At 39.6% G+C, this 72089-nt stretch overlaps 1 protein-coding gene across 1 annotated transcript; it reads right to left on the reverse strand.

Annotated features, from left to right (window-relative positions):
* Positions 1–17743: 17743 nt before the first annotated feature.
* LOC109932975 (plakophilin-1) lies at positions 17744–54772 on the reverse strand. The gene is made up of 12 exons (XM_048612196.1): positions 54327–54772; positions 46393–46522; positions 43240–43447; positions 40262–40427; positions 37618–37735; positions 34941–35111; positions 34189–34365; positions 28742–28895; positions 27969–28155; positions 26085–26169; positions 24480–24604; positions 17744–21103 (listed from the first exon to the last, which is right to left on the reverse strand). The coding sequence occupies exons 1-11, from the start codon at positions 54752–54754 to the stop codon at positions 24503–24505; spliced, it is 1926 nt and encodes a 641-aa protein (XP_048468153.1). The 5' UTR covers positions 54755–54772; the 3' UTR covers positions 17744–21103; positions 24480–24502.
* Positions 54773–72089: the final 17317 nt, after the last annotated feature.

Genomic DNA, 72089 nt, shown 5'->3' on the forward strand with positions numbered 1-72089 from the left:
ACCTTGTGGCTAATCTCTGAACTTTCTCCAGAGTTCGTGTCTCCCTTGTTTCTTGGCAACGAAAATTTGGCGCATACATGTTTTATAGGCATACATGTTGTACAGTTTAATCATAGCTTATTGGAACTTATATTCTATTGTTTAGCCTTTGTTATACAGAGTATTAGAATTTTTAAATGTGTTCTGTACTGGCTTGTTGTGGTTGATTGTTGAATTCCGCAGTCTCATTCAATTTCAACCTCAGCTAGTTCAATAGCAGCCATCAAGTATATATCATTATCATCAATATTTTGAGATCGACCCTGCAGAAAGTTTACCTATCTTTGCAGCAGGACAAATTAATTATGCCAGTAGTGTAATCATATTGCCCTCACTGCATTAACTCACTGTAAAATTGTTCAGTCTTCATTACCATTTTCAGTTGAATCTTGGATTTTCCCAGCATCCGTTTTTCAAGGAATTAAGTTTTGTTGTTTTGAACACTGGCACTTGAGTATTTCTATTCCAATAACGCAATATTGGATGAGTGACAGATGTGGCCTTACACTGGTACTTTCCCAATTAGGGGAAGTTCCAAATCTATCTATGATGTCAGGTAATTATTGTTTTCCATGGACCTCAGAAAGATAAGTCCTGTTAGCCGGCTGTTTGAATTTCCCTTTTCTAAGGAATATGTAACATTCATTCAAATTTTATGGGAAGGCATGGTTTCATTCTCAGAAATTGGAAAAAAAAAATCAATCCTGCATCTGTAAAACCAATTCTTTACAATTTCTCAAAGAGGAAACTTCTTTTACAATATTCTTTCCTGCAGTATAAGTATCATTTGCCCTTGAACTGAGTGGCTTGCCATGCCATTTCAGAGGGCAGTTAAAAGTCAACCAAATTATTGTATATCAGAATCACATGTAAGTCAGACTATTAAGCTTAGTTTTTCCTAGAGGATGTTAGTGAACAATAAGGGCTTTTACAATAACTGACAACAGTTCATTGGTCACCATTACTGAGACTATTTTTCAATTCCCAATTTTTATGAATTTGAATTTTATCAGCAGCCATGGTGACATTTGAACAAATGCCCACACATCACTAGTCTGGCCTCTAGATTACTAGGCCAGTGACATCACCATAAGGCAAAAGAAGAAATCCTTTTGTGAAATGGTTAAGTGACAAAGTCTTAGAACTTACCTTTGTGACTGTCTTAGAGTGGGCATTTTGTGAAATTGTCCAATGAAATACCTTAAGGGGAAGATGGCCTATGCCAATTAAAATATAGAGCCAAGCCGCACTATTATACACAGCAATATGCAAACTCAGTTAACGCTTGGAGATTCTGGAAGAAGGCCTGCGTAAGATTACCTCACTCAAAAAGAGCACCAAAGAAAGGAAAAGATCAATAAAGGATGTATGGGACTGTTAAGACATATTCAAGACCCAAAGACTATATCGAGAATAGTTAATAAACACACAGTGAATCTAGGGACTGATTTAATGGAGGTGATTCAGGCAGAGGTCCATAAAACAGTGCATCATTATGCTGGCAACCTGATGTCATGCTGCTACTCTCTGACATTACAAAGCTAAATGGGTCTTGAAATTGGAATCCCATCTGCCTTCAATAAATGAGCAATTAAGAGACAATTCAAGTCATTAACTGAGAAACTGAATTAAATTTTAGATTTCCCACTCCATTGCACACAGTTAATTGTTGGTAGAACAGGCCCCAAAATGCATCTCATCCAAGAGGTTAAATACAGCATCAAAATCTGTTGTATAAGTTGAGAGTGTGAATCTATGGATCTTTGGATATCTTTGTAAGGTTCTCCAGTTTAAAAGGAACATTTATAATGAATTGATAAGTCGGGGGTCCTGGATCCTGACAAGGGGAAGCCTCCAACAAGGAACCCGGACATTGCTTCCTTCATGGCAACTGTGAATTCTAGAGAAGGCTCTTCTAACAAAAGAGTAGATCAGGAGAAGGAGCCTGAGGAGGACCATGTGCATCATACTAATCATGCATGTTAGGGACTTGATAATACTCAATAACATCACCAAGTCCTTCCAAAAAGAGTCTACCTTGTCTGAAGATTGTGAAAAGGCAGAAAAAGTACTACATCTAGCTGTCAGTGTCAGAATGTCATGTCTTCATAGACTGTAGCTCCTCAGAGAGACAATAATTTCCTTACACAAGATGCTATAAGAAGAGATAACACCGTATGGAGCTGGATGAACACAGCAGGCCAGGCAGCATCAGAGGGACAGGAAAGCTGACGTTTCCAGTCGGACCCTTCTTCAGAAAATTCAGCTTTCTTGTCCCTCTAATGCTGCCTGGCCTGCTGTGTTCCTCCAGCTCCACACTGTGTTATCTCAGACTCCAGCATTGGCAGTTCTTACTATCTCTGAGATGCTATAAGAAGAGATTTGTTCAAATTCGATTGCTTGGTACCTGATGCCTGTTGATCTAAAGGTGAATATAAACTTGAACTGTTAATGCTTTGAGTTTCTTCCAGGCAGCAGCCAGAGATGTCTGCATCATTTTGCAAGCTGCAACATGCCATTTCATCGAGGTGGTGATAAGTGCATTTTTCAGTGGATAACTTCATCACCCATGTAATTCAGTCAAGACACCCATTCACCTCTCAGCTGTCACTGCTTCAAACCCCCTGTGGTTCACAGCCTGACCTCATTGCCATAAGGTGTCATACCTTGGCTCTCATTGACTAAGCCTTAATAATGTGGCTGGCACTTAATCATTTTGTTACATTGAAATGCACAGACACAACATGCACTTCTGAATTCATTCCTGACCCCTCCAGGAAATGCCACATCTAGCCCCACGGGACCTATTTCTCAAACTTGCTCACCATTCTGCAGTTGAGTCAGGGAGCTGGTCATCATAAGGTTGAGGTAACTTTTCTTTTCATGCAGCATTTGTCTCACTTCTGACTCAATGATTGCAAGTTTAACTCAATCTGCCAGACAAAAAAAAATAGCCAGCAAATGTATAGCTTGCCTTAGGGATGGGAAAAGAACAACTTATCATTTTCATTTAATGACATCGTCTTGTTAATCTATCACACATGTAATTTGTAAGCAAGAGGAGGGAATGGGTACTTTATTTTTATGTAGACAGAATCCCTTAAATGGGAACAGAAATAGCTGGAAATACTCAGCAGGTCTGGCAGCATCTGTGGAAACAAAGCAGAGCTAATGTTTTGGATCCAGTGATCCTTTTTTAAAACTGATTGTAGCAAGGAAAAGGTTGGTAAAAATGCTGAAGATGGGGGTGTGGGGGAGGGTGGAGGAATGAACAATTGGTGTATACAGAATCAAGAGAGAGAGAACAATGGTTAGACAGACAAAAGAATGCGTAAAGGTCAACCTGGGAGAATCAATAACTGCTAATGGGGACCATTAGTGAAAACCAAAAGAACTGTGGATGCTGTAAATCAGGAACAAAAACAAAGTTGCTGGAAAAGCTCAGCAGGTCTGGCAGCATCTGTGAAGGAGAAAACAGAGTTAACGTTTCAGGTCCGAGTTCTGAGGGAGGGTCACTGAACCCAAAACGTCAGCTCTGTTTTCTCCTTCGCAGATGCTACCAGACCTGCAGAGTTTTTCTAGCAATTTCTATTTTAGTTTCTGATTGCATGCATCAACAGTTCTTTGTTTTTTTTTACTTTAAATCGGGGCCAGTAGGCTCATTTGTCTAGATTACTAGAGTTTGACTCAGATCTGATTCCCATTCTGGCTGAGTGAAGCCTGGCTCATCAGCCTGGCCCTGAGAGTGGAAGGCAATAACAAACCACCACTGTCAAAAACTGCCAAGAGGAGCAGTTTGGGAATTGGCAGACGATTATCCAAGGATCTGCCTTCGGTCAGAACATTCATACCTTACTGCCAGAAAGCATAAAATAATCAACACTCACTGTGCACCCACCCAGATAAGGGTGAATGTTTAAGGGCAGATAATACCAGTAACTGAAATAGAAAAGAAAATTAACGGAAATTGATGGGCGAGGGTGGTGATAGTTTTATTTTTTTATTCTAATCACCTGGTTATTTTTTTCTCTTTGTGCGTATGCAGGTGTGAGACACAGAAGAAAAAATAAACAGGTGTACAAATAATTTTATTGACCTAGCACCACCAGGAAAAACACCCATGTGACCAACGAATCAGTATCAAGCAGAGCCCCTAGGGGCTACGCCTATGTGAAAGAAAAAGGGAGGGGGAGGGTAGGGATCAAATCAAAATAGAGCCTCTGGGGGAAAGAAAGCACTCCACACCCTGCGGTGCCCACCTCTCCCAAAAGGCATCAAGAGCGCTAGTGCACACCGCGTGCTCCTTCTCCAGGGTCAGCCAGGCGTGGACGTAGCCATGGAAGAAGGGCAGACAATTGGCCATAATGACACCCTCCACATCCCGCTGCCTGGACCTATTAATGGCCAGTTTGGCCAGGCCCAGGAGCAGACCCACAGGGAGATCCTCTGACCTGCTTACTCCCCATTGTGATAGTTTTATGAAAATGGCTATCATGAATGGCTTATTGTTAATGATTATTGTCTGAACATACATAATGCACCAACACATCTGTCTGTTTGTCATTGGGTGATCACTTTGTTGTGAGGATTGTTGTCTAGCTGGTGATCAATGACACAATGCATACTGTCAGGTTTCAGTAATATGTGTAGAACAGACAGTGCATTATTTATTTTAGACTTTGTCACTTGTGTTGTAAATGGATGTATACAATCACAGCTACAGCCTCAGTGATTTTGTTTGAAAGCATTCCAGTCTTCACATGTAGGAACATAGGAAAAGGAGTAGGCCATTCAGCCCTTTGAGCCTGTTCCATCATTCAATGAGATCGTGGCTGATCTGTGGCCTAACTCCATTTCCCTGCCTTTGGCTGAAATCTCTTAATACGTTTGCTTAACAAAAAAATACCTAACACAGATTGCACCAGACTCCACTACTTCCTCTAGCAGCGCATTCCATACACACACCACTGTCTACATGTAAAAGTTGTCCCTTAGGTCCCTTTTACATTTTTCCCCTCTCACCTTAAACCTATGCCCCATTATTGGACTCCCCCACCCTGGGAAAAAGACCTTGGTTATTCACCTGATCCATGCCCCTCATGATATTATAAACCTCAGCTAAAGCACTGGCATGATGATAGCCCAATTGTGCTTCTAAACCAATGTGTCATCAGCAAATGTATATATGTAACATTCTATGCTATTATCCAAGTCATTAATAAATAATGTGAATAATTGCGGCCCTAACACAGATCCTTGTGGGATACCACAAAACATATCCTGCCAATTTGAATATGCAGGTGATACTCGTCTCTCTCTCTTGATCCTTCTACTGTCTCTAAATCACCAGGCTGTTGACCAGAAATATTTGAGCAGAAATATTCAAAGACTAAACAGTGAAAAGACTGAAGCTACTGCCTTTGCTCTTGCTGCAGCCTTTGGTCTTAGCTACCAATTCCAACTCTGTCACTGACAACTTATTGACATTGAACGAGACCATTTGATATTGTATTGATATAAGTGAGTTTCTGAACACAAGGACTGTTTGGTTCCACTTTTTATCATTACCCAGTTTATCTTACATAAACTGAAACTCATCCAAATATCTGTGCTGCCTGCATCCTAATTCATACAAAGACTCTTTGTCATCCTGTGCTTGCTCATTGTACTGGTTCCTGGTCTGGTAACGCCTAAACATTAAAATCTCTTCTTTTTTTCACTTTCTTCCATAGTTTTGCCTTTCCCTATCCCTCTAACCTCCACCAACCCTACAATCCTTTGAAGTCCTCCAAGTCTAGTTTTATGTGAATACAGTATATTTTTGCAATTGGAAGAAACTGCTAAACTCTAATGATTATTACATTGTACATGCTAGAAATGCTTCCTAGCACCATGCGTCAAATTATAGAAGGTCCATTTGCTTGGTGGAGCAGTAACACAACTCCTGAATTCACAGTGAAACTACTGCTTAGTTCAGAGGTTTAGCTCCATATTCATCAAAGACAATCCCCACCTATGAAAGGGTCGTGAAAGAATTCCATTCTGGAGCTCATTCACAAATCAATTTGTACACAAATCCAAACACAATGCTGGACAATTTAAAATAGCTGCTTGTAAGTATAGGAAATGTTTGTATGTCGGATCTTCAAAATTATACAACTTAAAACTAGGATCGCATACGTCCAAGTATGAGCGTTCATAAGTTGGATGTTCATAAATCAGGGACCCCATGTATGCTCTATTTAATCTCTCCCATGTGGCTCAATATGAACTTTTGTTTGATAATTGCTCCTGTAAACTCCCTCAGGATAACTTGCATTGCCTGAACATAAATTGTATTAAATGGTGAAAGCAGTTGCTTTCTCTCAGAAAGTAGCACATCATAATGTAATTTGGACACAGCAACTACAAGTTTGACAGATCTGATTCCTCATCATTTCATTATCATCCACATCAATCTCACATTTTAACAGCAAGTGGCCTTGATGAATCATACACAGCTATCATCTGTTTCATACAAAGGCATTTTGGTTTATTTAGATTACTAGCTAATATCTTGTTTTGTCTCCTTTTTAAAAGAAAAGAAAATAACATCTTACCAACATTTATCTGAGGATGGATTAAATTCTTATATGTAACAGACTAAACTGGGTCAATTGTTCCCATATCAACACATGTGTGAGAAAACAACTCAAATTGCTTCCAGCTCTATTAAGTCACTGTCAAACAAAATTGCACATAATAATTAATCCTATTAAATTAAAACCCATGGTTCAAAGATCATACTTTGTTGGGTGCTGTGTAAATTTGTCATTTCAGTCATTCTGTGATGACAGGTAAAACACAAAATGAAGATACTTCTTCTCAGCCTCACGCTCATGAAGTGGGAATGCAGAGAGTGAAATTAGCATAAGCCATGGCACGATGGTTCAGTGGCTAGAATTGCTGCCTCACAGCGCCAGACTAAGCTTTGATTCCAAAGTCAGGCAACTTTCTGTGTGGAGTTTGCATGTTCTCCCTGTGTCTGCATGGGTTTCCGCTGGGTGGTCTGGTTTCGTCCCACAGTCCAAAGATGTGCAAGTTAGGTGGATTGGCCATGCTACATTACCCGCAGTGTTCAGGGATGTCTAGGCTAGTGCATTAGCCACGGGAAATGTAGGGTTACAGGGATAAGGTAGGGGATCGAGTCTGGATCAGATGCTTTTTGGAGGTTCAGTGTGGAATTGTTGGGCCAAATGGCCTGTTTCCACACTGTGGGGATTCTATTCTATGAACCAGTAGCCTGAGATTGGCTGGTAGCAAAGCCACAAATGTCAAATTAGGTAAGTAGATAAGGTCAGTGTAAAGGAGGCTGCCAATTCTCTATAAGCCCATTTCATGTCACTACGTGGACTAATTTCATCACCGTCACAACTCTGTACATATTCCGTCTACAACTGTCAATCCATTCATTTTAATATTAACACAGCTGTATTAAAATATTGTTAACCAATAACTCTGATATTTTTCATTTTGTCCCTTGCTTTAGAAATCTGACAAAATAAAGTTTACTGAAGTAATTGTTCCATCAACACTGTGAAAGAACAGCTCTCTTATATGGCTCTGAACATATTTTGAATGAAAATCCATAATTCTTCATTGATGATGTATGATGTGAATTTAAATATTCTAAGATTTATTTAGATTTATAGTTGTGGCTGGTTGGAATTTGGGGTCTCCTGTTTAGCTGGAGGCAGCACTCAGGTAAGACTAGGGCAGGGAAGGGAAATTAGACAGCGGGACATTAGGGTGAGATAGACAGTGGGTAGGGTTATTGTATTCCAACAATGTTCCACAGCAGCTCTGTGGACAAATCTTATTTAACATTCTCCATGTCCAATAGCACTATAAAAACTTACCCGTTCAATGATGGGTGGTGCTATGTCCACAACAATCCCCCAAAACTCTGAGTGGAACTGTCTTGATGCCTGTTTTTGTGAGTAGCTAATTTCTCCATGGAGGTCCATTAAATTTCAGGAGCTGAGTGTGTGTTTCAGGAAGCCTCTGAGCTTTGCAGTCAGATGAACATAGAAAGAAATCGTGAAGAGATTTTATCATTTCTAACTTCATCATTGTTACATCCCCATTCATATCCATAAAGTGGGTGTACAGGAAATCTCTGATTTACAAACATCCGAGTTACAAATACTCGTGCTTATGCATGCAATCCCATACAAGGGGTATAATTTTAACGCAGTGTTTGCTGACACTAACTACTGCAAGCAACTATTCATATATGCTCATTTGAGAATGCACTGTTCCAAACACTGATATCAAAATGTCAACTTCCTGTTTGACAATACGGACAAATGCATTACTGCCTATAAACTGGGAAGTGTGTGTGGTTTTGACCTGAGCTTCAGTGATGGAGAGAGGGTGCTTGGCAGAGGGAAACCCGAGAACTGAGAAGGGAAGAGAAAGAGAGCCTGGGAGTGGGGGTTGGGAGGGGTTGGAGGAGAGGCAAGGAGAATGCAGGAGCTGGGAGGCCCTCTCTGCACCTGTCTCCTTCTACACTAGCCAGGCTGTCTCCCCACTCCCTTCCCCTCCAATTTTCTCCTGGATCCCATTCCCCTCAACTCAAAATGGCCAGACTTTCTGGGCCTTCATGATCTCCAAAGCCCACCCCGCCACCCCTACTCCAACACCGGTCTCGATCTCTTAGGCTCCGTCCCGATCTCTTAGCATAGAGCTTTATAAAATCATGACAGGCATAGATAAGGTGAACAGCAAAGGTCTTTTCCCTAGGCTAAGGGTGTTCAAAACTAAAGTGTATATTTTTAAGGTGAGAGGAAAAAGATTTAAAAGGTACCTGAGGGGCAATATTTCCACACAGAGGGTGGTTAGTACGTGGAACGAACTGCCAGAAGAAGTGATAGGTGCAATTTCAACATTTAACAGACATTTGGAGAGGTACATGAATGGAAAGGTTTGGAAAGATATTTGTCAAACGCAGGCACATGGAACCGATCTAGTTTGGAAAATGTGGTTGAAATAGATGAGTTTCACCGAAGGGTCTATTTCTTTGCTGTATGACTCTTTGTCTCTAAACCGCCTGCCAATCTCTTACCCTCCCCCTGCCGTGTCGCCCAAAATCTGCACGCACACGATTTAAAGCGGTGCACAGCACATGTGCGTCGGTGTCAGCAAATGCAACCTAATTTTAAAGACCCAATGTATGAACATTTCCTGCACGTGTGGATAACTGCTTTCTGTTGTCCTGCATTGTGTTCCAACTTGTGTGCAAATCAACATTTGCAACCTGGGGACTGCTTGTAATTAATTCTGCCATGCTCAACCTTCAACATTGTTTCTCATTGCTTGCAGCAAGCAAGGAAACTTTGTTTAAATTTCCATTGAACTTCATCTGACCCTCAAATAAAGGATACTGAGACTCATTGATATGAACAAGTTTGGATTATTTTTTGTTTTCTAACAGACTATAACGTTGTGCAAGACTATGAATCAACGTTTGGTAATCTTGGTGTGAGCTACTGCTGTTGTAATTTATTATACATTTAAGTAACCATTAAAATTTGTTTTACACTAGTACAATTGTTCTCATTTCTACTTCATTTCAGAGAAAGCATGTGTGCTGAGAAACCCAAGAGATCTCTAGTGTTCACTCTGACATTTCTTTAAGTCAACCTGTTCAAAGATGATCTTACACATCTCTGTAGCAGGTGGAACTCGAACCCTGGACTCTTAGCTCAGAGGTAGAGAACTGCGACTTTGCCACACAAGCCATCAGCTGTTTCCAGAGGACCACCTGAGACAGAAAAATGGGCACCCAGCTATAAACATATGAACAAACCATAAGCACGATTCATTAGGCACTCACACACACCCTCTCTGAAACACTTAAACTTGTTTAGCTTGTAGTCAAATTAACAACTTTCTCCATAATGGCCAAATATCAGTGCGCATCCTTTTCTAAAGATTACGGCAGAAGAATCAGACAGTAGATTTCTCAATAGCAACTTGTAAAATTGGCAAGCTGTGCACATTGACTGAAGTAGATCATTGTTTAAGAAGCCAAAAGCAGAGCATTCTTACTGATGCATGAAATAACATGCAGTGATTCACCGTAAAGTAATGAACTAAGTGTGCAAAACAATGTTGCATAAGTTATGAATACTTTGATGACCAAGATACATTAATTCTTCAACAGGAAGATGGAAGAATTTCAGTAGTCAACAATTTCGATTCTATTCATATTTTTTCTGTGCTTTTATTATCAATTTGTTCCAAAAGTATGTTTGAACCATGCTTTCACATTGTTTTCAGAACATGGGTGGTAATACCAAGGTCACATGGTTCCATCACTCTAATTCTCATGAAAATCTGAAGTTTCCACAATTTAAAGACATGAGAAGTTGGAAAATATCAAGATAATTACTGTAGATAAGCTATGGTGGAATTTGACTTCAGGTATCAAAAATGCTTTGTTTATTTGACATTTGAATACCATATAACTTTTCAGAACGTAATGCATCCAGTTCCTCAACTCTTAGTAACTAAACACAGAAAACACAATATGACAGGAAATAAGATCAGTTGTGTAAGTGAATAATTATGCTAAGACCCTGTATTCAAAATGAGGCCCCACGTGAAAACCAATCAGTCACCAGCAAAACTAATCAGAAATAAAGACATAACATTTAATACATCAAACAATTAAAATTAAATCTTGACAGAAAATAAGGATAAAATATCAGATTGAAAGCTAGTTTCTGCCTAACATGTTGTAAATTTTAAGCAAATTCCATAAAATGTTGCCTAGAAGAGGATTTGTATGGACAGATGAAGCAAGTTTTAAAATGGGCCATTGCGCTGACTGGAAACCTAAAACTACCCACAGCAAAGGGTGTGGATGCAGTATCATAGTTTAATATTCCTGTTCATTTACTGATTTTAAAACTAGCATGAATGAAAATTTGATTTCATTCCAAGGCAGTTTTCAACAATCAGACTTCTACGATAAGTAGGAAAGGAATGAATTATCATGTGAATGGTAGCTTGGGAAAAAAACAAGTCTGATCTTAAGTACAACTAAAATTTCTCCAAATTGAGTATAACTAAACATTTTGCATATGGTCATAACTCATTAAAATTACATTTAAATCAAGTCAGACCAAATTAAATCTTTGTACACCCTGATTGCTTTTCATTAAATTACTTGTTTCAGACGAAGTAGTGAGGTGAGGCAGGGTAAGAAAGACCATGCAGGTTTGGGTGGTACTGATATGGGTAGACTTGCAAAGTGAGAAGGTGGATATTTCTTGAAGAGAAATTAGCCATAATTATTAAGATCTTGTCCTTCTTATTGTTCTGACTCTTCTCTCCCAGTCTTTCCAATATTGTCAAGGACAAAGGAAGATTAAGACTAAAAACTTTATTCTGCCTGATCTCTGGATTCCGTTAAGCTGTTCATGGCTTCTGATCAGGTTCCAGAGACAAAAACACTGTGATGTCTCCAGATGAATCTGCTTTGTGGTAATGTGATAATGTATGCAGCACAGCTTCAGTATTGTGTGAACTAATTAAATAAATTCTGCCCTGTCTCTGCTCTTAAGAAAATTGGCACTTACAGATGTAGATACCTTGCATCTCAGGCATCAAGGACTTGAGTTTAACTTTAGGCAGGATTAGTGCATTGGAGAGGCCAGGGTGAGTGACAAGCTTGCATGCTGAGAGCTGAAAATATTTTAGCTTCTGGGCATATACAAGATAATGATTCCCACCCATCCCAGCTACAGCCACTGTCAGTTGGCAAACAGGATCAAGATGTCAAATAGTAGGAAGTTGCCACATGAAATATAGGCTTCTAGCAGAGGTACATTCAGCAGATAGCTTTGGGAGGGATATCAAGGGATTTTGGGAGGAATCCGATTGTGTGGAGGAGGGGTGTGGTGTATGTTAGCAATTCTTTTTGGAGGCAATCAGAGATCTTCTAGTCTGGGTCTACAGGGAAACAAAATATATATTTTAAAATATTCTTTGTTGGCCCTCTCTTGGAACTGGGTGCTGTTCCCGGAAAGCTCGGTATTGCAACACTAAAACAACTGGTAGATGTGTCAATACTTTTTTGTATGAACATTGCCTTTGGCTCTGTCTTCAAATATTTAGGTCATAAGTTCTGGAATGTCTTCCCCTAAATTCTTTGCACTTCCACATCTCTCTCTCCTCCATAAACTCACATATCTTTAAAAAAAACAGTATTTGTCTGATTAATTTCCTTGGGACATTTTACTATGTTAAAGGTGTCTTTTCTTGGCCTAGTAGAGGAAGTGATGATTCTTGCCTCATATAGGATTAAGCCTAAAATGACAGATTGAGCCTTCATTGCCCCAGTGACAATTTGCAAATTTGAAGACATCCCCAGTGGAACGAGAATGCTCAGCCCCTGAAATTAAAAATGACATTCCACCAAATCAGCAATGGAAAAGGGTAAGTAAATCTCCCGTTTAATTTCAATTATATACCCCACACTGGGCATGAGGTGGCAGGGTTCTATTAACTTTTCAAGTTGGTATTTCTAAAGTTCTCTAATTCTGAACTCAAGACAAATTTGCTACTGGAGGCCAGTTAAAATACACCTGTTCAGGTCACCCCTATCTTTATCCTGCCATAACCCTCAGCCGCTTTCATGATGCAGTGTTCATTATAGATTGAAGACAAGATCCTACTGCCATTCAGTTATGTGGAAGAAGTCCACTACTGCGAGGACCTCAAAATCAATAGTACTGCAACAAAAAGGATATGTTAGCTTCATTAAAGAAATGATGATCTTTGTTTTAAAAGTGTAGGATCCTTCAGTCAGTATACATCCCCTTGATAACAGATGGAGTACAGAAAAGGAGATGGTAGACTCTCTATTATGCCTCTGTCTCCCTTCGACAGAGCCATGAGTAGGGTTTTCTACTACTGAATGACCATTAGCTGCCAATCCAGGGTCTCGTGTGCCATCTGCCATCTTTTAAATGGGGTAATGCATTTAAGGGATAGGCAGCTGAGTTATCTTTAAATTCATTCATGATTTGTAAGTCTTGCTAACTGGATCAGCATTTATTGCCCATCCTTAATTGTTCTCAAGAAGGTGGTGGTGTCCTTTGGAAAAGTTACAGTCCATTTGCTGTAGGTAAGCCCACAATGCCATGCCAGACAGAGCTCCAGGAATATGATGGAGCAACACTGAATGAACATTGATATACTTCCAAGTCAGGATAGTGGGTCGCTTACAGGGGAACTTGCAGGTGGTTGTGTTCCTATTATCTGCTGCCATTGCCCTTCTAGTGGTCGTAGGTTTGGAAGGTGCTGTCTAAGAAGCCATGATGAATTTCTGCAGTGCACTTTGTAGATGGTATGCACTACTGATGTTGAGCATCAGAAGTGGAGGGAGTGGATGTTATGTATGTGGTGCCAATCAAATGAGCTGCTTTATCCTAGATGCTGTAAAGCTTTTCGAATGGTCTTGGAGCTGCATTTATCCAGGCAAGTAGGATGCATTCCATTACGCTCCTGACTTGTGCCTTGCAAACGGTGGATAGACTTTGAGAAATCAGGAGTTGGTTAATGCAGGAGTCTTAGTTGCTGATCTGCTTTTGTAGCCACGGTATTGAAATGGCTAACCCTGTTCAATTTCTCAATGGTAACTTCCACAACTTCAGTGATTGTAATGCCATTCAATGTTGAGGGGTGATGGTTAGATAATCACTTGTTGGAGATGCTCATTGCTTGGCAGTTGTGAGTTGCCACTTGTCAAGTCAAACCCAGATACTGCCAAAGTCTTGCTGCATTTGGACACAGACTGCTTCAGCATCTGAGGAGTTCCAGTGAAGGGAGGAGAAAGAGTGCAACCAGAAGTATTATAAGAACCAGCAATCTGTTGACAGGCCGTTCTGTTCCACTTCTTTCTGTCACCCAGTTCCTTGCTAAATTCCAAGCTTTGAACTCTGTGCCAGGCAGTTTTAGAAAGAAAGTGTCACCAGCGATGAAAGCACAATTTAACTGAAACATAATTGAACAAGTCATATAAATTCCATGGCTACAAGCAGAGGTCAAAAGTTGGGTTTTCCGTGGCAAGTTACCAACCTCCTGACTCCCCACAGATTTTCCAACATCTATGAAGGCACAGCTGGAATACTCTCTGCTTGCTTGAATGTCTGTAACATGTAGGATAAAACAACCCATCTGAGTGGCATTCCATCTACAATTTTAGATATTCACGCTTTCCATCACCAGAATTCAGTGTTTGCAGAACGTGATACACCGCAGCAACTCACCAAGGCTTTGCCAACAAATCTCACAAATCCATGAATTCTACCAACTAGAAGGACAACAACAGGTGCATAGGAACACCACCATCTGCTTTTCCTCCAAATGAGCATAACTTTGAAATTTATCACTGCTCCTTCATTATCGCTTCACTCGGTTAAAATCCTAAAATACCCCACCCAACAGCATAGCAAAGTACCTTCACAAGAACTCGGTGATTCAAAAAAGTTGTTTCACCATCAGCTTCTCCAGGACACTTAGGAATGCTAGATAGGTTCTTAATTAGTAAGGGGATCAAGAGTTACAAGGAAAAGGCAGGAGAACGAGGTTGGAAAACATATCAGTCATGACTAAATGGTGGAACAGACTTTATTGGCCAAATGGCCTAATTCTGCTCATTTCTTATTGTGTGTTAGGATCTGACTTTGCTAACAACACCCACGTCATTATTGTTATAAACAGTCTTGGCTCAAGTTACGTATGGGGATTTTAACTCTTACAGAGGCAGAATTAGAAGAATTCATCTATATCTCGTTAATCATCAGTACTCCTTTAAATTTATAACCACAACATGAAGCATTCAGTTCCTACATACCATAGCTGTTAAATTTGCACAACAGCATAAGTTAGCCATAAATATGAGAAAAAAAACTTCTTTTTGACATATTTCAATACACAAAAGAAACCTCTAATCATGCTTTCTCTGGATTGGTGATTTCACAGCTAAACCATAGAATGTTTGTCTCTAGCTCAGCCTCAAATAATTCATAGTATGTCTGATGCTTTGAGATATGATTAGATAAAAATGCAAATCTTTATGAAATAAATTGTTCAATATTAAATTATACTATTGACTGTGTATATTACAATTGCATCAATTATAATTTCCCCCATTATAGTAGCACCAGTCAGCCTGCAGTTTTAATCTGGAGTTTTCACATTAAGTTGCAAGTAATTCATTAGCTTGGTTTTCCTGTTCTCAGCTAGGCGGACATTTCTTTGTTAAATATTTTGAAGTTGATTTCACTGTTTGCAGTCCCTCTCTCCACTTTTAGAATTGTTCTTTTATTTGCACGCCCTACCCCCCACCTCTGCCAGCTTGCAGACATATTTCTCCTTTGCAGGTGTCTAGCCACATACCTCCTCTCCACCTCACTCCCTCCCCATTTCAGTCTCACTTCTCCACACAGCCACTGGCCTTATCTCGCAAGTCTTGCTCACTGTCTTCTTTCCTGTCCAGCTGCCTTGCTTCCTGCACTCCACCTTGCTGAATATTGCCAGTCAACTTGCTGCTTCAGTTACAAAGCTGGTTCTCTTCTGTATTTGCTGTTGATAGGTTTATAGTGAATCTATCAGTAAGTACACGAGACATCCAGCCTGTGACTGGAAAAGCAGTTCCACGCTGTTTCCTTTCATTCTCTTAATGGGGGTGATTTTTTTAATTAGTCGGCCTCACGATTGACTTCTCCCAGGTGTTTTTTTGGGGGAATTTCATGGCAACTTTACCCACAGGCTCCATTTATTTTCAATGTTGCCACAGTTTCAACATGCTTTGTTTGCTTTGTTTTCAAATCAGAAAAAATGGTAAAGATTCACATCGCTTGCTGCTCCTACAATCTAAAAACATTTAAACTAAGATTAATTGATTATTCAAAAACTGATGAATTTTTATATTCTATTGCATATTTTAAATAAGTAACGACATAGAAATTTCCTTTCTTGCTGCCAAATCACACTAGAGTCAACGTAAGTTGAACACTAGATCAAAGTTCATCTATAATCCATCAGGATGAATTTAGCAAATGAAAAATGAGTAGTAATCTTATACTAGGCTGTTCAGGTTACTTTGATATTTGAGGCTCGAGAGTATATTACCAGCTTCAACAGGTAGCCATGATGTGGAGGTGCTGGAGTTGGACTGGGGTGGACAAGGTCAAAAATCACATGACACCAAGTTATAGTCCAACAGGTTTATTTGAAATCACAAGCTTTCAAAACTCTGCTCCTTCCTCAGGTGTAGCGTGGAAGAGGAGGTATACCGACACAGAATTTATAAGCAGAAAGGTAACAACCCTAAAAATGGCTCACTGACTGCCTCCTGTTGAATCTTTAATCAGTTAGAAAGGAGGCGCAGGTTTCTACTGATTAAAATGCAAATCCTGGAATTTCTTTCAAGTCATTGCTCTGAGATAATTAAAGGTTGTATCAGTGTATACAAGAGGTGACATCTCAGTCATTTTAGGTGTGAGGCCTAGTTTAGAATCTGTCTGTATTTTAACCTGGAACCAGGCTGGTTATATTTTTTTGAACAAAATAGAATGTGTCTGCAAATACACAAACATCTTGGATGAAGATTTATATGTTTGTGTGAGTGTATGTGTATGTGAAAGAGTGTGTGTTTCTGTGTGAGAGAGTCTCTGCATGTGTGCTTGGGACAGTGTTAGCGTGTGTGTGTGTACACACCCTCACACATATACACTCTCTCTCAAGCGCGCACACACACACACAATCTGTTGGACTATAACCTGGTGTCAACTGACTTTTGAGCTTCAACTGGAGTACTGAATCCAGTTTGGAGCACTATGAGGAAGGTACAGAAGGAAAGCAGTAGAGAGGATACAGGACAATTTTATAAGAATGGTTCCGGAGCTGAGGAACTCCAGTTGCATTTTGGAGAATTTGGGAGCGTTTGCTTTATAGAGAAGCTGAGGAGAGATTTGATCCATGCATTCTCGACAGAGCTCTTGACAGACTAAATAAGAAATTATTTCCATTGGTGGGAAGATTGAGGACCAGAGAGTATAGATTTAAGGTAATTGGGCAAAGAAACAAAGGCATCAAAGGGATAATGAAACTTTACATTTACTCAGCAAGGAGTGTGGTGGATGCAAATCATGGAGGCATTCAAGAGGAAACTGACACAAAGATAGTAGGAACTGCCGGTGCTGGAGTCTGAGATAGCAAGGTGTGGAGCTGGATGAACACAGCAGGCCAGGCAGCATCAGAGGAGCAGGAAAGCTGATGTTTCGGATCTGGACCCGTCTTCAGAAGCGCATATTGTGTCAGTCGAACTGATGAGGGTCAGTCCCACACAGAGTCTACAGCTCGCTGACTGTATATTATGAGACCTGGCACTTTAAACAGATGACTACTACTGACAACAGGCTAGCCAGATACTGATGACATTTGCCTGAACTTTTATTTCACAATTGATTTTTAGCTCTAAATTGAAGTGACAAGATAGAATGTAGATGGAACTGAGCCAAACCAGTTTGAACAGATCCTGTAGTACTGCTTCACCAGACTTTGTAGTCATATCTCTCGTACTGCACACACATACACAGAAAAACATCAACTTCAAATGAATAAAGTCAATTAACTTGTGACATTCTTTCACTTAAAATATTTTTATTCAGAACTTATTATATTTACTGCTACATCAGAAATAAGGGATTTAACTGTACAGAAATTTAAAATTTTGTGGTTATACAATCTAAGAAAAATCAAAAGACTTAATATATCACATTTAGACAATATCAGCACAAACTGCCTTATATTAGGTGTATTGAAGGCCTTCCTTTTAGCCACCTAAGCACCACTCTTTTATATTTTTCCTTAAATCCCTGTGGCGCCACCTGCTTTGGCTGTTTTAAAGGCTCTTCTCAAAATCCAACTTTTTCACACTTCCTAATATGTTCTCTTCAGCTCAGCGTCCTTTGTTTTTTTTTTAAGTTTAATTATGTTTGCGTGAAACATTTTGGAAATCTTTCTGTATTAAAGAGGTCAAATAAGTGCAAGATGATGTTGTACTCTAATATTATAAATACAATGAACTGGCTCCCACCACTTTCACCTTTTTGCTCTGCTTCTATTTTATTAATTACCAGTTGTCCTCTAGCTTTCACATGATGGGAAGGAGACACAGCAACAGGCTGGGCTGTCAGGTGTAGCCAGGTACTCCTCTGAAATCTCACACTGACTAGTTTCCACATCCTGTCTACTGCCCCTTGTTGAACAGGAAAACTCTTTGATACCAATTAAGAGTGCATCCTGGTCAAAATTCCAATGGGCAGCAGCTGTGCAACACATCTTCCCAAATCATCCTCTGATGGGAACAGTTTCATCCCACATGCTAATGATGGATGATGAGTCACTCTTCATTGGTTCCAAGACAAATGATTTAAGTTAACCTAATTGCACTGATTTCAACAAATTAGTGGGATGTCTCCACATCGCTGAGTCTTGATAGAGAAGTTCAAGCAACAGATTCAGTACAAATTAGCATCGATCGCAATAACGCTCAAACTTAGTTTCAATTCGTAAATATTCTGCATGGTACAAGATGGCAGATTTTAAACTGACTGCTAAATTGTTACCCCAAAGTCTGATTTTATTTTCCCTTATTAAATAAAACTGACATTCAGCGAGCACAAATGTAGAAACAAAAAAGAGAGAATTCCCACACAATGTTATAAGAGCATTTTGAACTTTATTTGCCTCTGTAACCATCAATGTAGTTCATGTACAAGCTTTATGAATATCTCGAATCATTTGATTGGTAAAAGAAAATATATAATGCACAGTAGGATTGTGTGCATTGCAACATTGTACAACATTGAAGATAATAGGTTACTATTTATTAAAAACTGAACATATCCAAATTTCACTGGCAGGAAAATGTCTGTTTATGTTAAGTATTGTACACATGTCTTGTCAGATGAGAAATTTGTCAAATAAGATGATGTAGAATACTTTTCTCTGGTCCTAAGGCATCTTGTGTAAAGTCTGTACTGAAAACAACAAATGTTGGAGATCACAGCGGATCATGGAAAGACAGCAAGCTAATGTTTCGAGTATGAATGACTCTTCATCACAGGCTGTTCAGACAGTCTGGGTAAATCACATTGTATTCGTGTAAAGAAGTGGCAGTAAATTTGGAATGCACATCCATTGAAGATTTCAATTAGTAACAGTCTGAAAGGTTTGAATGCGATGTGCAATATTTAAGCTAGATGAACCAAGTACTTTTATTCAATGGTGAAAATGATGGACAAGTACTTAATCAGAACTACAGTTTGGCTTTTTTTATTCTGAATAAAATCAGAATGAATGTTTTTGAAAGGATAATAGACAACATCAGTGTTTTTTTTTGTTCTGGTTGACTCCCAATAAATTTCGAAACTATTAGAAAGAAGTCTAACATTGCTGACTGCTTATAAGATCAAACTAGATGGTCATGATGCTAATAGTAACCCACTGTATGGCTGCTTATATTTGATCATCTTTAAACTCAGGTGGCACAAGATTAATTTACTGTGAAATTGATTTTAATATTTTCTAAGTTTCATTTATTATTGAACTTGTTTTGTGAGATGTGCTTACACAGCAATCCCACTGAATCAAAAAGGTTATGCACAAGTGAGGCAAATGGACAGGTCTAACAGTTATAAATTCCCATTTAACAATGGTATTTTAAGCAGGATTTGACTACTGCTTTCTTTGGAATAGTTCAAAGAGAGTATTATAACATACATTCATAAACAAAGAAGATGTGTAAGCAGCAAGACACACATGACATGTATGTTTAGATGTAAATAACAAATCAAATAGATGCTTAATTAAACAGTGAAAATTTTTACCTTGTCATTTTGTGTTGCAATTAGATCCGTTCATAGAAAGTCAAAGCTGTAATGTATTTGTCTTCTCTTAATTAGATTTGTTCTAGCGTTCTTAATTAATGTTTGCAGAGGCAAATATTAGATTTGACAAGCTGACAGCATTAGAAGAATACAAAAAAGCTTTTGCATTTATTGAAAGGATTCGAGATCTGAAATGTCATCTGCTTCATTGCTAAGATAACAGTTGTTCCAAAAGATTTTCTACTGAAATAATGTAGCAAAATTACCTGAAACTATTTTACATAGATCTTTCCAACTGGCATCCAGTATACCCAAAGTCATGGTACAATGATCTATCAATCACCTTGCTGTTACCATCATTTTAAAAGTGACTAATATGCACATTTGCCAGAATTTTATGCGCAGATGGTTGCCCTGTCCTTGGCTTAAACAAAAAAATTAGGGCAAGCCCGCTTTCACCTGGTCAGCTCACCACGCAGCCATTTTACAGCTTGTCAGATTGTTAACTGGCTTGAAACAAATGTCTCCTCCATCTGGAAATCCCAACTCAAATCTGCCTGCCAAAGAAACGGTAGTGCTGGCACTGCATCCAGTCCCTGAAGAACAGACGGCATTGACTTAGCAAGGGGCAACATGGGGTGGGGTCTATCCCTGGGCCTTCACTGGGCAAAGGCTTTCAAGGACTAAATCCCTGCCCAATGATTAATTGCTTACCTACCTGTTTACTGTTATGTATGTATGTATGTGTGTGTATTACTTACAAGTGTGTGTGACAGAGAGAGAGATGCACATACGTATGTGTATATATATATATGTTTGTGTGTGTTGTGTGTACAGAATTGCAGCCTTGAAATTTCACAGCAAAGCTTGTTGCCTGGTGAAAACTTTGTCACAGTGACTTATGAATGTACATCGTGAGCTGTAAGCTTGCAATATTCAACTTTGCGAGTTAAAGCAAAAGTTCAAAAACAAAATTGCTAACATTTTACTTTACCCCTCCCCACTCCCAATGCCCAAGATTCACTTGTGGCTTAACATGCAAATTTTCTCCATAAATTCAGCATCATACGAGTTCCACTGAAGTGATCTTTTGTCACCAAAAGAGAATCCACCTAGAAAATAAAGTGAATTTTTAAGTTTTCAGCGATCAGATTTGATCTTAACTGTATGTAAAATAGGAATAGTTGCATGAAAATGTATTGCAAATTGCTAAGTTCAGAAAGGTATTTGGTAGATGGGAGCTTCCATACAGTTGCTCCAATTTTAAATATTAAAGAAGTTATGAAAGGTAGACATATTTCCAGAAACTCAAATAAATCAAATTGACAGGAAACGCATCTTAGAAATCTTCCATAATATCAAAATTATATTCCCCAGGGAATATGAAAAAGGGCATAATAAAGTTACAAAGAGTATAAGCAAAATAATTTAGTGCATTTCTACTTTAGAATAAAGTTGCCCTTTTATAAAAAAACTTCATTTATAAACATTGTAATTTAATTAGGTTGCTAACTTTCAAAACCTTGTCTGGCCAGGCATTTCATGGAGAAATACAAGTAAATGAGGAATTCTTTGTTTCTTCTGTCGTACAGGATTCTCTTAGCAGGGACTGGGAAATGAGGTCAGGTATGTATTACCTTGGAGGTAATAAAAAGCATGACTCCTAGATGAGCCTATCGACAATAACATGTAAAAAGACTGTTTTAAACATTATAAACCTGGACTTTGATAATCAACTTCAGAATATTCTTGGAGAGGAATGCTAAGAGGAAGTCTTTGAGAGGGGACATGCTACTCGAGACATATGATTTGAAAGTGTAGTGCTTGCCCAGTAGTATACTGAATGCTTATTCACTCGTTACTGGTTTATTAAGGAAGATCTTTGTACTTTAACATTTAATTCTCAAATGTCTTTTATAACTATTAAATGAGTTTACTTGGTCTCACAATAAGTGTATATCTAATCTGACTGTAGCCTCAAATCCACAATCACATCTACCTGTGATAATCCTTTCACCTTTTGTTAACCAAAAATCTATCTATCTCTGCTTTAAAAATATTCAAGCACTCTCTTTTTCACCATCTTTTTCAGGAAGGGAGTTTCAAAGAGCATCTAGAATCAGAGTCATAGAGTCGTACAGGATGGAAAAAAACCCTTCAGTCCAACTTGTTGTGCCAACCAGATATCCTAAATTAATGTAGTCCCATCTGCTAGCATTTGACATATATCCCTCTAAACCTTTACTGTTCATTTACCCATTCAGATGCCTTTTTAAATGTTGTAGTTGTACCAGCCTCCAGATCTTCCTCTGGGAATTTGTTCCAAACACACATCACCCTCTGCATGAAATGTTGCCTCTCAAGTCCCTTTTAAATATTTCCCTTCTCACCTTAAAACTAAGCCCTCTAGTTTTGGACTGCCCTACCCCTGGGGAAAAGACTTGGGCTATTTACCCTATCTATGCCCCACATGATTTTATAGACCTCGACAAGTTTACCCCTCAGTGTCCGATGCTCCAGGGAAAAAAGTGCCAACCTGTAACTCAAACCCTCCAGTGTGGAAGTAGGCTATTCAGCCCATCTTCCAAAGAGCCTTCCACCCAGACCCTATCCCTGCATTTCCCACCCTAGACACCATGGGCAATTTAGCATGGCTAATCCATCTAATCTGCACATCTTTGGACTGTGGGAGGAAACCAGAACACCCGGAAGAAATCCACGCAGAAAATGTGTAAACTCCATACACTTAGTCTCCCGAGGCTGGAATTGAACCCTGGTCCCTGGCGCTGTGAGGCAGGAGTGTTAGCGACTGAGCCACCGTGCTGTCCAGTCCTGGCAACATCCTTGTAAACCTTTTCAAGTTTAACAACATTCTTCCTATAGAAGGGTAAGCAGAATTGTACGCAGCATTCTGAAAATGGCCTCACCAGTGTCCCGTGTAGCCGCAACACAACTTCCCAACTCCTATACTCAATATTCTTACCAATAAAGCCAAGTGTACCAAATGCCTTCTTCACCGCCCTGTCTACCTGCGACTCGCCTTTCAAGGAACTATGAACTTGCACCCCTAGGCCTCTTTGCTCAGTAACACTCCCAAGGGTCCTACCATCACCTCAACGTGTTAAATAGCCAACCCCATATTTGAAACAGTGACCATTTGCAATAATCATGGAGAGTGAGTGCAGAATTCTGAGGTCTAGAGTGATCTTGTACCTGTGCCATAACGAATTGATAGGCAGGAACATCAAGTAAATAGGAAAGATCATGGCATGTTATTCTTTTTAAGAGAGGAATTGAATGTAAAAGTGAGATTCCTGTACTTCAGTGGTCCAAGGCATCACTGAAACCATATTTCAAACACTGAGTGCAGCTATGGTCTACTTATTTAAGGAAGGATCTAAGTATGATGGAGGTGGTTCACAGTACATTTATGAGATTGATATCTGGAATAAGCAGATTGCCTTATAAGAATAATTCAACAGGTTGCGCTTGTTTTCACAGAAGTTTAGAAGAACAAGGGAAAGTGCTCTAGTGGTAGTGATCCTACCTCTGAAACAGGAGACCTAGGCTCAAGTCCCAGCTGTTCCAGAGATGTGTAATAACATCTCTCAGCAGGTTTGTTTCAAAATACTTAGAAAAGCATAGTGTGATTTCCTTGAAAATGTAGGATACTGGATGGTCTTGACAAGGCAGAAGTTGAAAGGAGAACCTTGTGGGTAAGTCCAGGACAAGGAGACATTGTTTTTACAATAGGGGTTCACTCTTTTAGAACTGAGATGAAGGCAATATTTTTCTGAGGGTTTTGTGATGTTGGAGCTATCTGGCCTAGAAGGCAAGGGAGGCAGGGTCATTGAATATTTTTAAGGCACTGAGGTAGATGCTTTCTTGTTAGTCAGGGGAAATCAAAGAGTATCAGATGTAGATGTGAATGTGGGATTTGGAACAGCCATGATCTTATTGATCAGCAGCTTGAAGGGCAGGATGGCCTACACTGCACCAAATTCATAGCTTGTATGTTTGTGTTCTCAGAAGCTTGAAGGCAGATAGTAAATCCATCCAACAGGTTTACCTAAGGAACCAAGTCTCAGGAGATAAGATGCTCCGTGGAAAGCTGATTTGTGCTACTAACTGAGAAGGTGGTTCTGTGAAATACGTATCCAGGATAAATTGTAACACTGGACCTTTTGACTACTATTTTAACAGTGATTTAATGTGGGAACTCACTACAGCTCCCTGCTACATGAAGACAGTGAATAGGAGCTTCTTAAGCTTGTGGACAATCTGAAGCCAATGGGTTTTAGGCCAATTAAGAGAGTGAAAGCCACAGGTTCACATTAATCACAGATCAAGGCAGTCAGGCTCTAACCAAAAAATGACTTAAGAAAATATATTTCACCAAATACAGCATATCAGACCTACTTCTGTAGCAAATCACACTCAAATCTAATTTAAAATCAGTGAAACTTAAGGAATCATTTCTCCAGTTACCTTGACAGTATTGAACATTTCAGTTAAAGGAATTTTTTACTTTGGAACGTCCCTGCATTCTGCTGAGCTAATTTGACAGCAGCTGAAGTCAGATGATTTACAAAGTCCTTCTTGCTGAAACCTTCCTGTTAAAACACAATTGTATATTGTCACTTCAGTGCATATTTGTTTAATGTGAGGGAAAAAAGAAATACTTCTCATCAAAACTTTTTGATGCATCACATAAAGAAAAATTCAAATGCTTTTACGAGACAAAACCATCCATCCATTAGCACTGCACATAGACCAGACATGGCTCAATTCACAATCCAGAACCGCAGTGAAGTAACTCCACAGAGGCCAGTATCCTGTCAATAATTCACCCTTTATTTACATGTGGGAAGCCCTTGACACTGGTCCAGCTCCCTCAGAGCCAGTTCTCAGAGTGTCAGAATGTCTGACACTCCTGTTTATATCTGTCTGCCAGGGCTCCCTGTTTGGACCAGATTAAAGCCCTATTAAGGGAACTCATTCTATGAGGTTCACCTGGCTGATCTCATTACAATCACTACACTCAGCATTTTAAATTTTTAGATCCGATGCTTAAGTTGTCAGCGAGGTACCCAATGTCTCATTTCCTTTGTGTGAGAATGCATCTCACTTGAGGTAATTAATTGTTATTCTTTCAAATCATCCTTCATCAATTAAGCCTTCACATTAGTGCCCAAACCCTAGCAGAGAACACGTTAAGTCTGACTCTCCAAAACAACTCCATTACCGACACAACAAGTCAGAAGTGTAAAATTCTCCATTTGTTTGCATGTGTGGAATCGTAACAACACTCAGGAAATGTCCAGATCAGACCGGTCCTCCTGATCAGCCCACTATCTTAGATTGACACTAACCTTCATCACTGGCACACAATTGATACAGCATGTGCTATCAGCAGAATACATTTTGAAAACTTGTCCGGATTACTTTTGACAGCATTGAAACAGAGGAACAGATACTGGCTATTTAGCTCCTTGTGCCTGCCCCACAACTATAGCTGTTCAAAAGCTTAACTCTATGTACCTGCCTTTATTCCAATATTTCTCGATACCCTTACTTAACAAAAATCCAGCAATCTCAGTCTTGACACATCCTCAATACTCTCAACATCCACCAATTAAAAGCAACATCCACCAATTAAAGGAACAAGGGCAAACACATGCTTAGAAACAGCATCATGTAAAATTTGCCCTTAAGGTAAGCGTAGCATCTTGATTTGGGCAAATGTAGCTGCAGCTTAATTGGGTCAAAATCATCAAACTATCAATCAAACAGTATTGTATGAACCTCTGCACTTTGATAAGACTGATTCAAGAGGCCAGGCCATTTATCATGTTCTCAGGTCGACTAGCAATACATTACGAATATCTTGTTAGTTAAACTCACATCTGCACAGAATGCAGTTGAAAGGAAAATTTGCCACTTTTTGTCTTAACATCTGGAAAAATTATCAAATCCACCATGCATTAGCATGTTATTGGTTACATAAAGCAAATTTTCATATATTAAATTTTAATGGATAAAAAAATTTCCATCCAATATATTTCAAGCAATATCCAAACACTTAGTACATACCCTTTTGAAGAAATTCTGCAAGTCTTTCTGCGCCCACATTTCATACAGGAAGAGACAGGCAGCTTTGCCAGCTGAGGGGTAGGCACTATAAAAATGAAGCAATAAAATTTACAAATACAATGCAATTTACTTCTAAGTAATTCTGAACAACACATCACACTGATATATTGGTGTGGAGTTTCTTGTGATGTCTGATTAGATACCAGCCTATTCTGAAAAGAAGTAGATAAATTATTACTAAAGCTCAGAATTTTACATTGGTTTAAACGTCTGGTTTAAAAGTCTATACATGTAAAGTTATCCCCTCCCCAAAACTGGTCACGCTCCGAAGACAGTGGCTAGCTTTAATTGAGTGCTAGTCATAATCTTATGTCTCAAAACATCAAAGAAATTGTCATTCAAAGCCAATTTAAAAATATAATCAAGAGATTAAATCCATCAATTGAAGAATGATTCAATTCTTGCTGATCACTCTGTTGTGCTGCTGGAGAATGAATGTCCTTCTTCAAAAAGTACAAATTGACTACACTGCTTAATTGCACTGACAGGAGATATTATAAACAGGTTTGCATTAATGTGGTTGTGCAAAAATTTTAGTGGAGTTCACCTTGCCAAAACTGGTGCATCATGCAACTCACTGCCTACGTTTTACTAATTGTGCTCCTAGCACACATTCCAGATTGAGACATGCGTGGGAATTTTCTTAGGAAGGTGTTTCCTGCTTGGCTACAGTAACCTTGGTTCCAAAACCCAGAGAAACAGGAATAAACTACTCATAGCCTTTAGGTTCAAGATAGATAGCCAATGTGGAAAATTGTTGAATAAATTCCTGGCAATAAACGTTTTGATTAGATATCCTATTAAGATTCAACAATGGTGCATGAACAGCTCATTGATAGTTGACTCTAAAACAAAAGCACTAAGAGACAGTTTCACAGTGAAAACGTAGCAGGAAAAAAATGTATATATTTAGCACAAAGATTTTTGCGTTTTCTGGTCAGTATCTAGTAGTAGGATGAACTACTGTGTGTCAATTCCATATTAGCAAGATACCAAGAAAAAGGGAAAACTCCTGGAGATAAAGGGCCAATAGGAGGCCCTCCAGAAAAGACATAATGGCAGGCTGAGCAGCCAAGTTGGGAATACCAATGTACATAGGAAGGAGCAATGCAGAGGGCCTCAAGTGCTCAAGTGCCCTCTGAAGCTGTGAAGGTAATAATAAAACCAGCCACAGCTGCTGGATTGCCACTGAGGACGTGAGACACTCCAGACAGTGGCTGCGAATATGGACATTGCGCGATTGCAGCCATACGGCTGGGGTGGGGAATTTGCCAAATGGCAAGTCCATGTGACATCTTTCCCGCAGAATTCAACTCTGGAGGTAACTGCTCATTTATTTTTCCAAATGAATACAAGTGTCATTATTTAAATGTGAAGAAATACAATGAGCCCTCACCTTAAGTTGTGCCGTTATAAGTCAGTTCCATTTAATGTTATTTGGTTCGAGGGACAGAAAATTGCTTTTAGTGTTAGGAATTGTGTTGCAACAACATTCTGCAACAAGTATGACATTGGGTCGTGGTACCCAATCAGCTCCAAATTGGAATAGCCTTTCCTGCTTGTTAATACAGTCTTTTGCAACTTTCTTTTGAAACAGGGACAAAAAGAAAATAGCAAAGCAAGGAAAAAGATGGAACAAATAGAGAAAAAAAACAGTATTATAAGGGAACAGTGGACAAATTCTTCACAGCAACATTGATCTATTGTTCAAAACAAATTTGACCCTATTACTGACATACTGACATGTTCAAATCACAATGGGGTGAAGAAGATTTAGAAAGCAGCTTGCTTGCTATAATAGGTGAAGTACTTATGATAATATACCTGGATTTACTGAGGCTCATTAGATTATTCAACATCGAACCCTGTAGTACTGTTTTTGCTATGGCAGTATTACTGGGCACCAGATTTCGCATAATATTACAGGCGGAAGCGATGGTGTCATCCGAAGTCTTGGAGCTACTACCTCCTCCAGGGAGAAGTCGTGCTAACTCTGGCAATGTCTGAGATGCTGATAGAAGGTTTGAAAAATTGGTTAATTATTGACATCTTTTGACACCATTAAAATCTCAATGTTGGCTCTACCAACTTTGTCATATTCTCCTCATTTTGTTTTATTCCTGCGCACAACACTACCATGTGTTTTACAGCTGAGTGCTTTTCGTATGGACATAATGAGCATATTGCCCCAGAACATAATTAAACCATAGTGTGGTAACAATCGGGGTGTAAATGCTATGCTTGTGCAACATTCCTTTTTATAACTATTCTGACAGGCGGCTGACCTGTTAGATCATTTTTTCAACTGTACACTAGCTGGGTCAAGTGATCCATTTGCTGATATTTCCATGGTGTCATTCAAGATTTATAGTCTAGAAATGACAAATCGTTTAGACGTTTTGCAGAGTTCTCCACTCTCCTGTTGTAACTTTTGTAGAGACCAGTGGAGGCCCCAGAGAAAAGGTGGTGCTTCTTCTCAACTTCTGCTTATGGAAATAGATGAGACTGACTGGTATCAGCTCTGGCTGAACAATACCGAGCAATGTCAGTCTTGTTGGGCACATTCTTTGCGAAAGGGCTAAAAACAGATGCCTCACCCAAATCTGGTTGCAGACTATTATGCCTTGACATGTTGTTCAGCAGTGAAACTGCAGTTTTCTGTATGTCTGGGTTGCTAGACTGGAGAAGGTTTGCGACCCGAGGAAGTGCCTTTTCCTTGTTTACTATGGTTGAACTCATCAGGTATGATGACTTGAAAAGAAAACCAAAAGCAATTAAATACTTCCAAAACGATACAAATTCAACGACTATTTCCATTAAACTCACCTCCATTTTGCTGATAATTTAAGTGAACATTAGAAGTAAGCTTTAAAAGTTGATATTAAAATAGGAAATGTGCTTCTTATCATACAGAAAGTACAGTTTTCATTTTTGTGTGAAATAGTTTGACTAATTGACAAAGCCTTATTTTGCACAGGATTATTTCGGTTTCCAAAGAAAGGACATCCAGATCAGATAAGACCATAAGATGTTGGAACAGGAGGAGGTCCCCAAGCCTGTTCTACCATTCAATAGGATCATGGATGATCTGATGTTCCTCACATTCAATCTCCTGTGTTTTCCACATTTCCCTTCGTTACCTACTGGTCAAGAATCTATCTATTTCAGCCTTAAATATACACAAGAACTCTGCTCCCACAGCTCCCCATAGCAAGGAATTTTAAAGACTCTCAACTTACTGAGAGAAGAAATTCATCTTCACCTCAGTCTTAAAACAGCACCCCTTCATCTGAGACTATGCTCTCTGGTCATAGACTTTCCCATAAGGGGAAACATTCTCTCAGCATTTACCCTGTCAAGCCCCTAAGAATCTTATGTATTTCAAAGAGACCACCCCCTCATTCTCCTAAACTCCAATGAGTAGAGTTCCAACCTGTTTAGCCTTTGCTTATAGAACAATCCCTCCAGACTGGAGATTGTCCTAGAAAACCTTGTCTGAACTGCTTAATACCTTTTTTTAAAATAAGGGGACCAAAACTGCTCACAATACATCAGATGTGGTCTCATCAATGTCTTGTACAGTTGCAGTGAGATTTCCCTACTCTTATACTCCAACTTCCTTGAAATAAGGGCCAACATTCCAGTAGCCTTGCTGATTACCTGCTGCACCTGTGTGCTAGCTTTCTGTGTTTCAGATACAAGTTACCCCAAGTCCCTTTGTGTTGCAGCTTTCTGCAGTTTATCTCCATTTAAATAACACTGTTCTTTTGTTCTCCTTTCCAAAGTGAATAACTTCACATTTTCCCACATCATAGTTCATTAATCAACTTCTTGGCCATGCACTTAGCATATAATATCTCTTTGTAAATTGTCTGTATCCCTCTCACAACTAGTCTTTCTACTAATTCTGCAAATTTAATCACACACTATACTTGTGTTCTTCCTCCATGTCATTAATATCTATTGTAAACAGTCACAGTCCCAACAGTGATCCCAATAACTTGACAAAAACCTGTTGCCCATCAGCTACTTCTCGATCCATATCAATATACTACCTCCAACTTACATTATGACATAACACTTTGAGAGTTAGCTTGTTGAATGCCTTTTGGAAGTCCAAATACATCACATCTACTGGTTCCCCTCTATCCACTCTGGTTGAGATTTCCTCAAAAAACTCTGGTAAATTAGTCAAATAAGATTTCCCTTTCATGAAGCCATGCTGACTCTGCTTGATTAGATTAATGATTTTCCAAATGTACAGCTATTACTTCCTTATCAATTGATTCCTAACAATAGATGTGAAAGTAATTGGCCTATAGTTACCCATTTTTTTGCCTCCCTCCCTTTTCGAACAGGGGTGTCACATTGCCAGTTTTCCAAATACTGTGGTACTTTGCCACAATCCAAAGACATTTGGAAAATTACAACCAATGCATCCACTATCTATGTAGCTACATCTTTTCAGATCCTATGATTCTATCCATCTGGCCAGGGGACTTTTCTATGTTTAGCCCTATTAATTTGTCCAATACTACTTTTATATTTCCAGAAGTGCTTCCTAACATCACCCTAGCAACTTAGCTCCAATTCAAAGGCTGTGTCCTTTTGTGCTGGGGTCCTTTTCTGGAAGAAAAGGTCTTACTCCATTCTTGTTAGCAATTCCTTAATAGATTCACCACTTCCCTGTCTCTGTAACCACCTCCAGCTGTACAGCCCTAACAGTTTAGTACACTTCTAATTCTGGGTTGTTTTCTGGTTGGTGAGTATGTCCTCAGAAACTAAGATAATAAGCTCTTGATTTCATCTCTAAACCTCCTTCCTCCTCCAAGATTACAGCAATCCTCTTTATGAAAGTTTTGTCCATCTGTCCAAATGGCTCTGGTTCAAATTTTGTCCGATACTGTAAATGGTCTTGGAATATTTTGCCTTGATTAAGTTGCTACTTAAATGAAAAATTGGCATTTTAAAGATGCAGAAAGAGGCCAAATGGATTTAACCAGGGTTTCAGAGATTACTGACAAATGCTTATGACATAGCTGCTGGGTTGGAGGAGGAGAGAACAGTCGGGCATCAAAGTCTGGAGAGGTCTATGAGGAGAGGGTAAGGCAAGGCGTTGCAAAGGTTTAACTGTGAGTCACATGTGTTGGGAGCATGGAAAACTGTCCTAGGACTGGGGGGGGGCTAGGGATTGGGGAAATGCAACTTTGCCTGATAAGTGCTTTTTGGAAACATTAAACTTTCTGGAGGGCAGAGGCTTGGAAGGAGGGGTATTGGTGGGTTAATGTCAAAATAGAAAGAACTTGGGCCAAGGTTTAGAGGCTGGGAAGCAAACTGGATGAATGTTGGTGAGGAATTTGTTAAATATGTTCGAGAAAATTTTCTTTATCAAATATGTAGATGTATCTACGAGACAAGGAGCAAAATTTGACCTTCTTTTGGGAAATAAGACAGGGCAAGTGACTGAAGTGTTAGTGGGGAGTGCTTTGGGACCAGTGGTCATAATTCTATTAGTTTTAAAATAGTTATGTAAAAGAATAGGCCTTGTATAAAAGTTAAAATTCTTAATTGCAGTAAGGCAAACTTTGAAGATATGAGAGAGGAAATTTCAAAAGTTGATTAGAGTGGACTGTTCGCAGGTAAATGAATGACTGGCAAATGGGAGGCTGTCAAAAGTGAGATAATGAGAATTCAAAGACAGTTATGTTCCTGTTAGGGTGAAGAGTAAGGCTGGTAAGAATCAGGAACAATCAATGAATAAAAATATTGAGGTTCCGGTCAGGAATAAAAAGGAGGCATATGTTAGGTATAGACAACTGGGATCAAGTGAATCTCTTGTACAGTATAAGGAGTGTCGGGGCATTCTTATGAGGAAAATCAGGAGTACAAGAAGGGGATACCAGATAGCCTTGGCAGATAAGATTATGTATAATACAAAGAGATTCTACAAGTACATTAAGAGCAAAAGAGCAACTAGGGAAAGAAATAGGGCCCCTTAAAGATCATCTATACGTGGAACCACAGGAGATGGGAGAGATACTAAACAAATATTTTGCATCAGTTTTTACCATGGAGAAAAACATGAAGGCTAGGGAACTCTGGAAATAAATATTGATGTCTTGAAAACAGGTCACATTGTATAAGAGGAGGTGCTGGAAGTTTTGAAAAAAACGTAAAGGTGGTAAATCTACAGGACCTCATCAAGTGTATCCCAGGATGTTGTGGGAAGTTAAGGAAGGAATTGCGGGGCCCCTAGCAGAAACACTTGTATCACCTACAATCACAAGTGAGGTGCCAACGTACCAGAGGGTGGCTAATGTTGTCCCTTTATATAAGAAAGGCTGTAAGGAGAAGCCTGGGAACTACAGACCAAAGAGTCTGACATCATTGGTGGTTAAGTTGTTGGAGGGGATTCTGAGAGATAGGACTTACATGCATTTGGAGAGGCAGGACTGATTAGAGATAGTCAGCATGGCTTTGTGAGTGGGAAATCATGTCTCACAAATTTGTTTGAACTTTTTCAGGACATAACCAAAAAGATTGAGGACAGAGTGGTAGACATTCTTTACATGGACTTTAGTAAAGCCTTTGACAAGGTTCCACATGGAAGACTAAGGCAGATCATATGGGATTCAGGAAGACCTTGCCAACTGGATGCAAAAACGTCTTGACAGTAAGAGACAGAGGTTGGTGGTGAAGAGTTGTTTTTTTGGACTGGTGACCTGTGACCAGCAGTGCTCTGCAGGGATCGGTGCAGGGTCCACTGTTTGTCATTTATATAAATGCTTTGGATAAGAATTTAGGAGGCATGTTAGTAAGTTTGTGGATGACACCAAAATTGATGGTATAATTGACAGTGAAGGTTATCTAAGATTACAAAGGGATCACAGATCAATTGGGCCAATGGACTGAGGAGTAGCAGATGGACTTTAATTTGGACAAATGTGAGGTATTGTGTTTTGGTAAAATGAACAAGGGCAGTACTTATACTGTTAGTAGTGGCCTTGGGTAGTGCTGTCGAATAGAGAGACCTAGGGGTTCAGGTACAAAGTTCTTTGAAAGTTGTGCCACAGGTAGACAGGGTGGTTAAGAAGGTGTTTAGATTGCTTGCCTTCATTGCTCAAACCTTTGAGTATAAGGGTTGGGATATCATGTTGAGGTACAGGATATTGGTGAGGCCACTTCTGGAGTACTGGGTACAATTCTGGTTGCTCTGCTATAAGATGGATATTATTACATTAGAGATGGTTCAGAATAGATTTACCAGGATGTTGCCGGGCCTGGAGGGTTTGAGTTCTAAGGAGAGGCTGGATTGGCTGAGACCTTTTTCACTGGAATGTAGGAGTTTGATGGGTGACCTCATAGTGGTGTATAAAATCATCAGGGGCACAGATAAGGTGAATAGCACAGGTCTTTTTCCTAGGGTGGGGGAGTTCAAAACTAGGGGGCGTATTTTTTAAGGTGAGAGGGGAAAAATTTATAAGGGACCTGAGAGGCAACTTTTTCATACAGTGGATGGTTCACATGTGGGATGAACTGCCAGCAGAAGTAATAGATGCAGGTGCAGTTACAACATTTAAAAGATATTTGGACAGGTACATGAATAGCAAAAGTTTGAAGGACATGGACCAAACGCAGGTAGGTGGGGCTAGTTCAGTTTGAAAAACTTGGTCGGCATGGATGAGTTGGACTATAAAGTGTGTTTCTGAGCTTTATGACTATATTACTACTTGCTAGGAGATCATTTATTCTGGAAGTCATTTATTAAAACTGCATCATTATCCATTACCAGATCCATGATAGCCTGTTCCCTAGCTGGCTCCATGACATATTGCTCTAGGAAACTCTCTAATACACTCTATGAATTCATTGTCATAATTATCTTTTCCAACTTGACTGATCCAATCAACATGAAGTTCTGATTTCAGGGATGAACAGACAGAATTAATAGCCTGACTTCTCATTTTTTGTATGTCAAAGAATACTGTCTTGTTAGTCCATTTTAAAAAATCCTTGCTCAGCCCACCATCAAACATTTTTGTACCATGTTGTTGCTGGCAGTAAGGTTCTGCAGAGCTCCCGCACAAGCTTCGAGTGTGGCATCAGACTTGGATTTACCCAAAAGGGATGTGTACATTTTGATTGCTTTTGAGTGTGAAAGATTGTTAACACCTTTCGGATTGTCATCCTCTTTCAGGAAAGGCATATTATCTAAATCAGGCTGTTGAAGGGAGAAAAAAACAAGACAAAATTACAGAAAGGTCAATATAAACATTTAAAAGAATGACTTTTCATTCTTTTTTTGCAGTGACAGCATACTGCTGCTTGTGGATTGAAAAATCAAATGGGGTATATAACTGGAAGCAAATCCAAAAACTACAATTAACTGCCCACTCTGGAAATCCACAGCCCATAAAGATGCTGAGGCTAGGTTGATTAGAAGTTTCAAAATAAAAACTGATGATTTTTATATGCAAGGATATGAAGAATTCCAGAAGTAAAGGGCACAGTTGGAAGCAAGATACAAATATGGCATGATCTAACTAAACATCAGAACACCGCTGAGGGCCTGAATAATTTAGCTCTAGTTCAGAGGTGACTTTTCGGAAAGAAAAATAAAATGCATTCTATGTATTAATTCTGCTGACAGTGTAATTTATTGTAGTGAAAGGATTGGTGAAATTCAAAACATGGCAAGCTAGACTTATGATCTGAGGTCTGAAAACAGATCAGAATTTATTTAAAAATTGTGAAAGCAATACTAACAGCGTTTCTCAGAATAGATGTCACAGTTACCTCATCAAACTGATCATTTCCAGGGCTGAAACAGCCCACAGAGGACTTCTTTGTCATTCTGTTTTGGCTCCGTACACTTCCTTTCCCATTAATGTGGCTGAACACAGCTGGCACTTCAGTATCCAAGTGGTATGTGAGGTTATGTAGGATGCAAACACAGTTTTCAACCGACTGTCAGAAATTAAAAATTATAGAATTAATAAACAAAACGTTTATGCTATTAATATGTTTATTATAACAAAGACTTATAAGATCATACAGTGCAACACTGTCAACATAAAAGTAACAAAAACCTAGCTCAGATTTTAACTGATTACATTGGAATATAAAGTATTACACCATTGTGTTCATCAGCTTGTATGGCACCAGAGATAATCATATCGGGACCCAAACTCTTAATTTAGTTCCATTAAGTGAAACTTTGAGGCATAATGCATAGTTAAAATAAATCTACTCTGTCCTTTTGAAGTTAGAAGATTGTAGGGTGATCTAATTGAGATTTTTAAAAATGACAAAACTATTCAATGCAGTAAATACAAAGAGGTTACTTTTTTTGCTGGGAAATTCAAAACAATGGGTACAATCTTAAAATCAGAGCTAGTCCATTTGGAACGGAATCAAAACTATTCCTCTCCAAGAATACTTCCATGGATGCTATGACCATTGACATTGTCGGGGCTTGAAATGGCCTGATTTGTATTCATTGAAGGTATAAAAGGATATGGATCAAATGGAGTTGAGACATAGATCTACCATGATTTTACTGAATGAAGGAATGGACTCAACATTTCTCGACAGGCTCAAATGATGTGGAAGCATTGGTTTAATATGTTTCCTTTAAATTACTTTGCTAAGAGAGTCAACAGTCTAACTTGGAACAGAAAGGAATTTGAACCAAATGTTACCTATAGGATTACTGCAGGAAATGATATTCTACTGCATTTTAAATAATATTTGGACTATTGTTACAGTGAGGGATGAAAAATGAGTGGAGAGGCTCTCCCTTTGCTGAATGAAATAAAATTAATATTTTTTTTTAAAAATGGTCTACACAGCCAGGTCACTGCTGTTCAGGGCTGGGCGGGGGAGGTGGTGGTGAAGAACAGGAAGCTATTGCTTCCAGGCTTACTTGCAATGCTGGCCCCCAAGGTTGCCACTTCCAGCCAGATAAACTAGCCCCTGTTAAACTCCCTATTCCTGGAAGTGACAAGAAAATGCCAGTGAGCATCCATTAATGAGCTTCAGCTTGATCAATTAGCTGGCAACTACTTGCAAGCAGATAGCTCTGCTATTTCCTCCTGCAATTCCTGTATCCTAGAGGAAAACGAACCATGCTAGGACAGAAAGAGTCAAGATGGCTGGTGTCCAACCTAGGTTCATGCTTTTCCCATTCTCCCAAATGCTTGGAAAGTTTTCCCTCACTTGCTATCACCTGCTCGAACCCCTGATACCATTTACCCTGCATGCCCTCTGTGCTGCCTACTCACTCGCTCAGGACAACTCCCCTCCAGCACCAAAAGTAACCTCTGTGCCATCCACTTTCACCACCCTTAATACCTGCCTCTCTCACATTTCATGAGGGAAACAGCCCTCAATAGGGCAGAAATAGAGTCATGATGGAAGAACATCCTGACTCTGATTACTCTGAATGTCTGGCCTATTGTTGTCAAGCCACTAGACTGGTATCAGAGGTTGACTTAATGTGCCAGGATGCTCTGAGTTAAGGCTATACTCCATCACTTGATTGAGACCTGCTGACAACCACTGGGTGGGATGCTCTTTGGAAGGTTGGTTCACACTCAATGGGCCAAATGGCCTCTTCCTGCACTATAGGGATTCTATAATTCTATAAAACGATACAGTAAAATGCTCCTGACAGAGATATCAGTATCACCAGACTTCTTCGCTGTTTCTACCACAAATTTTACCATAGCTCATGTCAGTCAGACCTTTATAATATTCCACCTGAACTTTAATGCCAGTTTTTTTTTTGATTGAGTTCAAATATCACCATCTGTCATGATGAGATTTAAACCCATGTTATTTTCTGATGAAGGGTCTAGGCCCGAAACGTCAGCCTTCCTGCTCCTATGATGCTGCTTGGCCTGCTGTGTTCATCCAGCTCTGCACCTTGTTGTCCACAGAACATTAACCTGGACTGTGGATTTCTAGCCTGGTGACCTTACCACTATGCTACCTCCACACTCTCTCTCTCTATTAAAACATATCCTAGTGACTGAATGGTAACAAAATAAACAAAAGTCTTTTTGTTAGTGTTACTCACATCAAAAATGTTGGCATATATGCATGAAGTTAATGATCAATTTATGTACAATCATGGAGGAGGTAACAAATTAATTTGGTTTTCCTTTGTCTGATTCTAGTCTTAAGACTGCTTTATACATTAATTATGTAGAGAGTTGGCAAACATGTAGGTTCTTCATTACAAGAAAGCCACGTCATGTTTTTTTCACCTTGTTCTCTGAAAAATGGGATGATAACCACAGAAACCCAGAAAACAAAATTAGAATTTGGATATTTCATCCAAACTTTTCTAGCTCGAGGAACAGAGCTGGATGATTAAGTTACTAGGTTTTGCTACATTTTCAACCTGGAGTGATTAAATATACATGCGCATCTTTATCATAATTAACATGTTACATGATTATGATTCTACCTTTGCATCAGCTTGGTTTGCATTGATACATGCTTGAGTATAAGTCATAAGAGAATCAATCAATCCATTGCAGTTGCGCATCATCTGCCGGCCTTCTTGACCAGCAGAGCTCAGGTTCCTACAGAACAAGATTTACAAGATGTTATTTTTTTTAAATGAAATCCCTGGTGCAGAACACCAAAAAGGTGAGAGAGAACAAGAAAGATTAAATAAAGCTGAAAGTAATAATTATAATGATAAGATGTTTTAAAAATAACAGTCTTCAGACTGCAGAAGAAAGAAACATGTACCAACTGAAGACTTGAAAGGCTTTAGGCGTAAGAATCCAGAATTTTAGTGTCTCAAAGAAATATAGAGTTACAGAATAATAGAGTCTTACAACATGGATACAGATCCTTCAGTCCAACTCATCCATTCCAATCAAGTTTCCCAAACTAAACTAATCCCATTTGCCTGCATTTGGCCCATATCTCTCTAAACAGCTCACTTTGCTGTTTTAACTGCTTAATAACGCATTACTTCCAGAGGTTTTAGGTTCATCCAGGTACCTGTCCAAATGTCTTTTAAATGTTGTAACAATAGCTGCATTTACCAGCTCTTCTGGCAGTTTATTCAACATATGACTCACCCTCTCTGTGAAAAAGTTGTCCTTAGGTCTCTTTTAAATCTTTCTCCATTCACCTGAAAATTCAGGTCTTGAACTCCCCAACCCTAGGGAAACGACCTTTGCTATTCACCTTATCAACATCCCTCATGATGTTATAAACCTCTATGAGGTCACCCCTTGACCTCCCACACTCCACTGAATAAAGTCCCAACCTGCCCCATAACTCAAAGCCTCTCGTAACAGTAATACCCCAATAAATCTCCTTTGTACACCCTCCGATCCCATAATATCCCTCCTATAGCAGGGCAACCAGAACTATACACAGCACTTCAAGTCTTACTGCAGCAGTACAAGGTGCTGGTGAGACCACATCTGGAGTGCTGTGTGAAGTTCTGGTCTCCCCATTTAAGGAGAGATATCTCCCTATTAGAGGCAGTTCAGAAAAGGTTCATTAGGATGACCCCTAGTATTCAGGGACCGTATTATGGGCAAAGGCTAAACACCACTCTTTGAATTTTGGAAAAATGAGAAACATGTAGGATTCTTAAGGAGCACGACAGGGTAAATGCTGAGAGGATGTTTCCCCTGATGGCAGAGTCTAGGACTAGAGGGCATAGGATAAATGGGACCCAATTTAAGACTGAGATGAGGAGGAATTTCTTCTCTCAGAGGATTGAGCGTCTTTGAAAGTCATTGGTACAAATGTGTCAATGAGCCGCACAAATGCTCACTTTGCTGTTTTAACTGCTTACTAAGGCTTTACTTCCGGAGGTTTTAGGTTCAGGAATAAATGATGCTCATCTCAGCCCACTGAAGTATGCAGTTGATATCAAAATGAATTTAATTTCTAAACCCTGAATTAATTGTTCGTTAGTGAATTAATTGTAACCAAATCAAGAAAGATGGCACACTACAAGTTGTGCAATAAGCACTATTGAATCATTAACAAACCATAGTTGAACACTGGGCACATGAACAATGAAGTGTCATGTATTGATGTTATGAGTTACTCAGCAGTTGCATACCAAATTATTAATAGACAGAGTGTTTACCATTATAAAATGTACATTGGCAATTCAATAGATAACTGTAAATCAGCACCAATATAACCTGCTCCAGAAGAGTGCGACAACATCTCTGAACAGGTTGATTAGAAAATAAAAATTTTAAACCGGACAAGCTGACTCTGATTGGTCGGGGCATTGCCTCAAGAAATTGCACCAGAAAAATACTGTCACCTATTTTGTTGAATTGAGTAGCGACACAAGTGGTGTTTGCCATTAACAGGATGCTGGCTTTAAACACAGAAGACATTCAGCCTCTCACACAAATGGGTAATGTACAAAATCATATAGATCATCTGTGTTTGACATTAGTATATAAACAGACAGAAAGAACATTTCTGTGCATATTTCAAACTTTTCCTCAGCCCTGACATTTTTGAGTTTCCTAAACAGACAGTATCTGCACTAACTGCCTGCCCTTCTAGCTGGTTCTGACTATGAGACACTGGACTCCTGTCATGAGGGAACAGATTGTTTTTTTCACTTTCCTACTTCTGTTTCTAATACATTGAAGTATTCACCAAAAGGATTTAAAACTTTGCTTAAATTCACGTGAAAACAAACCTTTACAGGGCCAGGATCTACTTGCAGAACTTAAAAATGAAGTTGTATTCTTCCATTCTTAATGCACAATATAGAAATAAAGATCAAACTTAAAGCATCATTAAAGTCATAATTTTTCTATTTTAGAACAAGCTCCCAAACTGTAATATGTTATGATCCTTCATCTAAATAGATGTTTGGCTCCCTAGCCTTCACCATCTTCCCTCACATCCCATCCCCATTTCTCCACGTAGTGGCTAGTTTCAGAAAAGCATTGAAGTTGTGAGGACATGCAGTTACCCCGAATTCTTAATTTGTCAGAGGTTTGAAATGCCTGACTTTGGGGAAGGAGCCAAATTTTCTTTTAAAAAAGTTACTGTCATCAACAGATGAATCTAATGTCCCTCCAATGGAGCCATGAGTATCATACCTTAGACATCCTGTGGCATTGTAGAAAACATTGGAATCGTTGATTCTTGGATTTCCATATTCCTCAGAAGTATGTGGAATAATCACAGACTCAGTCAGGGCTGGCAGGGCATCTTTAATCAAGACTTCCTTGAGGTCATCACATGATGAAAGGTTCCACAAGAGTCCTAATAACATTAAAAAATAATTTGCAAACTTAACACAACATGTACAACCTGAGGCAGTGGTTTGGAAAGTCACTTTTGTTTTCGTATCTTCATATTACCTCCCATGTTTAATTCCTAAAACTTAACTTGTTTCAGGTCACTTTGATAAAACAGAGATCTCGGCAAAATTCTTCTGCTAGCCTGTGCAGTCTCAAATTTCAATCTTATTGAGAAAATCAATTAACAGCATCCTTTAAACAGATGATTCACAGCTGCAAACTCCTATAATGGACTGCAGTCACCATTTCTGGAAAACTTTTGAATGGGAATGTATTTAAGGCACATAGAAGTGAAATGAATTCAACTACCTGTGGCCTGGCAATGAACACAAGCAGAACATTTAGGTACAAGATGTCTATTACATATTTCCTTAATACCAATCATATTGATCTACTAAATTGGCATAATAGGCTCTTATTATTTCTTCATGAAATAATGTGTCTTTTACCAGCTTTCCATAACATGTGGAAAACTAAGAGACTCACAGTATTAGGCAATATTTGACTGCTCCTATTTGAAGTCTAAAAGCTTAGCCAATTAATAACATCCAGGTGGTAAGCTAGAAATGCTAAGCATTCCTAGATCTATTTAACTACTGGAAATAACTGATGTGTGTCAATAAAACAATATATCCCAGCATCATTATACATCTCTAATAATCAAATCCCTTGTGACTATGTATTATAGATTGCACTATACATGATGACACAACATATAGACTATCCCAGATAACAAGGTGCAGAGCTGAATGAACACAGCAGGCCCAGCAGCATCAGAGCAGCAGGAAGGCTATGAACTATCCCATTGTTTACTATACCAAAATACCTGTTTAGGCCTATGCTTGGCACATAATTCAACCTCTCATTTCTCATTTAATAAATGTATGCACAGAGCTGCATGAAGAACATGGCAGCCACCATTTCTGGAAAATCTTTGAATGAAAATGTATTTAAGGCACAGCTCCTCCTATGTTCTAAGACCAGAACGAAGCGAAATATACAAAGCAGGAGATCAAAGGTGATACCATTGTTACAACACTGTGTTACATTTTCTGGAGTTACATATTGGGTACATTAGGCATGAGCATAAATCAAAGATATTCAGATGGTTTATAGCAATGATCAGAGAGAATACTGAAAGGTAGACACTGAAATTTTAATGACCAAATTAATTTCTTTCCAAAACTAGCATGACCTATTGATACTCCAAAATTTGTATTTATCATTAAGCTTATCAATCCAGTCTTTTCATTTTTCTTCAAAACCCATAATGCCCTTACTTCTCAGTGTGAATAACTTTGATACTTCATTATCTGTTCTGTATATTCAGAATGTATTGGTCCTGTATATTCCACAGCACATTCCTCATTTTTAAAACACTTTTGTGACAACATCTCATCCAAATTCAGTTCAGGTCAATTTATAGAACTAGATGAACCAATTCAACATTTTTAAATTATCATCTTTTTGAATTTTTCATTGCCCCACTCTGAGTCACATTTATTTTCTCAAGCACTCAAGAATAGTCAGAGAAATCTCCAAGGAAAGATCAGCTAAAATAGTTGTATAAGCTAACTGTGCAAGTTTCTGTGTGGAGAAAAAAACAAAAGTTGGCCTCTCAATGCTGCATCACTTCATGGACACAGGAGTGCAGATTAATTGACTTTCAGGACAGGAATCTTGGTGCCAGTTGTTTGAGGTCATACCGCCCCATTTTCAGTTTCTTAATGCCACTTAAAAATGGGCAGTAAAACTGAAGAAAATCCAGAAAATATACCCCCTTGTGATCTACTCCTTTGTATCTTTCTCTTCATTCTGGTAGGAGGAGCTATGCCTTAAATGTAGTCTGAGTGTTATTTATCCACTTAACAAAGCGCCCTTCACAATATTTTCAAAAATGTATTCTAAAAATATTTCTAGCTTGGAGACAAGTGACAATTCAGGTAAACACCTCTGGGATCAGTGGAACATAATATACCTATCTCTGAGGGGCTCAACTCCTGACTCCTCAAAGTTGTTCCAAAGTTTATAAGTCTTAAATTAGGAGTACACATGTAGTAATATATCTCTGACTTGTACAAGCAAGCCCCAAAGTTTACCAAGCCACATCAGCTAAGTAGATCTGTTCCCTCTTCAATAGGCTCAATATCCATTCTCGCCAGCAGTGGAAATATGTAATTATTAATAAGAGACCTCTGCAAGGTCACCCATAGTTCATCCGTTACATTCTAAAATTGTGAATCATTTCAAACATTGGCTATTGACAGCCTGGAACATTATTGAGGGGGTGAGGGTAGAAGTGGTCATGCCAGGTCTGGTTGTACTTGCCTCAATCCAATTGTGTTCTATGAGAGTTCAAAAGTTAGAACTGTTAAACTTAAGGTACTGAAGAACAACACATGAGGCAGGCAGTGTGAAAAATGGTGGGACAAGTCACAAGGGAGAACAGTGTTGGGAGTTGACACTGCAGGTTGGTTAAGAGAGTTTGGGAAGGGAGATAATGACAGGACTCACAAGTTGGAGAAAGGTGGTGTACGGGAGCATAGAAGTTTGCTGAAATCACAGAGAATGAGAAATTACAGACTGAGTTGCCTGGGAGGTATCTCAGTATGAAAGGTGACAGCGGGCTTGGGATTGTCATGGTGACAAAGAACTGGAATGTATGACAGGAAGGACGGATAAAGAAAACAAAAGGAATTGCTTAAATGGAGAAGGTGCAGAGGAATAGGAGATCAGAGCTATTCCAAGAAGTCTTCCAATTAAGCAATTTTTACCAGTTATTTGCTTTTGTGTTTCCAGATCATTTGTTTCTCTCAGGATCTGAAGGATTGGTTTGATCCCACCATTTTTCTTTACTTCAAGCTTGTTGTTGACGTTCTTGTAGACTGCATTTCGAAGAGCTCCACAGACAGACTGCTGAACGTTGTTATTTTTGATTCCCAAGAGGTTGATCAGTTGAGGAATTGCATTCATTTCAGAAATCTGGAAAACAATATTTATTTAATCTAGCTGGATATGTCATATGATGTTACAAATGACATGTAATGACAATTACAAAGATCAAGTGTCTAACGATTAAACAGTGAGGAGTGACTGGATTCAAAGTGCTCTGTTTTCTCCTCACAGATGCTGCCGGACCTGCTGAGTTTCTGCAGCAATTTCTGTTTCAGTTTCTATCACTGAACAAGCTGTCAAACAAGGAAGCAACTAGTCTCACATGTTTAGAATCTTGTATTTAGATCAAGCTGTCAGTTAGGAACGTATTTTTAAGACTTCTTTTCAAAAATGTTGTGGATGATCAAGTCAAAAAAGGTAAAAAGTCAATCATCTTACTGAACCATAGGGATGCTGTCTCATTAAAGAGATGACTAGTGATGATTTAACCTGAGCATCATGACACCTCAGGTGCAGGAAGAGATTGAAAAGGTGGGGCCTTCATGCTAACCTCAGCCAGTACAGGAATTGAACCCATGCTGTTGGCAAAACTCTGCATTGCAAATTAGCCATCCAACCAACTTGAGGTAACTGGCCCCTAAAGCAAAAAGTTAAAGAGTTTAGAGGTAGGTTCATTGAGTTCTGATTAAAGCTTATTAGCCTGAAATATTTCCACAGGTCTCTTCTACCCCAGACACTGCCAAACTTGCTGAGTATTTCCAGTATTTTCTGTTTTTAATCCAGATTCCTAGTAAAACTTTAATGCTAAAGACTGAGGTAGCAAGGCAAATATTTTTAGAAAAGGGTCCAAAGCAGAAGGCCATGAGTGAAAGACTGATCTCTAATGACAAAATGTAATATTCTAGAATCAGAGGGAAGACATATTTGGGCTAGAATGAACAGCTGAAGATTTCCTAAACAAAGGCAAGACCTACTTACTGCAGCGGCTCGGGGGAAGGAGCTCTCAGTGGGAAACCGGAAAGAAGAGTAACATTAGAAAGAGGGCATCCTTCACTCAGTGAAATGGCAGCACTCATCTCTCTGCTAGAAAGTTGTGGCTTCAAGCTTAATGCCAAACAGATGAACACACAATCGAGACTGACACTTCAGTGACCTGACTGAAGAATGTTTCACTGTCAGAGTTTGATGTCTTTTATCATAGAAGACTTGGAGAGAAACTGCAGAAAACTGCAGCACAAAAGGACTATGGGGGTTCTTGCGCATGAAACACAGAAAGCTAGCTCACAGCTGCAAAAGGTAATCCAGAAGGCTAATAGAATACTGACCCTTATTTCAATGTGGTTGGAGTGTAACACTAGGGAAGTCTTATTGCAACTGTACAAGTGTTGGTGAGACAATATCTGGAGTACTGCAACCAGTTTTGGTCTCCTTATTAAAGCACAGGTATTATTTCATTGGAGGCAGGTCAGAGAAGGTTCACGAGAAAGATCCCTGGTATGAAAGGATTGTTTTGTGAGCATAGGCGAAACATGTTGGGATTCTATTCACTGGAGTTTAGAATAATAAGTGATCTCATTGAAACATATTAGGATTCTTAAGGGACTAGACCAGGTAAATGATGGGAGGGAGTTTGAGGACCAAATAAAGGGGTGCCAATTTAAGACTGAGATGAGGAGGAATTTCTTCTCTTAGAGGATTGAGAGTCTTTGGAATTCCATGCTACAGAGAGCTGTGGGGGCAGAGTCCTTATGTATATTAAAGGCTGAGATTGATTCTTGAGCAGGAAGGGAATCAAAGGTATGGGAAAGGGTAGGAAAGTGGATGTGAGGAGTATGCAATCAGCCATGATCCTCTTCAATGATGGAGCAGGCTCAAGGAGCCAAACAGCCTACTCCTGTTCCTATTTTCTATGGCCTTATTAAGACCAAGCTCCTGTCTGCATTCTCAGGTGGCCAAGTGAGACTCTACAGTACAACTGAAAGAAAAGTAGAGGGAAATTTTTAGATCTCCAGTTCAACATCAAATCCTTAATGAACATCACTACTAAAGACTATTTTTTTTTTAATTTTATGCATGGAATGTGGGTATCAATGACAAGGCCAGCAAATCATGTTGAACTGAATGACTTAGCAAGGCCACTGTAGAGGCCAATTAAGATTCAACCATATTGCTACGGAGTTGGAGTCACAAGTAGGCAAGATCCCCAAAGGACATTAGTGAACCAAACGGGTTTTTAAGATAATCATAGTGTCAAGGTCACCATTACTGAGTCTAGCTTTCAAGATTTTATTAATTAGATTTAAATTTCCCCATCTGCGATGTTGGGATTTGGACCCATATCTCCTGAGCGTTCTTCTGGACAATTGCTTAACCAGTCCAGTGATAGTACCACCATCTCAGTAGTGTACATAGGGCTCTGCTGTAAGTCACCTTACTGCCATGTTTCTCTCAACACAGCAATAAACATTTCATCAGCATCAATTCATAGGGATAGATTTAAAGAGGCTTGTGCAATGCTCAAAAAGAATGAAAACGTTGGGCTGAATAGCCTGTATAAAATCCTGTGCATAGCACTTTAGGAGATCTTGGGATCAGAAAAGAAGTAGTTCAAGTTTGCTCAAATTCCTGCAGGAAAATTCTGCAAGAAGTGCATTCTGTAAACTACAAATGACTAGGGAAATGATACATATCACTATTTCCCAAAGCATGCAATCATATACTGAAAGAAGATTCATATCACCCCACCCCCATTTAAAATGTGAAAACCTGGCATATATGTATTATTTATGAACTAAGCTATTCCAGAATTGCTTGGATTGCAATTATATCCCTCAGTGACAACTGATACATGTACACATTTTCAGACAGGATTACAAATCTATAATTTATGTACAGACTTTACCAACTAATTTTAACAAGCCTGTGGATCAAAAACGCTAGTGGGGAGACTCCCTTTACTTTTCATTTTAGATAAGGTACTTTTGTTTAATGTTTTCTGTTTCAACAGATATGTTTATGATATGTTACATTACCGCTGTTTTAGCCATGTCCTCCTTGAAGCACTCATGCTGAATGTAAGAAGCAGCGTAGGCCAGAACACTGGGATCCTGATCGGATAAAAGCATCACTGCTTTTTTTAGATTCATATTGCTGTCAAAGTCTCTGTGAAAGGGCAAAAAGATTAACATGACAATGAAAACATTAACATGTGCGGCTATCCATTTACACAGATGAACAATGCACTTTTTTGACAACCGAGTAACATGTCAAAAAAATAAATACAGGGCCCAAACATATGGTATTTATGTGATGGTTTCAAAATATTAAGTCCAACAAACAAAAAAACAATGTCCAAGTGTAGTGAATTTTACGGCAACTACAATTACAACTTGTAGTTACACATCCTACGAATACTGCCGAATAAACAAAAAACAAAAAAAAATTAAATCCAAGAAAATTAATGACAAATAGAAACTGAACCTGTAGGGTTTTTTGTTTGCATTTTGTCCCCCTTTGATACTCCAGGCTATATTCTGTACCACTACAGTGCAGTTTACACCACTTATAGAAGGTACATTTATGCCCACTAGCAGCTTGTAACAATACTCATGATGTTCAGAATGAAAGAGTGACATTTGACAGAAACAGATTCACTATAAAATACTGCAAAAATATGTTTCTTTTTAGATTCTGCTATTCTTTTGTAGACATAATGACTGAATATTTTAAAACCTTCTTTTAGGGCAGTTTAAATGATAGCATATGACACAATTGTAAGCATAGGCAGTGACATTCATATTTCACAAATTAGTTATTTGTCAGCTATTTCAGATTTTGGAATTTAACTGTTGCCGAGGAGAGCTAGCTGTAACCCAACAGATAGAGGCTGCAAAAGCATTGTACTGCAGATGCCAGAAATTTGAAATAAACGCGAGAAATGTTTGAAATACGCAACAGGTCCTGAAGTATCTGTGAAGACAGAAACAGAGCTAAAAGGCTGAATAAGTGTCAATTCTGGTGAGTTTCATGGAGGGTTCGTCTCCTGGAAACTGAGCGAGATTGTTCATGCCAATCACTGAAATGTATCCCATTACCTCTGCCTCATGTCTCTGATGCTTGTGTAATCCTATCTTCCCTCTTGCCAAAAGTGGAAGTACTTGCCATTCTAGAACGTTCCAGGATTTCCAAAACCATTTCTAAAGCCCAGCTGTGGATACTGCCAGGTGAATGCCAGCCAGGAGTTTCCAAGTGCACATTCATAAACATATTTGCATTAAAGAATCAAGATACACAGGTTACATGTGCTTAACACCATGCCATCTTAGAACTCTGTCTAAGGGACTAATACTTTTTCCCCTAAAGCCCAGTATTGCATAACATCCTCTAATTGTTCTATGTTCCCAAGTACTGTGAAGCCTTGAAATGGTTCAAACATTAACTTTTATTAGGCAAAGGCAAAAGCAAAGAAAAAACAATAAAACATGCATTTGCTCCAGGAAGTGACTACGTGTGTCCTCAAGCACCAACACATTTATAGTCAACGACTGGTCATTGCACCCAGCACACCTCTATTGGAGATAGTAAGAACTGCCGATGCTGGAGTCAGAGATAACACAGTGTGGAGCTGGAAGAACACAGCAGGTCAGGCAGCATCAGAGGAGCTGGAAAGTTGACATTTCGGGTCGGGACCCTTCTTTAAAAAATACAGTTCCTCTATTGGAACTGTATGTCAGTTAAGATCTATCTGGCTTATTGTGTTTCACACGTTAGCATGCTATTGTGCAGAAGGTGATGTTCCATGTGCTCAATACCCTCACTTTCATCGGTGGAAGATGCTGCTGCTCTTTCAGCTTTTTAGCATCCATCACATCCTGTTATGCGAAACGCAGCATGCTAGAAGCATCTCCCAACATGACTTGATAATTTCTAGTTCTGCAGCTTCTTTATGCCAGCCATCATGCTGCATTATTGCCTGATCAAGGCCAGGTGGTTGTGACTGATGACCCCCTCCCCTACAATACCATGCATCCTCCAATGCACTATCAACTCATCCCTTATATTTTGAGTTCCCTCTTTCAGAGTTATTGCTCTCTCTGTATTCCAACATGCTCTTCCCAGTCTCTGGAACTGACTTCCCCAACTTTCCTATCACAGGTCTGTGCCAATCCACTCGACTTTCACTGAATTTCTTTTCCCCTGGGACCGACTGCAGCCTACTCACTGGGCTATAATGATATAGACCACTGACTTTGACCATTCCAAGCAGCTAAGTGCTTTCTAGCCCCAGGCCTGATAGTGGACCACTCCCTTACTTACTAATACTGCTGACTGAAGGCCGTCTCCTTTGGCTTGGTTGGGGACTATGCCCCTTAGACTTTGATACATGGGTACTTGGTTGAAGCACATGCAGTGCATTTACCGTGTGTGCTGCTGGCACATGGTGTAGGCATGAGGTTGACATAGCTCAGTGCCATATTGCAACATGTCCACTCTCTTTACTGTTCATTGCTGACAGCCCTGTTAAGTTGCATGGCTTTGTGTCTGTGCTAAAAGACGAGTCTCGACGGATGTGCTGTGAGCATTTAAGCCCTGGATGAGAGGGAAGTGTGCAGAAAGGCAAGGTGATGCAGGGGTGCTGACAGCATCCAAATACCACAAAGTGAGTGAGCACTAAGACAGCAAACAAGAAGGACTGAGGTACGCTCCGGTTGAATCCACGAAATGTGAGCAAAATGTCCTGGCAGCAGCATTCTAAATGCAGGGCAAAATGCAGCATTTGCATGCAGAACTGAATTGTAAGTGGGTCAGGGATGGGCCATGAGCATGCACTGAGGATAGTACATGTCCAATGCCAACCTCTGTGGGCATAGGATGCAAGCAGGCACTGCCCATGGTGTGTGACCTGAGATGTTGGTGACTGTTGTCCAAGATGTAGTCATCAGGTGCCCTTTCAGGGAATTGTCACAGTCCAGTCTCTATCCAGCAGGAAACTGAATATCAATGAGGTGAGATTAGGTATGCTAATGCATGCAAATAGATGCACAAATAATTCTCTCGCCAACAGTAAGATTCACATCTTGCAGCTCAAAACATCATTGGAGAATCTCTCCTCTTTTCTTTTGTGCTGAGAATCTCATATTTCTCCATCTCACCCTTGAAATAACTCCACAGAGGCTGTTATCCCATCACCAAGTCACCCTTTATTTACATGTGGAGAGCCCTTGACATCAATCCAGCTCCTTCAGAGCCAGCTGGCAGAGTGAACAGGATGTCTGACACTCCTGTTCTTATCTGTCAGGCAGGGCTCTCTGATTGACTAGATTAACAGCCTCAATCAGGGAACTCATATTCCTTGAGGTCCACCTGGCTAAGCTTGTTACAATTACTACAACCCTATTTTCCCAAATGAGTCACCAATACCGGCATTACGCAGGGGATGGGAAGGTTGTACCCATTTTTTCAGATTAACAAACTATTCAGTCTCCAAAATATTCAGCATTCTTTGAACCTCTGCTCTCAGGGCATCCCAAGATCACATTAAATGCCATGCACTATTACATGCTAGCCCTTAACCCTCTCTTCAGTAGATCCAAGCAGATATAATTGCATCTAAATGTTTGTAAGATAGAATGCGTTATTTATTAATTATTAACATGATTTTCTCAGTGAACACCTGCTTCTTCCTGAAATACCCAGTAGGGTGTAACTTTCTAGTTACTATGGCAGAAATAGTTGGTGCATTTTGACTGATTAAACAGTAATCAATCTAAACTTCGACTGTTTTATCAGGCAGGTCACAGTTGGAAAACACTACATGATCGATGCTCCCATTTGCAGTGTCTGGACTTAATCTTGCAAGGTTTTCTGAGCAGAATTCATTTAGCAATTAACAAAAAAAAATGCAAAGACTTAAAAGTAATGGCATTCAAAAAAAATACCCATCGCAAAGAATTTATGACCGGAATCTGTTCCAAAATCTTGTATTTTCAGCTCCCTCCCTATCCCAGAGAGACTTCATAGCCATAATACTTATCTGCAGATCTAAGAATACGTTTAATTTTAGTGCTGACAGATATAGCCTGTAAAAGTTTGCTTACACTTGTGCAGATAAAGAGAACATTGGGAATGATAGATAATTTAAAATAAGCTATCAAAACATGTAACAACACCATTTTGAATTGAAATCTAAAAAAAGAGAAATAGTTGGAATTATCCTTCCCAATGTAAAAGAGTGAAAATAAATCTGCCTAATTATCTCATACCATGAAAAGGGCCCACCATTCTGATATCTCTTGTCTTGTCTACTGCAATAATGGTGCCATTTTTATAAGAAACAAGCCAGAATTTGAAGTCAAGTAGGAAATAGCAGGTACAGCTCTTCTCAAATTCTGATGATAAAATGGCTGAGTGCTTGCTTTCTGAAAAGGCTCCCCTTCCATTATAGTCTCACATAACCCCTTCCATATCGCAAACACACTTGGACATAATTGACAGGACAAGGTTCAAAGCTGTCTCCTATTAATGACTCCATTTATACTGAAGTCACAGTCAGTTTAAGTTACTCTAATGAAAGGAGATGGCAAGTTACCCAGATGACATGTCAAATGAGGGCACAAACTTTGTCTGAGGCACCACGGAAACAGTTAGAAAAAGTAGTTATACTATAAATAAATGCAGTTAAAGTTTTCTTTCAATAGCTTCTAGTGAAAAACCTTTTCTTGTCACAAATCTGTCATAAGTCTTTACCCTGTGGTTCATTGTGGGCATTTGTACATTTGTCTTTATGTTGGAACCAGAAGAACAAGTGAGAGAAACAGACTGAAGAAGTTTGTACCCAACTTCTAGCACTATACACTCAAAAGTCTACACACCTGAGGCAGAAAGTAGCAGTCATAATGTTCGTTCAGTGGTACCTTAAATACAAAGACTGGGGAAGAATATAACACGGTACTTGCTACCTGATGTGGGAGAACAAACATTTCTGCCGATCCACCCACATGCCCCTGTCACCGTTGCTTGCCTGCAGAACCTCTAGATTGGTTAGTACATTTAAAATATGTACTTTGGCAGATTATGCTCTTCCCAAGACTGCAAGAAACTAAAAAGTCAGGAACACAGCCCAGTCCATCACACAAACCAGCCTTCCATCCATTGACTCCATCTATACTTCCTGCTGCCTCGGGAAAGCAAACAATATAATCAAATACCCCTCCCATCCTAGTTATACTCTCTTCCACCCTCTTCTGTCAGGCAGAAGATAAAGATAGAAACAGATTCTAGCACAGCTTCTTCCCCACTGTTATCAGACTTTTGAATGGTCATCAAATTAATGTTGATCTCTCTCTCATCACCTACTCTGTAGCTGTAACACTGTATTCTGCACTGTTCTGTTACTGTGATGCATTCTGTATGGTACAATATACCTGCATAGCACAACAAACACCAACTTTCACTGTATCTCGGTACATGTGTCAACAATGAATCAATCAATGATTTTGATTAAAACAATGAAAAATGACTTTTGCAACAGTTGCACAGCCTGGCCCTGTCTCTCCTGAGTCACAAACAGGAAATGAAGGAGCTGGTCAATGAAATCACAACAGAATGACAACACAAAGCTATATCTGGCTATGTCAATTATTTACTGTCCTCAACTTGAATGTTCAACAATTGATGCAAGGAAGACCTACTAGTATCAATTAGATAATTTCACACCCTTAGCATCAGTGGTCTAAATGTTCAAAAGTCACTTTCCATTGTTGTAATCAAAATCATTGATTTATTTATTGTTGACACATGTACCAAGTTACAGTGAAAAGTGTTTTGCGTGCTGTGCCAGCATATTGTAAGAAGAAGCTGTTCTAGAATCTGTTTGTATGTGTATTCAAACTTTTATATCTTCCACCTGATAGAAGACGGTGGAAGAGAGTATAATTGGGGTGTGAGGGGTCTTTGATTTTGTTGTTTGCTTTCCCGAGGCAGCGGGAAGTATAGATGGAGTCAATGGATGGAAGGCTGGTTTGCATGATTAACTGGGCTGTATTCATGACTGTAGTTTCTTGTGGTCTTGGGAACAGCATGATTTGTCAAAGTACATATTTTAAATGTACGACCAATCTAGAGGTTCTGCAGATGGGCAACGGTGACAGGGACATGTGGTTGGATAGACAGAAAGGTAGCAAGCACCACGTTATATTCTTCCCCTGTCTTTGTATTTAAGGTACCACTGAACTCACATCATAACAGCTACTTTCTGTCTCAGGTTCTCTAAGATGGCCCTCAGTGCCTGTGCAAAAATGTGGTGATGTAGATCCAAAAACATCCTTCTTTTACAGCAAGTCACCTGGCTCAGGTGTCAGGGACTGTCTGACTGCAGTGTCTTCACTCTCCACTATCCGCTCACACTTGCACTCTCGACTCTTGTCACTGAGCTAATGCACGAAAGGGCGTCACACATACAAAGACACTGCAAAACGTCTCAGCAAAGCGAGTATTTCCCTTGGCTGCTCTGGCGAGGAAATGAAATTGCTACCATAATGGAGTCGTCAGGATCAAGGTACTCACTGTCATGTTCTTTACAGTGCTTCAGTAGCTGACCCAAAACAGCCACCCTGACCTGTCCAACAAAATCAGTTACAGAGACATCGAGGTTCTTCGGCTCTCAATTCCTTTTTGCTGGTTTCCTTGATCTGGTTGTTTACCTAACTGCACAAATTTTATATTACATTGCTGCAGCAAATAATACTGTTCCAAGTGTTTTCCAGTTACACCACCTACCATTCCTCCAACCTTCTACAACCTTCCCCTGCCAGCCCTGCCCCAACCCCATACTCCATTCTCCTTCAATTTCATACCTTTCTTCCATTCTGATATTTTCTGACTTTGTTCTCTTCAATGGTCCAATTTTTACATGTGTTACATCTAACTGGACTATGTTGGAGACAGCTCAGGCAATAAGTCAATATGTCAATAGAAATAGCCAGTAGGTTCCAGTAAGCCAGCAATGCTACCTGAAGACAGGGAGACATTCTGCTCCATCTTGATTCTAACTGTGCAAAACCACAATATATTGTATGATATCAAACCCGTGGTGTTTATATTCTTTAAGTTCTTTTACAATGTTTACTAAAATAGAAAAGTGTTATAGGGAGAGATATGACTCATGCATTATGACACATGCATTTTATTGATCATAATCACTGTGCTACATTTTGACTTGTGCAATATTAAGTCTTAGAAAATCAGTTGATGGTGAGATTTTATATTTTATATGTTAACTCTAATGTTGGGACAGAAACTAGTGAATCCCCATTAAAACTAATGCTGCCATTTTCTTTCATCGCTATTACTTTCAGTGGCTATGACGAGGAACACACAGCACCATAAGCAATAATGTCTTCTCAGTTGTATGACAGAAAAATACACACCGTTAAAGTTTAACTTAAAAAAAACACCTCTAGTTCTGTTCCTGACTTAATCAGTAACTTTTGAATGAAAGGATGGATGTGGACTTTCTGCCATTACTGATGTAGCAATGTTACATGGAAGGAATACCAGCATAACAGTGGTGTCCAGTTTACCAGGCAGAATGGATTTTAGTATTTAGCCTGCACTCCAAACAGTCTCATTACAATCAGTGATCACGAAGCAAAACTGTGGGTAAATTTAGAGGTTCAAGAAATGCTATCTATTAACTTTTATGAAGGGGAACAGGTAAGCCTTTTTAGTGGTCTATAGTTGCCGAAAAAATTCACACCTCAGCATGGCTTGTTTCCATATGCAAGTAAAACCATCACTGGATACCTATCAAAATATGTTCTAATTAAGCAGGCTATTTGGTACCTCCAAGAGCTAGGTTCATGTTCATCAGGTGGGGCAGAAATTAGGGTCACCCACACTTCTGACAGCATTATTACCTATGAGGAAAATCAGTCACAATATCTAATTACATTAAAATTAGGCTTACCGTATTTCATTTGCTGTTCTATGAATAGTACTTCCTCTTTTGATACTTCGAATCCCTGAAGTCGATAAATTTAACCGACCTTTTTCATGACTTTTAGTATCTGGGAGCATTGAGAAATGGCGGACAACATTTCGCCTTGCATGAAGGCTCTTGGTCCAATCTACAGGTCGGGACTTGCTTCTCAGCCTTCTTAAAGTCTGTGTGTTTTGCATATTTAGGAGATCTGGTTCACTTCGACTGCTTGCCACGCCTCTATAGAAGACTTCATTCTCACCCAGTGGACTTTGTGGGCCAGAATTTTTTCGATAGTATGATGGCATGCTGATTGTTCGGTTCCCCTTCACGCTGAAGGAGCTGAAATGGTTCTTTTGCAAGTATTCTCTTGGGATTCCTGTTGCATATGTTTCCGTGCGAGAACATTCTTTCATGGTACCATCATACTGTGAACCCTTCAAGAAAGAGAATATATGAATGCAACATTTTAGTTTTTAATGAGCAGTTTAAAAAATTCACAAATATATTTACTGTAGAGTTAAAGCTAAAACCTAGAATTGCAAGGAAAACAAAATAGCATTCTTAGTACAAAATACAGTTACGATCCATAGTGTTCCTACCTCTGGACCAAAAGACCTAGTTTTAAGTCCCATCTGCTCTAGAGCTGTGTAATAATATCTCTGGACAGGTTGATTAGAAAATATAATTAGGAGAGAGATATAGATCTATCTACCTAGAGATCTAAATTTCAACTTGTTGCATCCATTTTGTAGGCCTAAAATTGCAACAATTATCAATTTTGTGGCAGAGACCCACACTTAATCTACTTGAGAGTTCAGTCCACTTTGTGCCCCTTCTTTGAAGGGGCTTCACAAATGAATAAATATCAATCAAATTATAAAAGTCCTCAGCTTCAAAATCACAAAAGTACCGCACAGGAACAGGCCCTCCAAGCCTGTGCTAATCATCATGCCCTAACTAATCATTTGCTCCATATCCCTCTATTCCCTCCCAATTCCTGTAACCATCCAGATGCCTCTTAAATGTCACCAATGTGCCTGCTTCCACCACCTCTTCTGGCAGTGCGTTCCAGGCTCCTACCACTCTCCGTGTGAAAAAATTCCCTTGCACATCTCCCTTAAACTTTCCCCCTCTCACCTTGAACCTGTGCCCCCTTATAATTGAAACTTCAATTCTGGGAAAAAGCCTCTGACTATCCACCCTATCTATGTCTGTCATAATCTTGTAGACCTCTATCAGGTCTCCTGTCAGCTGCTGCCTTTCCAGTGAAAACAATCCTAGTCTCTGTAACCTTTCCTCACAACGAACGCCCTTGAGACCAGGCAACATCCTGGTGAATCTTCTCTGCACTCTTTCCAAAGCTTCAATTTCCTTCTGGTAGAATGGCGACCAAAACTGCACACAATACTCCAAGTGTGGCCTAACAAGGGTTTTATATAGCTGCAACATGGTTTCCCAACTCTTGTAATCCATGCCCCGGCCGATGAAGGCAAGCATGCTACGTGTCTTCTTAATCACTTGTGTCGCCACTTTTAGGGAACTGTGGACCTACATGCCCAGATCCATCTGTATGTTAATGTTCCTAAGGGTTCTGCCATTTACAGTATAATTCACACCTAAATTTGATCCTCTAAAATGCATTGCCTCGTATTTGTCTGGATTAAATTCCATCTGCCATTTCTGTGCTCAAGTCACCAATCTATCTATATCCTGTTGCATTCTTTCACAATTGTGGGCACTATCAGCAATTCCACCAATCTTTGTGTCATCTGCAAACTTGCTAATCAGGCTGCTCACATTTTCCTCCACCTCTTCAAAAAATTCAATCGGGTTGGTGAGACATGACCTTCCCTGTACAAAACCATGCTGCCTGTCACTAACTCGTCCACGTTCTTCCAAATTTTCATATATCTTGTCCCTCAGTATCTTCTCTAACAGCTTCCCCACCACAGACATCAGGCTCACTGGCCTACAATTTCCTGGATTATCCCTGCTTCCTTTCTTAAACATTAGATAATCTCCAGTACTCTGGATCTTTGCCTGTGGTCAAAGAGAATGTGAAGATATCTGATGATGCCCTAACTATTTCTTCCCTTGCCTCTCGCAGTAGCCTGGGATAGATCCCATCTGGTCCAGGGAACTTGTCTACCTTAACGCAATTTAGGTTACCCAAAACTTCCTCCTTCAAGATATTGACATTTTCTAGAGTATTTACACATTCATTTCTGATCTCAACATCGGTCATGTCCTTCTCCTCGGTGAATACCGATACAAAGTACTCATTAAGGATCTCCCCCATTTCCTGTGGCTCCACACATAACTTCTCTCCTTTGTCCTCGAGTGGGTCTACTCTTTCCCTCGCTACCCTCTTCCTTCTAATATATGCATAAAAAGCTTTGGGATTCTCCTTGACCTTGTTTGCTAAAGACATATCATGGCCCCTCTTAGCCTTCCTAATTCCGCATTTAAATTCCTTCCTACTTCCGGCATACTCCTCAATGGCTTCATCAGTTTGTAGCTGCCTAGACCTATCATATACTCCCTTTTTCCTTTTGACTTAGCTTACAATTTCCCTTGTCATCCATGGTTCCTGAATCCTGCCATTCCTATTCTTCAGGTTTGCAGGGACATGCATGTCCTGCACTTTAATCAACCGGTCTTTAAAAGCCTCCCACACGCCAGACGTAGATGTGCTCACAAATAACTGCTCCCAATCCATATTCCCCAGTTCCTGTGTAATGTGGATGTAATTGGCCCTTGCCCAGTTAAGCACCCTCACCTGAGGGCCACTCTTATCCTTGTCCACGACATGTCCATGGAGTTATGGTCACTAAGTCCAAAATGCTCTCCTACTGAAGCATCAATCACCTGTCCTGGCTCATTCCCTAATACCAAGTCTAGTATGGCCTCCTCTGTGGTTGGATTGTCCACGTACTGTCTCAAAAAGCCCTCCTGGACACATCTAACAAATTGCTCTCCATCCAAGCCCCTAGCTCTAAGGGAGTCCCAGTCAATTGGAGAAAAGTTGAAATCACCCACCACAACTACGCTGCTTTTTTTCACAGCTTTCCAGTATCTGACTACATATCTGCTCCTCTGTCTCCCACAGGCTATTGGGAGGTCTATAGAAAACTGCCAACATTGTGATTTCACCCTTCCTATTCCTGAGCTCCACCCATAATGCCTCAGTGCAAGATCCCTTCAATGCATCCTCCACTCAACACAGCTGTGATGTGATCCCTAATCAGCAATGCAACCCCATCCCACCCCTTTTTGTTTCCCTTTCTGTCCCTTCTAGAACAGCAATATCCTGGAATGTTAAGCTGCCAGTCCTGTCCCTCCTTTAACCATGTCTTCGTAATGACAATAACATCATAATTCCACATGGTAATCATGCTCTTAGTTCACCTGCCTTACCTGTTATATTTCTTGCATTGCAGTAAATGCACTCCAGACCTCCAGTCCCTCTGAGCCCTGCGACTTTCCTCTGCCTGCTATTACTCTGCATTAAACATATCTCAGTCTCTCTTTGTCCCCAATCCCTGCACTTACTGGCCTGTTGTTCCGGTTCCCAAACCCCTGCCACACTAGGTTAACCCTCCCGAAGACCTCTAGCAAACCTCCCACCCAGGATATTGATGACCGTCCAGTTCACGCACAACCTGTCCTTCTTGTACAGGTCCCATCTTCTCCAGAAGACATCCCAACGAGCCATATATCTAAAGCCCTCCCTCCTACACCAGCTCTGTAGCCACATGTTCAACTGTACTCTCTCTCTGTTCCTAGCCTCACTAGCCCGTGACACGTCATCGTCACACAACAGTGTATTTTGCACCTTTAACGCCTTTGATATACCTTCTACATTGTGGCACACTGAACTGACCAAAACACTCAGGCTGAGATATAACCAGTCTTTTTTTTAAATCAGGAGGTTTGCAAAACTACCTTGAGTAAAGTTTTGCGGAAGGGAGTTGGGAGAATGATATTTTGATATAGATTCTGTGTTGTGTGAATAATCACAATTCACGGAATAAGAGCTCTTAGTTTAACCCACCAGGATAGGCCAGAAATGTCCAAAATCAGCACTTGCTGAACTGCTTAAAATGTTCAATGCAAGAATTCTAAGTCAGTTACTGATCGCTAGAGAAGGACTCCAGGCTGAATCAACAGCTTGCCTTGGATCCTTCACTCTGTCTCCAAGTTGCTGGCTGGAAAGAAGCTACACTTTAACAGTCAGAAGGAAAACTGCTGGGCTCAACTCACCGAGAACACTATTGTTGAATGTTGACCTCTGGGAAATATCTGCTCATTTGAATTAATTTTTAACACCTCGATGTATAAAAACCTATTATTTATAATGTCTCTCTTTGCCTGACCCATGATCTTCAGTTTCCCCAAGTGCTTGTGTGTAGTGAATGAAGTAAAAACACAGCTCCCCTGTTTTTAATGTTTGGTTAATAAACTCTATTTTTTATTTTAAGTTAAGCTGCGGTGTTTATTTCAAAAATTATTTCAAAATCCAGAAACCAAGTTTTGGGTAACGCCCTTCAGCCCACCTCAGTAAGGAATGGGAGTGACAAGTGAAAGGAGTACATTAGACAATAATTTGCTAACACAGGTTTAAGAGGAGAAAAGCAAACATAATTAAAATTCACTCCTCTGTGTCACAGATAAAGATTTACTTATGGCTACACATGCTTTTTACAGCAATTTCTAGCTGTCATACCAATAGGACAAAAAGTTGAATGCTCTTTAAGGTTTGAGGAATTTGTTAAAAATCTACCTGAGTAATAGCATTTTAAATTTAACGAAGGTACATCATCACAGAATTTTAAAAACTCTGAAGGAGGTGATTTGATCCATTGTGCCAGCAACAGAAGCGCAATTGGAATGTGACTTCAAGTTCAATTAGGAACATCTATATACATCTAAGATTCTCCATCAGCCAAACAGAATTTAAATTAGAAACAGAAATATTCTAAATATCAAGACTGGACTGGTTTTCCTCTAATAGCACTTGTGTGTAAAAGATCACCAAGATAGAGAAAAGAAGCATATATCTGGCAATGCCACACCCACAGAGTCTGTCAAATGTTAATAGGTGAAATTTTGGGCAGGCTCCGTTTTGGATACGTGAGTGTTTCTGCCTCTAATGTTTTTCGAAAGTGTGCATCATTCAGGCGATCTCTTAAGCCCAGGTGTCGAAAGGAAGATCTTCCCTATTTAATTCGATTGCTCATCTGAAGGGCGCGGCATTGAAATATTGACACACCTTATACAAAAGCAATCAGAATATCTACAGCTAATATATAAAGTTCTGTCATAAAGGAAGTGCTCAAGATTTAAAACTGCTGTTTTCTGGCTGTCCAAACCCATCACTTTTATTTCCACTTTTCTTCTCCCCATTTTAAGGGAAAAAAAGCCTAAATGATTCTTTCTCATCATCCTCCATTCCTTCACTTCTCCCTCTCAGGTACAGTTCTCTTTCAAATCATAATCCCAACTCTTCAGTACTCTTCAACTTTTCTACACGCCTTGTTCCTGGATGAGGCTTGACTTCATGATGGATAAACATACAGCTCTTTGCTCCTCCCAACATCATCCAAAATGTATTGGATGCTGCTTCATACAAAATGTGACACGAACACCTAGCCAAATAAAGCTTTCCAGTTCTGATTTTGTGGGCTCTGCCAGTGGATCAGTAGTCATTGTCTTTCACTGAATCTCCTTCTACTATGTCTGCTTAAATGTAAACAAGGTACTTGCTGTCAATAAGCTTATTCTACAACAGTAAAGGTGTTACATGTAGATGCAAATTTATTACATTGCACATATTTTATGAAATAAATATTTCATCTGTTGTAAAGACTAGATGTGTCCAAAGTTGGTTATCACTAGAACTCAAACTCACAACATGACTGCCTGGGTAATTGCAGCAATATTGCAGGCTAAACATTAACCAAGGGTTGATGATGCCTTGCCCCTTACTTGAAGCTTCCCTGCCTATACCTTCCACCATCTGTGGTTGCATCACTAATCCACACTTTGTAGTTAAACTGTACTTTCAATCATCTAGCCTTGGACTGACCATTCAGGAAACAATTCTGCAGCTAAAATTCTCAAAGACACCCTCACTCCACCTTTGGCCAACTGAAATGACAGACTGCATCTTTTTTTCTTTGGCTAAGTCCGAGTTGTATTGTGCTTTTTGGAGGGATTCCCACCACAAGGCATTGTACATTTTCTCACTATGTCTTACCAACCTTACCTCATTGACTATCACCCCTATTCTCCCACACATCTGATCTGGCCCCACCTCACCGTGCATCATTCCTGAGACAACTTGCCACTCAGCAGATATCCCAGAATTCACTGGCACCTCTTATGGCCGCACCATCTTTAAAAGCCCGTTTGTGCACCCAAACAAGGACTGCCAGTCAGAGCTGCACTGCACGGGTTCCTGACATATGTCCCAGAGATAGCACAGCTGGAAATCCATGCCCCATGGTATAGACAAGGATCTGGAGGCCTTTCTAGATGAGGTAGTGCAGAGGTGGGATGACCTCTTCCCCCAGGACCAGCAGTAGAGGTCACAACACTGGAAGATGTCACCCGTATCAGTGAAGTCTTGGCCACCTACAGAAGTGTACAGCACTGATGCAATGACCTTCTCCACTCCATCAGCATAAGTGCAATTATCTCCATGACATGTTCCCACTTGCTCCAAAAATAACAGCTGTGCCACCCATATTCACTGCCCTTAGTACCTGGCTCTCTGTCATTCCAGGAGGAAATAAGCTCCCATTACATCATAAAGAATCAAGACAAGTGGTGGGCTGCCAGTCATTTGGCTCCTCACTCCTTATGCAGACAGCTTCCTGATTCTGGTCATCCCAAGTGGCTAACTGACTGTTTCCAAGCCCCTGGACTGGTATCAGATACTGCCCTTCACTGACTGTGCCAGGAACACCTAGTAAAGGCTATCATCCACGACTTGACTGAAATCCATTACAACTTCCTTCCTTTGTGATGCACTAAACAGGAAGGCAGAAAGAAATGGTATGAGCCCCATCTCTCTGACTGAGGGGTCAAAGTGCAAACAGGCAATTCAGGGTTAGAAATGCTGTAAGCATCCAGGTAGGCTCAGAATGGGTGAGTGCCACGTGACTGAGTATCAAATTTTCCTATGTCATGCTCCTTTGAAGTGCCTTGTAATATTCTACAACAGTAAAGGTGTTACATGTAGATGTAAATTTATTACTTTGTACTTGTTTTACAAAATAAGTATTTTATCTGTTGTTGATTCAAATGTAAAGACTAGACGTGTCCAAAGTTGGTTATCATTGGAATTCAAACTCACATCATGACTGCCTGGTTAATAATCAAGTGTGAGTTCCGGTACAACAGAACACCAATAATGGGCAACATTACTTCTATGGAATGTTATGCATGTCACGCAGAAAAGAGTATGGGGTTTGCTGGACTGTTAATCCAGACACTAAGATAACATTCTGGGTTCAAATTCCACCACGGCAGATGGTGGAATTGGAATTTAATAAAAACAATCTGGAATTGGGAATCTAGTGATAACCATGAATCCAATGACGATTGTCAGAAAAACCCATCTGGTTCACTAATGTCCTTTGGGGAAGGAAACTGCCATCCTTACCCGGTCTGGCCTACATGTGACTCCACAGCAATGTGGTTGACTCTGAACTGCCCTCTGGGCAACTGGGATGGGCAATAAATGCAGCCTAAAAATGATGCCCTCATCCCGTGAATGAATAAAGGAAAACAAAATGTATCAATGTCAATCACCTAGTTTCAACTATTCTGGTAACTGGTCTGAGATTTGATCAAAAGGTACAGAACTTCAAAACAGGCAATGATACAGTACAAAATTTGGCAAAGCAGAGCAGAAAAGGAAAGTGTTGTCACTCACTATCAACAATGAAACTTGGTAAAAACAAAAGGCCATGGCAACTCTCCACTTTTTGTTACAACCCCCACATTTTTGTACTTTAGAAAATTATGATTGCTTAGATTAGAAAGTGAGTGTATTGGTGCATTATTTGACTGTAGCTAAAATTCCAATTATTGCACTTTCAAAAGGATCTTCCTTTAGTGATCAAAGCATGAAATTTTTTGGTTGAAACTATCTTTGTTTCCTCAGTCCATTGCCTTAAACTACTGTCCTAACTGGATGTTTTACTCAAACTGGTCCACTGAAGTAGCAAACAAGTTTTATTTTAAAAGAAGCATCCAGATTTTCATTAATAGGAGAATATAATTGTGGTTCTGAATCAGAAACAAATAAAAACAAGAGTAATTCATTTCTTCAAAATGTGTTTAATTTGCCTTGGGACATCCCAAAGCACTTACATAGGAGCCTAGAACATCGGATTAAGAGAAGGTCACTTAACCTGCAAGCTATCTTGTCTCCAATTCATTTTCCTTCTGCATAGATTTCCGAGGTTCATATGAGCAGTGACTTTGAAAATCGTAAGCCAATGCTTGGAATGACATTGGCGTACTGATTAGCACGCGCTGACCTTGGAGCGGCAGTGTAGCCATGCAACTTACAGTGAACATTGCCTGCAAACCTGCCCCATTATTCAATAAAGATAATGCTGAAGTCCCACAAAAAGGGTAAAAAAAATCACAAAAAGACAAGCCTAAATGTATTACATTTAAAGAAATAAACATTTGCAACAGGGTTGATGAACTAACAGTACAAATAGTTGTACACGATATGATATGTTTGTGGTTACAGAGAATTGGCTACAGCATCATCAAAGCAGGGAAGTGAACATCCAGAGGCGTTCATTCTTCAGGAAGGACAGGCAAAAGGGAAATTGTCTTGGGGAGGCGAGTTGGGGGGAGGTGTTGTTATTGAAGGATGAAATCCTTGCACTAATGTGAAATCATACTAGCACAGGAAACCTAGATGAGGAATCAGTCTGGGTCGAGTGAAGAAGCAACAATGGGAAGGAAACATTACTGGGACTTGTCTTTATGCCTCCAAGCAGTAGTGGTGAGGTAATAGATAGCATTCAACAGTGAATCAGCAGTACATTCAACAAGAGTACCCCAGTAATGACGGGTCATTTCAAATGAGAAGACAAATGTAGGTCCCTGACAGTCTGAAACAGAAGAAGTAGTAACAAGAAGAAAAGGGAAATGACAAAACAATTAAACAACTACTTTTGTTCTGTCATCACAGAAGAGATATTAAAAAATTCCCAGAGGTGGTAAACAAACAGGAGTCTTTTGGGAAGGAGGAATTGAAGACAATTAACATTAGTGAAATAAAAGACATTCTGGAGAAATTAATGGGACTGAAAGCTAATCAAATCCCAGTGGCTGTTAATCTACGTTCCAGAGGACTAAACAAGATGGCCTTGCAATAATGGATGCATTTGCTGTCATCTTTCAAAAATCTGTAGACTTTTAAAAGGTGGGAGGGCAAAACCTGGAATTACAGACCAGTCAGTTTAACAGCAGCAGCAGGAAAATGCTGCAGCCTTTTATAAAGGATGTGGTAACAGGGCACATAAAAATATGATCAGGATTAGGCAAAGTCAGCATGAATTTATAAAAAGAAAATCATGTCTGATAAACTAACTGCAGTTTTTTCAGGACATAACTAGTAGAATAAATGAGGGAGAACTGCTCGATGTGGTGTATTTAGATTTTCAGAGATCTTTTGATTAAGTCCCACAAAAGAGCTATTGGGTAAAATCAAAGCACATGAGAATTATGGTAATATGTTGGCATGGATTGAGAATTGGTTAGCAGACAGGAATCAGAAAGTAGGAACAAATGGGTCATTTTTGGAGCGCAAGGCAGTAACAAGTGGGGTAATGCAGGGATCAGTGTTTTGACCCCAGCTATTCACAATATATACCAATGATTTGGAGGAGGGAATCCAATGTAATATTTCCAGTTTGCTGACAATATAAAATCATGTGGGAGTGTGAATGGCAAGAAGGATATAAAAAGGCTTCAGGGTGATTTAGACAAGTTGAATGAACGAGAACATAAATGACAGATGCAGTATGTTGTTCACTTCAGTCGGAGAGGCAGAATGGCAAAGTATGACTTAAATGATTCATTGCACTTGTTCTGATAGGAGTTCAGAAGAATGACAAGGGATTGCTTTGAAACATACGGTTCATAGGTACTTGCCTTGGTAGATGCAGAGAATTTGTTTCTCTTTTTGGGAGAGTTTAGAGGTGGGGCACAATCTCAGAGTAAGAGGTTGATGATTTATACAGAATAAAGGGGGATTTCTTCTCTCAGAGGGTAGTAAACCTGTGGAAATAAACTAAAAGGCTGTAAAGATTGCATCATTGAGTGCATTCAAGGCCAAGATTTTTAATCAGTACAAGAATCAAGGGTTTTTGGGATATGGCAGGAAACTGGAGTTGGGGATTGTCAGGCCAACCAGGATCTCGCTGAATGGCTTACTTTTGCTTCTACATTTTATGGTGATCAATTGGGAATGATGTAAAAAGAAACATGGGATGTCCTTGTTTACTGGTGAATGAAAGCAAGCATCAGTTGCAGCAAGCAGTTCGGGAGACAAATAGTATGCCGGCCTTCATTGCAAGGGGAAATGATTATAGCAGCAAGGAAGTCTTACTGCAACTATACGGGGCCTTGATGCTATTACACATGGAGTATCCTGTATAGATTTGGTCTCCTTACCCAAGAAAATATATACTTGTCATAGAGTGAGTGTAGTGAAGGCTTACCAGACTGATTCCTGGGATGGCAGATTTGTCATATGAGGAAAGATTCAATTGACTGTGTTATGTTCACTGGAGTTTAGATGAATCAGAGGGGATCTCATTGAAATGTTCACTATGCTGCCAGAGCTGGACAAACCAGATACAGGATGATGTTTCCCTTGGTTGGGGTTGTGGTCTCAGGATAGATAATGGTCCATTTTCTAATGAGATAACATGAAATTTGTTCACTCAAAAGGCAGTGAGACTCTGAAATTCTCTATAACAGAAGACTGTGGAGGTGAAGTCACCAAATATATTTTAAGAAACTGATAGATTTCTAGAAGATAAAGGTGACAAAGATTTTAGGAAGAGAGCAGAGTATGACGTTGAGGTGGTGGATCAGATATGATTTTACTGAGTGACAGAATAGGCTTGAGGGGCTGAATAGCCCACACCTGCTCTGATTTTGAGTGTAATACGAGGCCAGTGAGAGGTTGATGATTTATACAGAATAAAGAGGGATTTCAGAGATAGTAGGAACTGCCGATGCTGGAGAAGCTGAGATAACAAGGTGTAGAGCTGGATGAACACAGCAGGCCAAGCAGTATCAGAGGAGCAGGAAAGCTGACATTTCAGGTCGTGACCCTTCTTTTCTGAAGAAGGGTCTCGGCCCAAAACATCAGCTTTCCTGCTCCTCTGATGCTGCTTGGCCTGCTGTGTTCATCCAGCTCTACACCTTGTTATCTCGATATAAAGAGGGATTTCTTCTCTCAAAGAATAGTAAACCTGTGGAAATAAACTAAAAGGCTGTAAAGATTGCGTCATTGAGTACATTCAAGGCCAAGATTTTTAACCAGTACAAGGATCAAGGGTTATTGTGATATGGCAGGAAAGTGGAGTTGGGAATTGTCAGACCAGCCAGGATCTCGCTGAATGGCTTACAGTATTTCTTCTTTTGAGTTTGACCAAACTGATGTAGAAAACCTTCTTTGGGAATTTCTTCAAGCATTCTACCACCCACCTTCAAAATGTGGCAGACAAATCAGCAGGAACCCTACTTATGCTTGCATGTATGATTTTCAGTAACCATTCAAACTGTTAGTGGTTGATCAAAAGACCAGGGAACAAACTCTAGAAGTGTGACAATTTTCAAAAGGGAGCTGATTATATATTGGAAGGAGAAAGATCCATAGGACTGTTCGGAAAGTGAAAAAGTGGGACAAACTGCACTGCACTTTGAAAAAATTGGTGCAGACTTATTGAGCTGAATTGCTTCCTTCCATACTGAATACCATGTGTTCTATGGTTCTATGAAAAAGTCTTTTGAAAGGTTGCAAACTCCTTTTATCTTCAGGCAACAGTAGAGGTTTAAAAGTTATGGCAAGAAACAAGCAATTCTACTCAGACACCTTGTTGCAAAACTAGTTTCTTAACAATAGAAGCCTGATCACATTTTCAGTGTTACGCCCAAAAACTGGGTGGAGAATAGGTGTGGCATAATTAAAAAGAACACCCTTTTGTCTTGCAGGTTTGAGAGTATCCCATCTGCAAATGTAAAGATGTCAATCATTAGCAAAACTGCTTTCAGTTATATTAGAGGAGTTAACTGCAAGTATATGTGTGCCAATATTACAGAAGCAAAGCAGCCCATGTCTTGTTATTTGAATAATAACAGGCTTAAAGCAGACCAGTAAGCAGAAAAAAAGTTTAAAGTTCATCAGAACACAATCAAAACAAGCAAGCATATTCATGTTCTTTTAAATCCTGTTCCTTCTAATATTCTAATAGCAGTCTAATGCTTGCTAGTATTTTCACTGAGGGAAATAAGATATTGATGCAAAAATATGAAGTTAATTATTCAGATTTTTACTTTCTAAATGCAAGGTTGTATCATGACTGTAACCTATAAAAAGGAGATATTTCCAAAAGTGCAGGTCAAGCAGTAGGTACATCTGCTGGAAATGTAGTCAAGTTGATGTTTCTGGCTGCATTGTAATTACAAGTCAACAACAACTAATATCACTACCACCCTTTGAGATAGTAAGAACTGCCGATGCTGGAGTCAGAGATAACACAGTGTGGAGCTGGAGGAACACAGCAGGACAGGCAGCATCAGAGGAGCAAGAAAGCTGACGTTTCAGGTCGGGACCCTTCTTCAGAAATGGGGGAGGGGGAAGGGAGCTCTGAAATAAATAGAGAGGAGGAGTGGGGCTGGGGAAGGCAGGTCAAATGATGGTAGGTGAGTGCAGGTAGGCAGTGGTGGGGATTGGTCAGTGAGGTGGGAAAGAAGACGGACAGGTCAAGGAGGCGGGGATAAGGGGGGGAGTTGGTCATGGGATGAGGTCGGGGGTGGGGAGATTTTGAAACTAGTAAAGTCCACATTGAGACCATTGGGTTGTAGGCTCCCAAGGCGGAATATGAGGTGCTGCTCCTCCAGTTTCCGGGTGGCGTCGTTGTGACAGTGGAGGAGGCCCAGGATGGACATGTTGTCCAGGGAGTGGCAGGGGCAGTTGAAGTAGTTCGCGACTGGAAGGTGTTGTCGTTTGTCGCGAACAGAGCGCAGATGCTCTACAAAACGGTCTCCGAACCTCCGCTTGGTCTCGCCGATGTAGAGGAGGCCACATCGGAGCAGCGGATGCAGTGGACCACATTAGCAGATGTGCAGGTGAATATATGTAGATCACTATTCCACCTGCCTTCCCCAGCCCCACCCCTCCTCTCTCTATTTATGCTGCATGGCCTGCTGTGTTCCTCCAGCTCCACATTGTGTTATCGCTACCACCATTTAATTCTTTCAATGTCCTCAGGTACATCATTAAACAAAATTTGATACTGAGCCACATAAGAAGCTATTAGCACAGATGACTGAAAACTTGGTTGGAAAGAGGCTAGTTTTAAAATGACCTTTTGACATGAGCATGGAGATGCAGACAGAAAGGGAATTCCATAGTTTAGCAGCTTGACTGCTGAAGGTATGACTATCAATTGTGGTGAGATTAAAATCTCTAAAACCAGGCTTGAAATCACTGAATTTAGTGGACTTATCAAACAACTCTTGAATACAGTTATTACACAACTCTTGAATAATCTGATCAGAATGATACTATTCTTAAGTATAGTATGGCTAAGAGTCACTGTGCATTAGAAAAGGTTTCTTCTTCCCCAAACAGGAAAAGTAACACTGCGAAAGGTCTTTTTCCCCATCAGCAAAACTGGAAATATCTCCTTAAGAGAATTAAAAATTGCTCCACGTTGAAATACCACATTGGTGGTTATCAGTAAAAATGTCAATTCTCTTTCTCTGCAGAAGGTGTTTTAAAAAAAGGCAGAGGTGTTGTATTTCATCTGCATTCAGTAGTTTCTGCTGGAGATGCATATACATGGTTGCTCGATGTGAGAAAGATCTGATTCTACTGTAATGTGGTCGCAGTCAAATAACCCACCTGATACTCACTGCTAGGCACTAGAAGATCTTTCTGCTCTTTGAATATTCTTGCCAAACTGCCCTCAATCAACTATTTGTATATTTCATTGCTATTTATGAACTTACTGTGAGAAAAAAATGGTTACCATGATTCCCATACAGTTCACTACACCATATACTTTTTCCTTTATTCATTCATGGGATGAGGGCGTTGCTGGCTAGGCAGCATTTATTGCCCATCCCTAATTGCCCAGAGGGCAGTTTTAGAGTCAACCACTTTGCTGTGGGTTGGGAGTCTCATGTAGGCCAGACCAGGTCAAGACGACAGTTTCCTTCCCTAAAGGACATTAGTGAACCAGATGGGTTTTTCCACCAACAATCGACAATGCATTCACAGTCATTAGTAGACTCTAAACTCCAGGTATTTATTGAATTCAAATCCCACCATCTGCCGTACCAGGATTCAAAGCCAGGTCCCCAGAACGTTATCTGGGTCTCTGGATCAACAGTCCAGTGATATTACCACTAGGCCATTGCCTCCCTGTTTTAACAGTTTTCTTAAAAAAAACCTTGTTAAGATCATGTTATGTTTCATTTACAAAAATGTAAGATTTAATTGTGCTGGACAGCATCCAAACATAATCAAAGCATTGCTTTTTCAACTGTAACTATTTTGCGACAGATTTGATTACAAATAATGTACAACATACTTACGGTTTTAAATATCACCATATTTTAGGACTGTTAATTTTTAATATTACATGAGTTTAAAAAAAATGAAATTGTTCATTGATCGACTGTGGGTTAGAAGCATCTTCCAAAAGTGGAAAACAAACATTTTTTTAAATATTGAATTCTGTGACTAACAAAACTTAGAAATGTACGTAAGTTGTACAAGTCATAATTTACATGGAAAATCCATGCAAAACTGTTCTTTGAAACTGCCAGATACAAGTTTAGTCCAAATTTTAAATTGTATTTTGAATTTTGTGCCACTAATAAATTCTCAAAACAGACTACTGTGGTGCTCCCTAAAGCTGAGGCTGAGACACTAAGTGAGGCCCCAAGCTCCAAGACAGAAATAGCTGCTACAGGACTCCCCCTGTACCCACTCAATCCCCCAACTACTCCAGACAGATTGTCTCTTCTCCAGTCTTCTCATACCACCCACCGCTCTCAGCAAGAGAAGTTGCAACACATTTTCTGGGTCACAATAGGAAAATCTTTGCAAAGTACTGGTCTATTCTTATCAATGGAAAACATTTTTTCACAAATGCTTTATTTTATATAGGTCTATTCTGTTAGTCATGGCAATATATCTAATAGTTAGTGCTTTGTAATATTATCCTTCTGAGGTTGTACTAATTTGACGTGAAGGCTGATATGACAGCAGAGAATAGTTACAGAACCAGGGTGAATCATGTAATAAGTACATTTCAATTTTCTCTATTTTGCAGAAGCACTAGTGGTGACTTTGAAAGATTTTGTATGTGGTGAGTTCAGAGATTACACATAGAGGTTCTTCATTAACTGTTCATAGAATCATAATACAATCGCTACAATGTGGAAACAGGCCCTTCAACCCAACAAGTCCACACCAACCCTTCAAACAGCATCCCACCCAGACCCATCCCCCTACCCTTTCCCTTCCCATGGCTAACACACCTGAATCTACACATCCCTGCACACTACAGACAATTTAGCATGGCTAATCCACCTAGCTGTACATCTTTGGACTGTGGGAGGAAATTGGAGCACCCAGAGGAAACCCAGGCAAACACAGGGAGAATGTGCAAACTCCACATGACAGTTGCCTGAGGGTGGGGTTGAACCCAGGTCCTTGGTGTTGTAAGGCAGCAGTGCTAGCCACCGAGCCAACGTGCCTCCCCACATATGAGGAAGCCCTTTGTCTCTGGGTGGTTACAAACCATCAACTTTCTGGTTAACAGCTGAACTGTTCCGAAAGATTATTGGTTATGACCCTGTTGCCATTTCCATTGCCAACCAGAAGTCAGGTAAAACACTAGGAAATTTGCAGGGATAGAGAGAGTGGAATGAGAAATCTAAGCAAACAAGCTCAAATTACTTTTACTTTACATAATAAATTATAGCCATAAAACAGATATTAAACGTTTAGGCACCCATTTGAATCCAACTTACTTGTACGGTAAATTTTAAGTTACAGTAACTAAATTGCACCATTTCCAAACATGGGGAATATTAGGTACTTGGTGTTGACACAAAAAAATGTGCAGCTGCTATTCTTTTACTGCAGATTCCCATTCATTACCAGGCAGATATTTAAATATTTAAAAAGACTAAGTTATACTTAATTTGTCTGAATCAATGATTCTGGATAAGGAAAATCTTTTAAATACTAATAACTGAAATCAATGAACAAAAAGAAAGCTAGCCATCTTCAAAATCCTCAAGATTCGAGAGAGATTATGAACTAAAACATGGTAATAGCTGAAAAATCAATTAAGGATCGCAAAGACCATGGTCGCAATATTAATAATGTGCCTTTCCGTTCTAATGAAAAAAAGATGGCTTATAGCTCCAGTTAAGGCAATAGACTTCAGGTGATGGAACCAGAAATGCCAGCGACACATTATTATATATTTGTAAGCAGTATAAATCAAATATTTGAAAATAGTAAACTGCTTTATTTTCCCAGTTTAGTAGGTTAGTAGTCTATTTAATTCCAAGGTAAAGATGACTTTTAAAAAAGTTAGTCAAAGGATCCTGTTCAAAGTTTGATTTGCATTTTGAAAGCATTGTATCTGATACACAGGTTGACATATCAGTTCACCACTGCAGGATTTCAATGTTTTCATATTTGTAAAAAGCTGTAAAGTTGCAGAAAATAATAATCTATTTGTCCATTCCCTAGGCTTGTGGAGACTAAAATATTCCACTGCTCTTTTGGAATTGTTGCTGGGAAATATCTCTGTGCCCCGACTAATATTCCTCTCACATCAAAATCAAAACAAAATCTCATGATTGTTTCAGACATCTGGCATTGTCTAGATTAGCTGCGTTCTTTATACACTAAATGTTAATCTTCTGTTCTCAGCAGTGGTGCACAATTTAATCAACTAAGGTTGGTCGCATTACGAGTACATTAAATTCAGTTATTTTTCGTGATAATGACTCAACTTAAATATTTTCAACAAAGTAACACAGAAAAAGCTTTTTACAATAACTCCACTGATTTCTGACCATGAAATGTTTACATTATACATTTTTTCCTCCAGCTAAATTTCCTGTGTCTGAGATGTGTAATCAAAAAATGGTGAAAAAGGGAGACAATAGGAAGGGTAACTGAAAACTTGGTCAAGGCCATTAAGGGATGTCCTAAAGGAGAAGACTAAGAAGTGGAGGGGTTTATAGGGTTGACATTGCCATAAATGGGGAGGTAATGCGAGAAAGAAAGGGAAGATAGACAAGATACGTTTGTGAATGGGATTTCTGTTGTACTGCAAAGTTATAGAAGTGCCAAAAGAACGCTGTGAGAAATTTCTGGGATCAAGTGTTGGGTAACACTCAGTTGGTAACACTGTCATCTTGAAGTCAGGAGTTTGTGGATTT

Source organism: Rhincodon typus, chromosome 25 (genome assembly GCF_021869965.1).
Source record: "Rhincodon typus isolate 14 chromosome 25, sRhiTyp1.1, whole genome shotgun sequence".
Taxonomy (NCBI): Eukaryota; Metazoa; Chordata; class Chondrichthyes; order Orectolobiformes; family Rhincodontidae; genus Rhincodon; species Rhincodon typus.

Coding starts and splice junctions, on each gene's coding strand:
- LOC109932975 (XM_048612196.1), bottom strand. CDS start 54,754: ATGAAAGAATGTTCTCGCACGGAAACATATGCAACAGGAATCCCAAGA. Junction 34,366..34,940: donor GAAATGATCAGTTTGATGAG/GTAACTGTGACA, acceptor TCCCTTCAACAG/CCTGATTTAGATAATATGCC. Junction 28,156..28,741: donor TAGTCTGCAACCAGATTTGG/GTGAGGCATCTG, acceptor ACCTTCTATCAG/CATCTCAGACATTGCCAGAG.